General features: G+C 47.2%; 6 protein-coding genes, 3 non-coding genes and 1 pseudogene across 9 annotated transcripts in view; 2 read left to right on the forward strand and 8 right to left on the reverse strand.

Annotated features, from left to right (window-relative positions):
* LOC149271701 (tRNA (guanine(26)-N(2))-dimethyltransferase-like) overlaps positions 1-3028 on the forward strand; it is a 17805-nt gene extending 14777 nt beyond the window's left edge. Inside the window, exons 13-16 of the mRNA XM_089507190.1 lie at positions 1653-1729; positions 2300-2419; positions 2631-2748; positions 2918-3028. Coding sequence (XP_089363316.1) covers positions 1653-1729; positions 2300-2419; positions 2631-2748; positions 2918-3028 — 426 coding nt within the window. The remainder of the gene's footprint in view (positions 1-1652; positions 1730-2299; positions 2420-2630; positions 2749-2917) is intronic.
* A 504-nt stretch (positions 3029-3532) lies between these two features.
* On the reverse strand, positions 3533-19141 carry LOC149271702 (lysosomal alpha-mannosidase-like; annotated as a pseudogene).
* Positions 19142-23640: 4499 nt separating this feature from the next.
* LOC149271703 (PAT complex subunit Asterix-like) lies at positions 23641-28930 on the reverse strand. The gene is made up of 4 exons (XM_089507196.1): positions 28881-28930; positions 26323-26428; positions 24327-24424; positions 23641-23754 (listed from the first exon to the last, which is right to left on the reverse strand). The coding sequence occupies exons 1-4, from the start codon at positions 28928-28930 to the stop codon at positions 23688-23690; spliced, it is 321 nt and encodes a 106-aa protein (XP_089363322.1). The 3' UTR covers positions 23641-23687.
* A 271-nt stretch (positions 28931-29201) lies between these two features.
* LOC149271704 (WD repeat domain-containing protein 83) lies at positions 29202-33607 on the forward strand. Its single transcript, XM_089507191.1, has 9 exons — positions 29202-29304; positions 29772-29892; positions 30272-30377; positions 30472-30520; positions 30653-30779; positions 30937-31004; positions 32448-32556; positions 32768-32882; positions 33452-33607. Exons 1-9 carry the CDS (start codon positions 29202-29204, stop codon positions 33605-33607), a joined length of 954 nt encoding a protein of 317 aa, XP_089363317.1.
* A 453-nt stretch (positions 33608-34060) lies between these two features.
* LOC149271705 (deoxyhypusine synthase-like) lies at positions 34061-41494 on the reverse strand. The gene is made up of 9 exons (XM_089507192.1): positions 41300-41494; positions 40903-41016; positions 36708-36829; positions 36401-36497; positions 36234-36320; positions 35492-35597; positions 35192-35295; positions 34973-35098; positions 34061-34168 (listed from the first exon to the last, which is right to left on the reverse strand). The coding sequence occupies exons 1-9, from the start codon at positions 41492-41494 to the stop codon at positions 34061-34063; spliced, it is 1059 nt and encodes a 352-aa protein (XP_089363318.1).
* A 9867-nt stretch (positions 41495-51361) lies between these two features.
* On the reverse strand, positions 51362-58611 carry LOC149271706 (F-box/WD repeat-containing protein 9-like). The gene is made up of 10 exons (XM_089507193.1): positions 58209-58611; positions 57300-57439; positions 56990-57118; positions 56022-56134; positions 55854-55945; positions 54420-54568; positions 53926-54039; positions 52248-52337; positions 51751-51816; positions 51362-51436 (listed from the first exon to the last, which is right to left on the reverse strand). The coding sequence occupies exons 1-10, from the start codon at positions 58609-58611 to the stop codon at positions 51362-51364; spliced, it is 1371 nt and encodes a 456-aa protein (XP_089363319.1).
* A 5095-nt stretch (positions 58612-63706) lies between these two features.
* Positions 63707-69409, reverse strand: LOC149271707 (transportin-2-like; the record flags this gene model as incomplete). The annotated part of the gene is given in 16 exon segments (XM_089507194.1): positions 63707-63814; positions 63983-64033; positions 64035-64058; positions 64323-64422; positions 64595-64670; positions 64773-64868; positions 64957-65055; positions 65577-65664; positions 65762-65920; positions 66046-66153; positions 66471-66557; positions 67114-67285; positions 67799-68024; positions 68460-68612; positions 68815-68983; positions 69349-69409. Coding segments are annotated over 16 exon segments (1777 nt in total), but the record flags the coding sequence as incomplete, so codon positions are not given.
* LOC149271708 (small nucleolar RNA SNORD41) lies at positions 66341-66412 on the reverse strand. Its single transcript, XR_016279699.1, has one exon. It is a non-coding gene; the product is annotated as a small nucleolar RNA SNORD41 (small nucleolar RNA).
* On the reverse strand, positions 66911-66978 carry LOC149271709 (small nucleolar RNA SNORD41). Its single transcript, XR_016279697.1, has one exon. It is a non-coding gene; the product is annotated as a small nucleolar RNA SNORD41 (small nucleolar RNA).
* On the reverse strand, positions 68699-68766 carry LOC149271710 (small nucleolar RNA SNORD41). Its single transcript, XR_016279698.1, has one exon. It is a non-coding gene; the product is annotated as a small nucleolar RNA SNORD41 (small nucleolar RNA).
* Positions 69410-69452: the final 43 nt, after the last annotated feature.

Consider the following 69452-nt stretch of genomic DNA (forward strand, 5'->3'; position numbering starts at 1 on the left):
TTTATTTTCGGGTATGGACCAAGTTCCTCCGATGGTGCACCGCTAGGCACCTTCCCATTTTTCCTCCTGCCATCAATTCCGTCATTTGTTTCTTACGGGAAGGTCTGACTTTGGGCCTTAAAGGGCAGATCTCGGCCCTTAGTCGTTTTTTTCTTTTAGATCTGGCCTCTCACGTACTTATTAGACGTTTTTTCAAGGCCGCTACTATTCGCCGTCCTCCTAGGAGGTCCTTGTTTCCATCATGGGATCTTGCCATTGTGCTTCGAGCCTTGTGTTCAGCTCCTTTTGAACCTCTGGAGGAGGTTTCCATGAAGTTTCCTCGGCTAGGAGAGTTGGGGAAATCCAGGCGCTGTCGTCCTCTCCGGCGTTCACGATTTTTCATGACGATAAAGTTGTTTTCCATGTTAAACCTTCTTTTCTCCCTAAGGTCATTTCCCGGTCCAGTCTTAGTCAGCCCTTGGTTCTTCCTACTTTTTTTCCGTGTCCTTCTTCTCCTGATGAATTGATTTGGCACACGTTAGGTGTCAAGAGGGCTTTGGAAATTTATATTGCTCGTACCTCCTCCATCCGTTCTTCAGACCAGCTCTTTATCAAATTTTTTGGGCGGTCGGCCGGGACGGGAGTTTCCAAAGCTTCCATTTCTCGTTGGCTGGTGGACGCCATCCGCATGGCTTACCACTCTAGTGGTCTCACTCTACAATGGCCCATCAGGGCACATTCCACTCGGGCTATGGCGGCCTCCTGGGCTGAAAAAGCTGCAGCTTCTCCTGAGGACATTTGTACGGCTGCTACCTGGTCCTCATTTTCCACTTTCGTGCACCATTATCGGCTAGACATCTTTTCCTCCTCTGCGGCGGATTTTGGGCGTAAGGTGCTCCAGGCGGTGGTCTCCTGATATGGCCCCCCCATTTCTGGGATCTTGCTACATCCCATCGTACTGCCACTGTATGTTGGGAAAAACGGAAATTTTTACTCACTGTAAATTCCTTTTTCCTTAATACAGTGGCAGTACTGGTTTCCCTCCCTTATGTAATAAATTATGTTTGGCAAGCTATTTGGTGTCTGTCTTGTTACTTACTGTCTACCTCCGGTTCGGCCCCGGTTTTTATGGGTAAGGAGGAGGGGTCCCGGGGCACTTAATTGTTTTATCTTTAGATGCATCTTGTCCCGAGAAAAGAACAGTACCCATCGTACTGCCACTGTATTAAGGAAAAAGGAATTTACGGTGAGTAAAAATTTCCGTTTTTCTGCTATAGTTGGTTATAAGAAGACAGTCCCATAATAGTCTCTCTTTAGAAAATAACATATATATATATATATATATATATATAAGAATAATTTATTCAGGCCTTTGCTAAATATATAATCATGGGGGACAAAGTAGCAATTTTCTTCCGTAATTGCTTTAATGAAAACATGGTAATATATTTTACTGTATTGTAATGTGTATGACATCATCAACTCAGGCCTGTTAAGGCTCTTGATTATGATGTAATGCACTGTACTTAAAAATAAACATTAATAGAGGGCGAGGCACAACAAAAAGTTCTGTTTTTTTGAAAGCTTAGTCAGTGCCACATGATTGCCCCTCCAATCAAAGATTATTTTGTATAAATTTGATTAAAATGCATATTCACTTTATAACCCTACAGGAAAAGCAGAACCCTGTGAAGAGGGAAAAACTATCAGCAACAAGTCCAGCTTTCCATATTCTAAGCAAAGAACCCAGGTCTGTAAATGCAAAGTGGCCCCTCTGTAATATGTGTATTTATACAGCTCCTTTCTGTTACATTATACACAGTGCGGCCCCTCTGGGGTGGATCCCAGTAATATCTGTATTTATACAGCGCCTTTCTGTTACATTATACACAGTGCGGGGCTCCTCTGGGGTGGATCCCAGTAATATCTGTATTTATACAGCTCCTTTCTGTTACATTATACACAGTGCGGGGCTCCTCTGGTGTGGCTCCCAGTAATATCTGTATTTATACAGCTCCTTTCTGTTACATTATACACAGTGTGGGGCCCCTCTGGGGTGGATCCCAGTAATATCTGTATTTATACAGCTCCCTGCTGTTACATTATACACAGTGCGGGGCTCCTCTGGGGTGGATCCCAGTAATATGTGTATTTATACAGCTCCTTTCTGTTACATTATACACAGTGCGGCCCCTCTGGGGTGGATCACAGTAATATCTGTATTTATACAGCTCCTTTCTGTTACATTATACACGGTGCGGGGCTCCTCTGGGGTGGATCCCAGTAATATGTGTATTTACACAGCTCCTTTCTGTTACAGCGTCCAGGCGTGTTTCGATGTGCGACATGACGCCAATCCAAAATCTCGAAAAATGGGTTTAAAGAGATTTCAGGAAAATCCAGAGGCTAACTGGGGCCCCAAAGCAAGAGCTAAAGCAGGGTAATTATTACATGGGCTACTCGCTCGTTCCGTTCTTAACATCATGTAACTGAGAATAACACTAAGGCGCTATATGTGTTACACTGGAGGACGCAATCAACCAATTTCAAGCCTTGATCTTTACGGTTTCATTAGTTTAGTTTTTTTTCTGTTCGTTGTACTGTGGGGGTTCTTATAGAGTGTTTTGGGGGTTTTCTTCTCTCGTGGGTAGGGGACATGTTTCTGCATCCTTGGAGGAAAGGCGAAAGCAGCACCAGAACAAGAGGAAGACGCCCGCGGGCTCTGATCACGGCCAGCTTAAAAACTTCCCCTGCAAGAAGTTCAGACAGGTGAGCCCGGGAGCGGCTGGGGTAATATTAGACCACCCCACGCACTCTGAATGTTAAACCCTCCTATTATTCCCTTAAACCCCCCCCCACCAACCCGAAGTCTATCGCAGATTGGTAAATATGGTGTTTTATTCTATTATATATATATTCTCTATTGTCCTCGTCTAAGGGTTCCTGCGACATGGGAGACGGCTGCAGATACTCTCACAGCGAGTGTGAGCAAAGGGTGGATGCCCAGGACGGCGGTCCTCCGGTACCGGATGAAGCAGCCGCCCAGTAGCGTCGCGGGGGGGTAGTCTGGCTGCATCTGTGCCGTTTTAAAGGGACAAGAAGCTCCGGAATAGTATAAATTCTCTATTCTAAGTATCAACGCGGCGTTTATTTTTTTTATTCAATGTATTTTTAAGTCGCCGCGGAATCCGTTTTCCCCACGAGGACCAGAAGCCGATCTCACGGAACGAACACCAAATCGATGTAGAGGGACTGTAACCCCAAATGAGGAACATAGGGGTGTTTATGGGATTTCAAGCCGAAGGGTGGGGAGGAGGTAGATATGCCCTGATTTACAAGGTACACGTGATAGCCACACGTGTTCAGATTTAACATGTACAGGCATGTGTAAGTGTGACGGTAACTGAACATGTATATTTAAAAAGGCACATAGGCCGCGTTATTTTTTTGTTATATCGTGCAGCGTGTACAGGTCAGCCCTCCAGCTGTAGCCTTTACCACTTAACTACCCCTATTAAGTTTGGAATTTTCAGGGGTCCGAGAGATTCTCGGGTTAATCGCTAAGCTTCACGCTGAGGCATATAAACCGTACACCCCAGAAGAACTCTTGCTGTCTGAAATGGGGGTCAAACCCTCAATTATCAGAGGATAACCTCCCTAAGGAGTAGGCTTTGGGGAATTTAATTTCTATTATCGTTTGTAGGGTATACCTCCTGATAAAGCCCCCAGTGGGGGTCATTATTTTTCTGAGCTTGGATTTTTATGTTGCCCTCGCATTATGAAATAAAATTCTATTATTTGGTCTTAAGATAACTTTTGTTTTTAATGCAAATCATTGGGTAAAGCATTCAACGGCACCGCTGGCAGGACGGATGGTCCGAGGAGGGGGGGACAGCTTGGGGTCCCCCCCCAAAGATTATTTGTTACCGAGCGTCCCACGCGGGCTGTTTGCTATGCTTGATGGTGGCCAAGAAGGTGCGGATCTCCATGGGGTTCAGGGTAACGTCGGAAGGATCCAGGGGAGGAGCAGAAGCGTCCGAGGTCACGGGGGTACCTGCGCAACAATAAATGCTGTTAATGTTACAAGCCCACCGCTGCGTGCAACCAACTCCATGCAGAGGGGTTATTTAAGAGCCAAACTGTTTTTCTTACCCTGAAAAACATCTGTATTTATTGGCGAGGGTCTCAGCAGGTCATTTAATAATAAAAGCGAAACTTCTTTATATTGCCTTCTCTCTCTCTTACCGTCTCTGATCTATACCTATTGAGATCCTACCGATCTGAGGCTGATTAAACCGCGTTAATCCAGTAGTCCTGCGATTATAGAATAATCTTTTTTTTTTATTGCACTAACAAACATTCTATTTTAAGGACGAGCTTTTGAGAGGCTCTACCTCCCTTTCACGAGTTAAAAGCGATACAAACCGCAAAAACATCTGAGCCGTGGACGGTGGTGCAGGGGTTAAGGAGTATGATGGCGTCAGATTAAGGGGGTAGTGAAGGGTAATAAAATATGAAAATGCTGATTTCCGATAAACGTGTCGGAGCGCTTCCTTACTTGTCTCTGATCTCCAGCGCAGACGCGTCAGTTTGCTTTTCTCCAGGTTAGCGGCCAGCGTCGTCTCCTCAAAGTCCGACAAAGACAGGGAGGAAAATAGCGTCTAAAATCGAGAACGGACAGCGTTACGGGGAGAAATAACGGCAAACCCTGGGGTAAGAACGGCGGAGCTCGGGGGAAGGCCTCACCTTCAGGTTAACGGAGATGGGCTGAGAATAATTGCCGCTCTCGCGTCCCTGGAACGGATGTTCTAGGCGCAGGAGGGCTTTTGTGGGCTCATGCAGAGCGAGGGTCAGGAGGTGAGCGTTCAGGGGCAGTTCCTTCCGCAGAGCTGAAAACTGGGGAGGAAAAAATAAAAATAAAAACAGTAACGACCACTTTGATACGCGGTACAGGTCGTGTATCCCTTATCTAAAATCCCCCCCCCTGGGTTCCTTATCAGAAATGTTTTTCGGTTAGGGTGTACCCCGTCTGTACTATAACACAATGTACCTGCATGCTGTATTTAGGTGATCGTGACCTGCTGCAGTGTCACATAGGATCTAACACCACCGTGTTCTCATGCATTAATGGGCAGACGCCATCGGCAGCCAGCACAGTGATCACGGCAGCCACGCTCACCTGCGTCTGGGGGTCTCCGCCGTGACTGTAGGGGGCGCTGTCACCGGCGGAGAGGATAATCTGGGGCGACAGGTATTCCTGCATCGCCAGCGGTCTGTGCTGTTCTGCTGCGTCGCCAGGAGAGTCTAGCAACAGCAGATGTCTTCCTCGTACAACAATCCCGTCTCCGTACTCCCCGGGCTCGAAGAGCGGCTCTCCCACACCCCTGGCATCGTCCTGCAGAAGGCGCCTGTGAACCTGATCATAAAAAACCCCGGGAATAATCCTTTTTAATGCCGATAGCTTCTTCCAACAGTATTAAATCACTGTATTGACATCTGCTGGGAGGCTGTTCCACTTATCTACCACCCTCTCAGTAAAGTAAAACTTCCTTACATTCCATCTAAGCCTCCAACGTCTAGATTTAGAACGTGACCTCCCGTACTTTTTGTTTCCGATGGTCTGGATTGGTCCACTTAGGGTCCAACTCTGCCCCCTGTCCATTGAAAGGTAAGGTCTCCTTGGAGTTAAACTATAGCAGGACGAGCCGAAGCTCTAGCTCGGCCCCACTCTCTGTAAGCTCACCATCAGCTCCACAGATCCGTCCCCGATACTGGATCCTCCCTGGGATCGATCGGTTAAAACCGTCAACTGAGCTTTTTCATCCTGGAGAAAGAGACTGAAAATCGATTAACCCTTTCTTGACCAACTGCCCTCCACCCACTCTTACAAAGGCTGCCTGAGCCAATCAAGAGCAATCAGTAAGATAACAATGGGGAGAAATAATCACGCAGATGCAGTTGCAATGTCTGTTTTCATAATGTTCATGTAAAATGAGCTTCTAAAACCTATGGAATGCTGTTAAAAAAAATAAATAAGTAATATAGGTGGGATATACCTGGCAGTACTTTACAGAAGTCCCTACTTTTTTTCATGACTTCGCTTTTTGTTCTTATAATAAAAGAGAAAATGCCACCTTTCAGACGCTTGAGAAATTCAGTTTGCAATTTCTGGGCATATAAAAAGTATTATTTCTGTATACGTTATGTAATTGGTCTCTCACCTGGATATAAATCCGGCTATTTACCGGATAATAGTTTCCAGCCACAGGTTCCGTCTGCTGAAATTTCCACGTCTCCCGGCTGTCTCTCCTACGAGAAAAATAACAAACAAACAAGAATTTGTTTTAAGAATATTGAAGTTATGATATTATAGATAACATTCTATTATTTTAAGGATTTACATTTTATTCATGATATAAGTGACTGTTTTTGACACGGAGTCTGTCCCTCCCACCGCTGGGCGACACAGACAGGAGGGGCTATGGAGCACGGAGTCTGCCCCTCCCACCGCTGGGCGACACAGACAGGAGGGGCTATGGAGCACGGAGTCTGCCCCTCCCACCGCGGGGCGGCACAGACAGGAGGGGGCTATGGGGCACGGAGTCTGTCCCTCCCACCGCGGGGCGGCACAGACAGGAGGGGGCTATGGGGCACGGAGTCTGTCCCTCCCACCGCGGGGCGGCACAGACAGGAGGGGGCTATGGAGCACGGAGTCTGTCCCTCCCCCCGCAGGGTGACAGACAGGAGGGGGCTATAGGGCACGGAGTCTGCCCCTCCCCCCGCAGGGTGACACAGACAGGAGGGGGCTATGGAGCACGGAGTCTGTCCCTCCCCCCGCAGGGTGACACAGACAGGAGGGGGCTATGGGGCACGGAGTCTGTCCCTCCCACCGCGGGGCAACAGACAGGAGGGGCTATGGGGCACGGAGTCTGCCCCTCCCCCCGCAGGGTGACACAGACAGGAGGGGGCTATGGGGCACGGAGTCTGTCCCTCCCACCGCGGGGCAACAGACAGGAGGGGCTATGGGGCACGGAGTCTGTCCCTCCCACCGCAGGGCGACACAGACAGGAATGCACTTACGTCCTCTTCATGATCTGTCTCCCGTTGGCGTCGGTATAAAACACTCCTTCAGTCTTCAGCTGGGAGTCGAAGCGACCGATCACCTCCTTACCCCAGCGATCCCTGGAAGGACAGTAATAAGTAACAGCCATGGAGAGACGCAGACATCGCCCCGCACGGAGAACAGCTCACCCCATGGGTATCGGTCCAACAGTCCATTCCAGCTCCACGAAGCGCTGGCCTTTGTATAATCGGACCACTTGGGAGCACCAAGAAGAGAAGTTTTGATAGACTTCTTCCACCAGAGAGTTCTGCCGGCAGAGGAAACAAACGCTGACTATCAGTCTGTAAACAGCTGGGGTTCTATGGAGTTTAGAGGTCATGGTTATAGATGACCTAACAGGCTCTAAAGATTGTTCTGATGAACATTAGCACTGGTTCTGGCCTTTAGTTTGGATACAGACAGATTTTCTGGTGTGGAGAGTGATAGATAAGTGGAACAGCCTCCCAGCAGAGTCTCTGCATAAGACTAGACGGCCAAAGGAGTCTTATGTGTTGTCAAGTTCTACATTTCTACAAGTCTATTTTTGTTGCTATTAGGGCTGCAACTAACGATTATTTTAATAATCGATTAGTTGGCCGATTATTTTTTCGATTAATCGATTAATCGGATAAAAAAATGCAATTTTTTTAAATTTAAAATAATGTAATAAAAAACGTACAATTTACACTTTCATCTCTTTATTGCAATGGCCTCTCTCTATTCACCTTCTTATTTTACTGACATAATAATAAAAGCTACAAGAACCCAAACACAGTGTTTCTCAAACTAGGTTTTAATACAAAGTTATTAGTAAATATTAATTCATATGTTAACTATTTTTCATATTTAATAAAAACTATGAGAAAAAAGCCTTGTTTAAATTTTCTTTTATTTACCAAACTGCCCCCAGTTATGCACATCTGACCCCCAGCTTGCCACTCTGCCCCCATATATGCCTTATACCTCTTATATGCCAGATTCCACTGTGCCCCTGATATGCGTTATACTCTGTATATGCCAGTGATATGCAACTGAGCCCCCTGATATACCTTTTACCCCCAGATATGTTTTATGCCCCCCGATATGCCTAATATCGATATGCCTTATACCCCCTATATGCCCTGAAATTCATAATACCCCCCCCATACACCACTATAACTCACCCATACACCACTCTGGCTCCTCCCCCTCCCATACACCACTCTGGCTCCTCCCCTCTCCCATACTCCACTCTGCCTCCTCCCCCCTCCCATACTCCACTCTGCCTCCTCCCCCCTCCCATACTCCACTCTGCCTCCTCCCCCCTCCCATACTCCACTCTGCCTCCTCCCCCTCCCATACTCCACTCTGCCTCCTCCCCCTCCCATACATCACTTTGCCTCCTCCCCCCTCCCATATACCACTTTGCCTCCTCCCCCCTCCCATATACCACTTTGCCTCCTCCCCCCTCCCATACTCCACTCTGCCTCCTCCCTCCTCCCATACTCCATTCTGCCTCCTCCCCCCTCCCATACTCCACTCTGCCTCCTTCCCCCTCCCATACTCCACTCTGCCTCCTTCCCCCTCCCATACTCCACTCTACCTCCTCCCCCCTCAGCGTAAGTAAAGGGCAGTAACGGAGTCTGTCTGTGCGACGCAGACCCCCACCGGCTGACAGAGAGGATGATTCTCTGTCAGCCGGTGGGGGTCTGCATCGCACAGACAGCCTCCGTTACTGCCCTTCACTTACGCTGAGGCTTCTATGAAGCTGCAGTGAAAGTGCCTGTCAGTAACGGAGGTTCACAAAGCACCAGGGAGTCGGGAGAGAGGCAGAGCAGTGTATGGGAGGGGGGAGGAGTCAGAGGGGTGTATGGGAGGGGGGAGGAGTCAGAGGGGTGTATGGGGGGGGGGGAAGAGAGACGGAAGTAAGAGACCGTTGCGGGGGATCTGGATTCTGGTGTTATAATCCGATCTCTGTTTGAGGTCGGATTATACAAGGAGAGGAGTTTTTCAGAGCATTTGCTCTGAAAAAAACCTCTTTTTATAATCGATAAAAATCGATTAGATTAATCGATAATGAAAATCGTTGACAACGATTTTCATTATCGATTATTATCGATTTTATCGATTAGTTGTTTCAGCCCTAGTTGCTATAAATGACTTCACATGTTAATTATAAATTTTCTGTTTTAGTGCAGTTCAGGGAAAATCCTTGCGATGGAACACATTAAGAGAAGATTGCTTTTTTAAATTCAGTTATAGGGGTAGGGGGCGTGTAATAGAGCAGTGATTGGTACGGGGCAGTTATAAGGGTAGGGGGCATGTAATAAAGCAGTGATTGGTACGGGGCAGTTATAGGGGTAGGGGGCATGTAATAAAGCAGTGATTGGTACGGGGCAGTTATAAGGGTAGGGGGCATGTAATAGAGCTGTTATTGGTACGGGGCAGTTATAGGGGTAGGGGGGTGTAATAGAGCAGTGATGGGTACGGGGCAGTTATAGGGGTAGGGGGCGTGTAATAGAGCAGTGATGGGTACGGGGCAGTTATAGGGGTAGGGGGCGTGTAATAGAGCAGTGATTGGAACGGGGCAGTTATAAGGGTAGGGGGCGTGTAATAGAGCAGTGATTGGTACGGGGCAGTTATAGGGGTGGGGGGCGTGTAATAGAGCAGTGATTAGTACGGGGCAGTTATAGGGGTAGGGGGCGTGTAATAGAGCAGTGATTGGTACGGGGCAGTTATAGGGGTAGTGGGCGTGTAATAGAGCAGTGATTGGTACGGGGCAGTTATAGGGGTAGGGGGCGTGTAATAGAGCATTGATTGGTACGGGGCAAGTATAAGGGTAGGGGGCGTGTAATAGAGCAGTGATTGGTACGGGGCAGTTATAGGGGTAGGGGGCGTGTAATAGAGCAGTGATTGGTACGGGGCAGTTATAAGGGTATTTGGGATGTTGGTAAATCCCTTACTCACCTTAACAGCATAAGTGTGGACCTTCGTTGTTAAAGGCAGAGCCTCTGAGAGATTTGGTCTGAAGATATACGCTCCAGACACCTGTCCGCTGTCATCATTACCTATGCTTGCATTATACCTGCAGGACAGAGAGGACACAGTCACCGATCCTACGCGGGGTTAAACTATTTCACATGAAGGAGTCCAAAAGTATTGGGACACCCAACCATTACACCAACAGGCACTTTGATGACATCACATTACAAAACCAGGGAGCGTTCGTGAGGTCAGCCGCTGAACGAGACGACCGGCTCGCAATCTCCGTTCCGGTTCATCTCAAAGGTTTCGGATGAGGTTAAGGTCAGGGGTCTGTGCGGCCGGTCAAGTTCTTTCTCCTCAACCTCATCCAACCGTGTCTTATATACTAACTGTATTATTACATTATTTTCACAATGTATGACAATATTAACCTTATAACTGCCACAAAACTATAATATTTACATAATTATATTACTCAAACTTAAATTAATGTATTTTGGCCAATTTAGTGACAATTGTCATAGCAAAATCATACAAAAATGTGTTTGTTTTTCCAGTTTTTGATATTATTTATATTAAATGTTGGACTATACATCTAAAAGTGGTATCAACAGAAAGCCCTATAAGGTGCATCATAGCTATAAAAAAGTACAAAGTACCCTCAGTTAAGAAGGGGTTAAAAGAAGCCCCTTACCCAGCAGTATTTATCTGAGAAGGAAAATAATGTCAAGTCTAATCTGAACAGATCCCAAACCCGCAGCATCCTTACCAGTAAAAACTGTGCTTTAATGGCAACGACATTTTTTTTTCCAGATTGTGAATCCCAGTAATTAGACCGGTTTCAGGACTGAAATCCACTCTGTAATACTGGATGGAGAGAGAAAATATTGATCAGGGGTAATTAGGCACTCAGGGGCCGGGTTACTGTAATAAGATGTTACAGGGGTAATAAGGCACTCAGGGGCCGGGCTACTGTAATAAGGTGTGACAGGGGTAATAAGGCACTCAGGGGCCGGGCTACTGTAATAAGGTGTGACAGGGGTAATAAGGCACTCAGGATCCGGGTTACTGTAATAAGATGTTACAGGGGTAATAAGGCACTCAGGGGCCGGGTTACTGTAATAAGATGTTACAGGGGTAATAAGGCACTCAGGGGCAGGGTTACTGTAATAAGATGTTACAGGGGTAATAAGGCACTCAGGGGCCGGGTTACTGTAATAAGATGTTATAGGGGTAATAAGGCACTCAGGGGCCGGGTTACTGTAATAAGGTGTGACGGGGTAGCAGGGTAAAGTAAAGTGATATCATGTATGTGTCACCTCGTTCTGGATACTGGTGGGCCGTGGCTCGCGTTTCTTCTCCTTAAAGAACAGCCCCTGCGTAGATAGCTTTTTTACAACAAACTTGCTGAACCCCACAGGGGGTATCTGCGTCTGGAAGATGAGTTCTTGCGCGGCTCGCCCCTTCTCCCGGCGCACATCCTTTGTGAATTTAGACACAGGCACCACCTAGAAGATAAAGTTGGTAGAGTTCTAGCTAACGGGGTGATAATCCGGGGGCCATTCTGTTATAGAACCTTCCTGCCTTTAGGGATTCCTCTTTAGTAAAAACCCCATTAAATCCGTACTTTTTCCCCAATTTTAAAGTTCTTTACCCCAAAATAATCCATTGATAATAGTATTTATCTAATAAAACCAACCATACGTGCATTCCTTGGGGAGAGCTATAGGGCACTGTAAGGAAAAAGTAACATTTAATAAAGCAAAGAAATGCTTAAAACAGAGGATGAAAGTAACAGGGAGACGGATAATTCCCTCTCCAGAATTCGACATTAGATAAAACCATTGGGCCGTTGGTCTTGTCTTAGATTCAGGAGCCACAGAGCTATTGCGCGCCTGTTTAAATTCCCTCGCTGTATTTACTGCTACCACTTCTGCTTGGAGACAGTTCCCGTTATCGACTACCCTCTCAGTAAAGTAAAACTTGATTTTTACTAAAGTGTTTGAAGGTGTATGAACTCGAATCAAATCTTCCAATATGGCTGGAATGCGCATCGTTCATTGCTTTCATCCATTTAAACGAAATAGAAAGAAGCAGCTGCCCTGCTGCTCACCTCATTCGGCAGGGGCTTCCCGGATGGGCCAAGGACCGAGTACTTGAGACCGCTGACAGGCAGCCGGACAGTCCACGCGACGCCGCGTCCCAGAGGGTTGTACACGTAGACTGAAAACTGAAGACAAGGATACAATGTTACATTAACAGGCGAGAAGAACCGATGCGAGAGACCCCGTGTGTGATAGAGAGGGGGGGGCGCACAACAATGGGGTCTCGTATACGGAGCATCGTCTGACCCCCTAACACCGGCACAAGTGACACTTGGTAGCTCTTGCGCATGGCCACTTGCGCGATAGGCGTGGGGTGAAGCATTGCGGGTACGAACGGCGGCGCAGGTCGGTCTTCTACTCACAGTTTTCGAGGTCTCGGAGAGCTGACACACACTGATATTCAGTAAGTTGCAGAAGACAAAGTTCTCCTTGGACCCCGTCAGACTGGAGAGAGCATTACTGATAACAACCTGCAGAACAAGCGGATAAAAAGAACACAGACATTAATAATTCCCGGAGAATAGACTAGTTTTAAATAGCCTGCTATCTCTGGGCATCGATGAACAACTCCTATGATCCCAAGGCAGACATAGACTAGCAACACGGTGCCTCCTTCCTATATGTAAGTTTTGGTATAAAGGGACCGGTACCTGGCAGGCGTCCCACCCCTGAGACAGACGCCGGGCGTAATCATCGCTCACATGTTGTTTTGCCGTCCCAGTAACAGCATCATGATGTTGAGCAACTCCCATAGCACGTCCTGCGAAGAAATGGGACGGAAACCTCACAGTTACTGGGGTTACGGGGTAATAAGGCACTCAGGGGCCGGGTTACTGTAATAAGATGTTACAGGGGTAATAAGGCACTCAGGGGCCGGGTTACTGTAATAAGATGTTACAGGGGTAATAAGGCACTCAGGGGCCGGGTTACTGTAATAAGATGTTACAGGGGTAATAAGGCACTCAGGGGCCGGGTTACTGTAATAAGGTGTTACAGGGGTAATAAGGCACTCAGGGGCCGGGTTCCTGTAATAAGATGTTACTGGGGTAATAAGGCCCTTAGGGGCCGCGTTACTGTAATAAGATGTTACAGAGTAATAAGGCACTCACTCAGTACAGAGCTGTTGCTAGAACCATAGGGCCCAAACCGAGCTGCCATTCCTGTTAAAGCCTCCAGCTGGTTACAGACCTGAGATATGAAAATATAGTAGAATTAGTACAGAAGAATAATGTTTGCGCCCAAACGATGGATTCCGAGGTCAGACGGTACGATAGGCGGTTGTGATTCTGGTGAAACGCTGCTTGGCCTCTCACCTGCAGGAAGTTGTTGCTTAACCTCTCGTAGCGTTTGAAAGTCGGTCGGCTGGTGAAGTAGCCGGTCCAGAACATGTGGGGTCCGTCGGCATACGGGAAAAAGTCGTCCATCTTCACGGGCCTGAGAGGGAGACGATCCGGGGAGTAATTTATACAAAGTGACAGAGAAGAACAGCACTACAGTATTAATAGACGGATAAGACGAGAGACGGTGTACGCTCACCCAGCAAATATTCTACTGTATGCTATAAATGCATATAGAAATTATAACGTATACATGTTCCATATATTAATATACGTCTGCTCCGAGATCAACATTAAAAGAGGAAAATACAGACAGCCGCACCCACATAAAGAGATATAAACCCGGACAGTCAGAGAGAGTCAGGTTCAGACCCCTCGACAGGCAGCCAGAGACACCGTCGGGCTCAGACCCCTCGACAGGCAGCCAGAGACACCGTCGGGCTCAGACCCCTCGACAGGCAGCCAGAGACACCGTCGGGCTCAGACCCCTCGACAGGCAGCCAGAGACACCGTCGGGCTCAGACCCCTCGACAGGCAGCCAGAGACACCGTCGGGCTCAGACCCCTCGACAGGCAGCCAGAGACACCGTCGGGCTCAGACCCCTCGACAGGCAGCCAGAGACACCGTCGGGCTCAGACCCCTCGACAGGCAGCCAGAGACACCGTCGGGCTCAGACCCCTCGACAGGCAGCCAGAGACACCGTCGGGCTCAGACCCCTCGACAGGCAGCCAGAGACACCGTTGGGCTGGGACACATGCGGCCGGGTTTGGACACACGCCAGCATGCACCCCTGGGCTCAGACGGCAGAGACACCGGTCTGCTCTCCTATCCATCCGCGCGTCCCCCGTCTCACCAGGTCAGATTGGCTCGGTGCAGGGCGTTCAGGTAACAGCTTGGAGTGGAATAAATGACATTCACTTTGCTGCCGTTTGTTTGCTGGAAACACAGAGAGGGAATTCTAGGTTACCGACCCTTTAAGTGACATCATGTGACATCATGTGACATCATGTGACAGTATATCACAAACGCTACATTTTACAATAACTGTGAAACGCGTTGGCGTCAGGCAAGGAGTAACTCCCAGGAGCCTTCGGTGCACTCACTGGTTGGGGCCGCTGTGATCCGTCAAAACTCTGCTATTCTCAGATTTACTAAAATACGGGTTATTTTTCTACTGACTGCGATGGCTTCCCCCACTTACCAGAGACTGGTATTCAGGATAAAATACTATAAGAAGCTGCAGCGCTGCAGCTTTCTCACCTGGGCATTGACCAACGCGATCAGTTTATCCATGTTTTTGTACCATAGGTTGGCGTTCTCATAGTGAAAATCAGACCCCATGGTCATGATGAGATGGTTGGAGCGATAATGTTGGGCCTGAAAGGGTTAAGAGAAGGCTGTGGGGCTGTCAAAAACAGGTTACGCACATGCGCACACATACACAGAGCACACGGACAGAGCACACGGACAGAGCACACGGACAGCGCCGGCACTCACGGGAAGTACATACGGTCTCTCCGGACTTCACTCACCTGATCACCCACAGCGTTCAGGAAGTTTTTCAGGACGGAGTCCGCGTTGTAGTCCTCCAGCCGCGGATCGTCCATAACCGGGGAGTCGGAACAAAGCAGATCCCAGCAAAATCCTTGCGGTGGGTTATAACCATTAGGGAGAGCGCCTGGGATAGAGAGAAAGAGAGCGTCCGACCTGCCCCTTCTTCTACCTTAATCAGTCGTTGGTCTCGTCTTAGATTCAGGAGCCATGTGCCTATCCCATGCATGTTTAAATCCCCCTCACTGTATTACCCTCAACCACTTCTGCTGGGAGGCTGTTCCACTTATCTACAATAATATAAGAGGGGCAAAGTACGTAAATACTAAAAATCTATCCATTACTAGGTAGCGGCGAGAAGGACCCATGACGAGATATCGTGGTGTATAATGATACAGAGTATCTATATACCGACCCGTGAACAGATCTGCCATCGGTGGGCTCAGGTCATCGCTTCCCCGCCAGATCATTTCCATCCGTTTGGTTTTCTCCCTGTTTTCTTTATCCTGGTAATCCAGTCGGCCAAAAAAAAAGCCATCGTACCCCATCTGAGGGAGAAGAGCTGACAATCTAACACCCAAGACATAAACCCCAGCACCCAGCGGTATTACAAGGAAATGTATGTATCCGTTAGAGTGTAAGCCCTGCAGGCTCCCAATGGTCCGCCCTCTCTACGCATTACCTTTCTTACTGTATGTTTCATGTAAAGAGGAGGAGCCAATGAAGTAGAGAAAAAAAATCCTGTTCTGCAGAGCTTACGCTCTAAAAACACAGACAGACGCTCACCTGTGCAAACAAGGAGGCCTGCTCCCGCGAGTGCCCGAAGGGATCGATGTGCCAGGCGACGCGCGGCCTCCCGCATTCCCCGAACCTCAACCGAAGAAACTGCAGCCCCAGCGTCATCTGGTCGATGGCGGAGCTATAGTGCGCGGCGGCCTCGTCGTTCATAGACCAGCCGCCGTTTATAAACTCCAGACGACCTGAAAAGCCAACAGAGCGAACATCTAGAAGCAGGAGGGAGGACACGGGACCGGCGAAACGGTCAGACTCACCGGGGCGCAAACACACGTTAAAGGAGAAGTCCCACTGACCGGCCCTTAGAGCCCTAACAGCATGTCTCCCAATAAAGGCCGTTACATGTTTAATGGGCTCAACGTATAGAAAGCGTTTAATGTTCTTTACCTTCCTGTACAAGGTCGGTGACGTCCCTTCGCAACGTCTCCGTCTGTTGCTCCCACCAACGCCAGAAAAAAGCCGATTCCACGTAAATAAAGCGTTTCCCGCTTATCGGAGAGGAGCTGAGGGATGACGGAGTCTAGAATATACTGGACCCCAGCGTGCTGGATATCATTCCGGGCTAAAAGACAGAATTATATACACATTTCCTATATGTAATATATTAAAATATATTATATATGCAATAGAATGATATATTACATGCAATATATAAAAGTTTAGAACTTTCAAAGCCGTTGTTTGACGGACAGGTGGTCCACCTGGCAAGACAATGGTCCTCAAAAATACAGAACCATAGAATCTGCCGGCACATCGGCCCCATTCGGCCCCCGTCTACTGGGAGATATGGCCGCGGATACACCTCTCACCTCCGTAATAATATTGGTCCACCGTTTTCAAGCCAGCCCACGTCGTTGTGAGTGTGTGGAACGAGATGTACATTCAGGAAGCCATCGGGGGCCGGAGGGCAAGTCTAGAGAGTGAAAGAAAATACGACCAACGTCCTGTTTTTGGAATTCTACAGTTAATGAAACTTCCCATGATTGTCTCTGTATGTCTGCCCACCCCTGGCTTTTACATAGACTGTAAGCTCTTCGGTTCAGGGGCCCCTTTTCTAGTGTATTAACACTGATTGTATGGTGGTCCTTTAAGTTTCCCCTATATCTATTTGCCCCTTTCCACACCGCAGGCTACTAACCAGGCAGGGGATGTCGTGGGCATAGAAAGAACCATCAGCGATTTCAATGGAAAAGCTTTCCTGACGCTGGTAAACTAAGAGGTAACAGGCCAGTCACTGTACCTCTCTCCCCTCTCCAGTCACTGTACCTCTCTCCCCTCCAGTCACTGTACCTCTCTCCCCTCCAGTCACTGTACCCCTCTCCCCTCCAGTCACTGTACCTCTCTCCCCTCCAGTCACTGTACCTCTCTCCCCTCCAGTCACTGTACCTCTCTCCCCTCCATTCACTGTACCTCTCTCCCCTCCAGTCACTGTACCTCTCTCCCCTCCAGTCACTGTACCTCTCTCCCCTCCAGTCACTGTACCTCTCTCCCCTCCAGTCACTGTACCTCTCTCCCCCTCCAGTCACTGTACCCCCTCTCCCCCTCCAGTCACTGTACCCCTCTCCCCTCCAGTCACTGTACCCCTCTCCCCTCCAGTCACTGTACCCCTCTCCCCTCCAGTCACTGTACCTCTCTCCCCTCCAGTCACTGTACCCCTCTCCCCTCCAGTCACTGTACCCCTCTCCCCTCCAGTCACTGTACCCCTCTCCCCTCCAGTCACTGTACCCCTCTCCCCTCCAGTCACTGTACCCCCTCTCCCCTCCTGTCACTGTACCCCTCTCCCCTCCAGTCACTGTACCTCTCTCCCCTCTCCAGTCACTGTACCCCTCTCCCCTCCAGTCACTGTACCCCTCTCCCCTCCAGTCACTGTACCCCTCTCCCCTCCAGTCACTGTACCCCTCTCCCCTCCAGTCACTGTACCTCTCTCCCCTCTCCAGTCACTGTACCCCTCTCCCCTCCAGTCACTGTACCTCTCTCCCCCTCTCCAGTCACTGTACCCCTCTCCCCTCTCCAGTCACTGTACCCCTCTCCCCTCTCCAGTCACTGTACCCCTCTCCCCTCTCCAGTCACTGTACCCCTATCCCCTCTCCAGTCACTGTACCCCTATCCCCTCTCCAGTCGCTGTACCCCCTCTCCAGTCACTGTACCCCTCTCCCCTCTCCAGTCACTGTACCCCTCTCCCCTCCTCCCTCTCCAGTCACTGTACCTCTCTCCCCTCCTCCCCTCTCCAGTCACTGTACCTCTCTCCCCTCCAGTCACTGTACCCCCTCTCCCCTCCAGTCACTGTACCCCTCTCCCCTCCAGTCACTGTACCTCTCTCCCCTCCAGTCACTGTACCTCTCTCCCCTCTCCAGTCACTGTACCCCTCTCCCCTCTCCAGTCACTGTACCCCTCTCCAGTCACTGTACCTCTCTCCCCCTCTCCAGTCACTGTACCTCTCTCCCCTCCAGTCACTGTACCCCTCTCCCCTCCTGTCACTGTACCCCTCTCCCCCTCCTGTCACTGTACCCCTCTACCCTATCCAGTCACTGTACCCCTCTCCCCTCCAGTCACTGTACCCCTCTCCCCTCCAGTCACTTTACCTCTCTCCCCTCCTGTCACTTTACTTCTCTCCCCTCCTGTCACTGTACCTCTCTCCCCTCTCCAGTCACTGTACCTCTCTCCCCTCTCCAGTCACTGTACCTCTCTCCCCTCTCCAGTCACTGTACCTCTCTCCCCTCTCCAGTCACTGTACCTCTCTCCCCTCTCCAGTCACTGTACCCCTCTCCCCTCCTGTCACTTTACTTCTCTCCCCTCCTGTCACTTTACCTCTCTCCCCTCTCCAGTTACTGTCCCTTTCTCTCCCCTCACCAGTCACTTTCACTCTCTCCCCTCCAGTCACTTGACTTCTCTCTTCTCCACTCACTTTCCCTCCATCTCCTCTCCAGTCACTGTACTTCTCTCCCCTCTCCATTCACTGTACCTCTCTCTCCTCCAGCCACTTTACTTCTCTCCTCTCCAGTCACTGTACCCCTCCCCTCTCCAGTCACTTTAACCCTCTCCAGTCACTTTGCCTCCCTCCCCTCTCCAGTCACTATACCTCTCCCCTCTCCTGTCACTTTACCCCTCTCCAGTCACTTTACCGCTCTTTCCCCTCCTGTCACTGCACCTCTCTCCCCTCTTATCCCTAGTTTTCTCCCCTCCAGTCACTGCCGTTCTCCCGGGTGCTGCCTCACCTCCTCCCCGCAGGCCTGTGCCCGGTGCATGATGCCGGCTGCCCCCAGGAGCAGTAATTGTAGCAGCCGAAGCCCCAGCACCCGGCTCTTCATGCTGCCGATAGCGATATGAACCAGCGGATGAGTTGCAATCCGAGATACAGGAGTCACATGACCCACCACAACACGCCCACTTGGGCATTCTCTCAAATCAGAAGAGAGGGAAGAACCACGTGACAGTAAATGTAATAAAGGAAGTGAATAGTGAACGTCAGGTAAACAAATGACTGGAGATCCCCAACTAACCCTTCTATACAGACCATGGTCAGGGGCCCCTCTATGCCTACCTTCTATACAGACCATGTATAGGGGCCCCCCTATGACTACCTTCTATACAGCCCATGTATAGGGGCCCCTCTCTCCCTACCTGCTATACAGACCATGTATCGGGGCCCCTCGCTTCTGCTCACTTGCTATAAAGACCATCTATAGGGACCCCTCCTTGCCACACTCCTGGCATAGGCTGTGCATAAAAATCTGTCCCTGGAAGTCTCTTGGTACTCAATCTATGTAAATGTTGGTACATTATATGTATGTATAGGGCATATATAGGGATATTGCACATGCATTTAGTTTATAAGCCATATATAGGGATGGGAATTTGCAAGGTCATGGGAAATCCAGTCCTCTGTCACTACGGGTCATATAACATCCAAACCATATCCGAAATGGTGACGACGTGCCAAGGGTGAAACAGAGCCGATTTAAGGCCCCGGCGCACCACCAGAACCCCAGTCTTCATCTTGTGGGGCCACACTCTCCGAAAGGCGTTGCGCGACTCCTTCCTTTCCTCCTCTCCAAAAAGCCCAGGAGGGAAACATTTTCTAGGTCCCCCTAAAGGCACCCATCTCCTCCATCAAAGATCCGAGACTAGGACAGAAGAAGCCTTTGGAAATCATATTTTATAAGATTTAATATTAATTTCTGGATATAAGAAGAATATTTAAAATTCAGTTGTATTTGGGACATTTGAATCTGCACATAAGAAATCACTGTGTATGATGTCGGGCTAAACCTGCATTGTGATGTCATATGCACCCTGTTACTGTATAACAAGAAGGAAACTATAACCAAAATTAGGGGGGAGAGGTTTTGATTTTATTTTTTACTCTCACAAATGTGGAAAGTCTTGACAATCGCTCTGACAAAATCTTCAATACATCCAGTCTGGAGTCACAAAAGAGAAGCCGAACAGGCTCTGGTCACTCGATGAAGAGGACGCGCCGGCCGGGCTCTGATCACTAAATAAAGAGGAGGTGTCAGACTGGCTCTGGTTACTGGATGGAGAGGCAATGTCCTCTGTGATCTCCAAAACTGGTGGTATGGGTTGGATGTTCTTGAAGCGGCGATTGGGTCTTTCAGCCTTCTGGTATGGTGGCGGCATTCTCCGGCTCTCTATGTCTTCCCAATTGATGCTGTCAAAGAACGGATGCTCCCTGATGTATTCAGTCATCCAGAGGCGAAGCTCAGGATCTTTCTTTAACAGACAAGTCAGGATATCCACAGCTTCTTGGCTTAATGCCTTGGTGTATTTGGGCCTGCCATTGATAATAGAATGGACAGTTGCCTTCTTGCAGTAGCCAGTGAAGAAGGGAAAAGTTCCATTAAGCATGCGGAAGAGAATCACCCCGAAGGACCACCAGTCGACAGCAACACCGTATTGTTCCTTTAGATATATCTCTGGGGCCATGTAGAGACGTGTTCCACAATGTCCTCTCACTGTGCTTCCAAAAACACCTTCTACAGCAAGACCAAAATCACTGATCTTGGCATGGCCCTCGCGGTCAAGTAGGACGTTCTGCGGCTTCAGGTCTCTATGAACGATGCCCTGGGAATGGAGGAATTGGATGCCACAGACCAGCTCTGCAGAGTAGAATGCGGCTGTGTTCTGTGTCATGTAGCCAACGCTGTCCATATACGACTCCAAGGTTCCTCCAGCCATAAACTCCATGGCGAGGAACACACAGGTCTCTGTCTGGAAAGCTGCATACCCGTGGCATAGAAACGGGCTGTTCCTGGCTACCTCCAGAATCCTCCTCTCTCTCATGATGTGCAGAGACTTCATAGATCTCTTGCGTATCATTTTTACCGCTATTAGAGAATCCTTGGAAGGAACGGAGGCCAACATGACCTTTCCAAAGCTCCCTTGTCCCAGTTGAAAATGAAACCTTAAGCTGGACACCGACATGGGGAGAAGGTTCCTGAATCGTTTTGCGGCCAGGCTGCAGTCCTCCTCACTTCTGCGCCTTTTCCTGGGAACCTTCATCCTCCTGCTCCTGTACTCCTCCAGGTGCGCATCTGCTTTTGGTTTCACCTGCTGCCCCAAACCATGACTCTCGTCATTTCTACGCCTCTTCCGCTCATATTCACAGCTGCCTGTGCTGGTTCTTCTGCGCTTTGTCATCTCCTTTTTCCTGATATACAGGCGGTTCTCCTCTCCCTGGTTAGCAGTACATCTCCTCCTTTTCCTCTGTCTCATTCTGTTTTCTGTACTGCTACCTTCGTTCTCTCTCTTCAGCACAGAGGTTCTGCTTGGTAAGAGCTCGATGTTTTCATCTCCTGTGCTGTGGGTTGGAACGATATTGGAAGCCTTTTTGAGTCTTTTGAAAAAGTTGCGTAGTTTTCTGGGGCAGCACTTCTTTAAAATCCACCTTAACCCCGAGAAGAGACAACACTCTGCCATAATGCTCGGTGAGTTTTTCTTCTCTGGTGACCGTTGACGTAGTTGGTAACCACACTTCAAGAAATAGCACCTTGAACGTGTCGAGCGCCCAACTGCACTGAAGATAGAATGCTGTGCCGGCTGCTGTATGGGCAGGATGATGTCATAACTCACTATGAGATCACAATCACAGTGCTTGCTGATGGTTTCCCAGATTCCGAGCATGGATAGCGTTTTCTTCCTGATTGTTTGCTTTCATTTCAAAAAGGCGGTTTAATTTATTTCATACATACCACACCACATACATGACACAGTGGGTCACACACAGAAGATATTAGTGTTGGGGGGGGGGTCCAGATCTCTTGCTCTTGCTTTATACAAATAAATATTTGTATACGTTATGTATTTTTGCCTCCGTTTTATCTGCGTTACTTTCAAGAAATGCAGAACTTAATAAATATGATAAACACTTTTGGACCCTCTGGGTTACCGTATTCAGGACATATCTCTGTGGGCAAAACGCAGTGAGAGGGTCCTTTCATGTTTCAGTAATGACCGTTCCAGCAGCGGAGGCGACTATATCACATGTAAGGACATACGTGTACGGGTGAGGAAAGGGGGGGGGGGGCAAATGTATATGGTGGGGGGTTTCTGCAGAATCCATTTACATTTAAAGGGACCCTGCAGCTATCATATGCATTAAAGTCATTCATTTTTACATTTTTTTTTAGGAAATAGCGGTCATGTAAAACAAAAAGGGGGCTGATAAAAAAAAAATTAAAACATTAAAAACCCATAAAAAACTATAAAACGCGTTTTTTATGCGATTGAACCTCCAGATAATGCAATGCAGTAAGAGATACAGCGATGTTTATTAGCGTAACGTACTAGAAGTAGTGGACACGTTGACAGTAACGATACTTTCTCTTTGTTCCATTTATGAACGCAGGAAACGCGGTCGGTTTCGTTACTTTATCAGAAAGAGAGAATCTTTTCACTAGAAATCCGAGCTGTGCCTTAAAAAAAAAAAAAATACTTTTTTTTTTTTTATTAATCAGCAAGACGTAAGCAGCCAGTGCGTTGGGCTAGCGATAACAGAAACGCGCTTAATATACTTTATTTGTTTCTTTTTCCGTAACTATAGCGGTTAATAGACAAGAAACACAAAGGGATCTCAATGTGTCCGGCTCGGAGGAGAGAAGGGGGGGGGGGTGGAAACATTTAAATACTTAAAGGGGTTTAGTGCAGGAGGGACGTTAATTTCAAAAGGAAGAGAAATGTTACAAGAGGCCGTAATCTAGAAATAGAGCGTCAGAGGCTTAGATGGAATGGAAGTTTTACGGAGAGGGTGGTAGATAAGTGGAACAGCCTCCCAGGAAAAGTGGTAGAGGGTAATGCAGTGAGGGAATCTAAAGGGTAACTTATGGTTTGCACAGGTCTGAGACTACAATAGATAATACTCCCCAAAAAAGAATTTGGATACTATTTAAAAGTATGTAGTAGGGTGACCACGTCACTTATTTTAGTATGTGGGGTGATCTCCTTCTGAGTCCCTGTTCAGGAACATGTTAACTGCATGCATGTCCAACGTGGTCACCCTGGCGTACGGTAAAGCGGTCCCCGAGTAACACACGCAGACACAGGTAGGGGCCAATGGAGATGTTTATTCACAGACCTCGTTATAAATGAGCCAAACATTCCGTATCACCGACTGGGCGCCCGGGGCTTGCCAATAACCACTCTTCAATCTTCTTGTAGAGGCGGAGAGCTTCCTCCCAGAGGTAGTGTGCACCGGTTTACCCTCCGCACCGAGGCAGAGGGAGAAAAGAACACTCGCTTTACTTTACATACACAAACGGTCTCGCAGTCTCTTTGTCCTAATTGCGGGCAGAGAGTGGCAATCCACGATCGCTCCCCTTATCCGTCTCCGAAGGCTCGCTACCAGGGGGGAGACATGGGCTGTGGGTTCTGGAGATAGGACATGACCACGGCGGAAATGGACAACCTGCACAGAAACGCATACAAGTTACACGACTTACGGCTCCCCGTAGCGTTCGCGTCCATCTGTCATCTTTGTCCCAAGACCTAAATTCTTAACCTAAAAGCCAGGTTCCAAAATATTAAACCAGTATACTAACAAACTTCCGTTTTATTCTTTCCCCAGAGGGCTTACTCACATATAAAAGGAGACACTGTCAGGAAGCTTCTGCTATGGAAACTACCTATCACTGTCTGATTTTGTGTCACATGACAATTATTTCCATAGCAGTTTTAGGAATTATGTTTCTAAAGTGTTACATTCAGCAGAGTTTTAGTTTTAAGTGAATACGACCCCCCCCCAAACCAATTTGTATTGTAATCTCTTCTGTCTCTTTAAACAAGTCACTATTATAGTTTTACCCCCATAGTAAAGCGCTGCTGCGGCGTAAGGCGGTGCTATAAAAAGGCGACAGCGATAACATCGGCCGCCTATCGGCCCAAGTGCTTTGGTTTCTTCATTTAAGACCTGCTGATTTATGAAGGTAATTAGCGGAAGCGAGGATGCGGGAAGCCCCCCCCCCGTCTCGTTATACTCACATGAAGCTGCTCATCATCTGTTTAGTGTCTTCGGAGCTGCGTGAATTCGCGAAGCTGATGAATGAGCAGTAGACGGCGATCCAGGCGCACCACTTCAGCTGCGAGAGAGGAGCAAATATCACGCCGGCGTTAAAAGCACCCAAAATACCCCCCCCCCCATCGTATTAATACCGAGAACAAGTCCAGAACGTTTTATTTGATTTATCCGACTGCCGCCCGTGGAAAAGAATGGGTTAAAAGACGAATACCGATAATCTTTTAAAAAGAGGAAACTACTGGGCAAAGTTCTAAATGGGAAATAACGGAGCAGGAACATTCCTTGGTTTCCATGGTGAATGCTCCAGAATGAACATTCCATTGAAATTAATAGATAACCCCGCGTGTTTAAATATTATGTATCCTCCCCAGTCGGCCACCACTTCAACCCAGAAGGGCCACTCCATTGAGGATCACTCCACATGTCAGGGTTGCCTTCGGTATCGGCATGTCTAATGCGTGTTCATGTTATTGTATAAAGCACTGCAGAATTTGCTGGTGTAAAATGTAATATACCGTATAATATATACGCGTAATAATATGACATTATATAGTATTGAGGAAAGGTATCTTAACTTTGTTTTCATTCGATCTACACGTTTATTCCTCCCCAGTAAATTATCTCCGCTGTATTGTTAACGTGTTGATTTGTTCGGGCAGTCTTTCTGAGGGGCGGGTGAGTAGACGTTAGGGAGTTTTGGGACAGGATATTAGATAACGCCGGCCTCGCCGTCCTGAGATACAGATCTCTGGGCCAATTACACAGATTGGCAAACAGAAAGCACACGCCGCAGATTCAATTAACGGAGTTCTCCTAAAATAGCAAGTTTTTCTTGGAAGGGAAACTCCCACTCAGACAGCTTCATATTTGTATGAGTTCTCCCTCTGTTATCCGAGTCCGATGTAACTAGACAAACACCCCGACTCCTTATAACATGCCCTGTTAGAAGCAATAGAATTGCCCAGTCTTAATCACCCACCCGGACACTCTGACTAATGAAAGTCTATGGAGGAACCGACTTTAAGCGGATTCTTTACGGCAGTGATAATAGCGCGGTGTTGGAGCAGGGAAAGTCACCCAAAATATCACATGACTGATAACAATGGCGGCATCCAGAAGGGAGTTTATCGGAGCAAAATGAGAAAACCGGGTTTCTTTCAATGCCGATACACCTTAAGGTGTGCACCACCTGGGGGTTGTTACTGTGTACAGCGCCAGGGGGAGGTCATTAATGCGTACAGCGCCCGGGCTATGCTCAAGAAGATTATTTTCCACTTTTATAGTATTTAGTTATTGTTGCACATCAGGTGTTGGAACTCCATATCTTTATTCTATTAATTGATATTATTATTGTGTATAACCCCCTCCGCTTGCTGAATTATTAGTATCCGCGGGTCGTAGGCACCAATTTACCCCACACCGAGGCACGTGGCTTGCTTATGTTACACGTACGCACCCGGGAAGATACGATAACAAGAATCAGATGATTGCTTGGACTGGGAAATATGTTCCATGTAATAAGCGTTACGCAACTCATCTGTGTAACGCTTCATACAGACTTCTCGAGAAATGGATGAAAACAGCAGATAAAACGCACACACACAAAATGTGAAGCGGAATTATTTCTGGGTGGGCTGTGGGGGGGGTTTGGCGGCCATATAAACATTGTTTCTAATAATAATAATAAATTAAATAATATTCAGTACACATTTTTTGTACACAATACAAACAACGGGTCACATTCTAACTGCTTTATGAATAAATGCGAATTGAAATTGGATCATTTTGCTTGGATCAGCTGTCACAGATATTTATTAGATGGGGAGGGGGCTAATTAATAAGAAAACAACGATTACAGACCCAGCGTGAGATAATCTGAGAGCAGACAAGCTGAACGAAACGCTACGCTAGCCAAACGGCCAACAAATAGATACACAATACATGCTTCCGGATTCTCACCTTAAGCATCAGGCCGCACATGCTGAAAATCATACCCAGCAGGTTCATGTAATCCGGCGTGGGATCGTCCAGAGTCGGGGAGTTCTCCGTCGTGGGAGGTTTGTACCTGGCGATACATAGATTTTGTGTTTAGTTTTTTTTTTTTTACCATGATTTTTATACAAATATCGGTTGCTGGAATAGCTGCCGGAAACCGGCAAGGACGGCAAATTTTACCCAAATGTAAAATTTTAAGGCTTTATAAACTAATCCAGATAATTGAAACATTTTCATAACGTATATTATAAATATCATAATATGTGATGGTGTCCGGCAGCTTGAATACCCACCACAACTCAAACAAAACACACATACACACATATATATATATACACACACACACACACACATATATATATATAATGTAAAAGGGTGAAGCCGTATTAGACCAGTAGACACGATGTCAAAAAATAGAGTATTGCAGAGTATGCGGTGATACCTTTTTATTGGACTATCACCGCATACTCTGCAATACTCCTATTTTTTACATCATATATATATATATATATATATATATATATTTGCTACTTAAGTGAAGAAAAACCAAATTATTTTAAATATATGCGTTATATATCGTTTTATATAGCACCATCGTGTGCTGCAGCGCTGTACAATGGGTAAACAGTACACAACAAGCAGTAAATAACTAAAGATAACTTAGAGATACGAGGTAAGGGAGGGCCCGGCTCTCGGGCGCACTCACACTCGTATAACTAAGTATTGCGAAACCCGCCTTTAAGACGAGGAGCATTACTTTGCTTTAATCCCAACCAGAAGCGCACCCTCGTGGAACTCAAGGAGTTAATCGGCCTTCTACCCTTTACAAATCCCAGGTTTAAGTCAAGGAGCCTGAAGATTGGAAAACAGGTGGCAGCGGCCATGGGAGTTAATCTCATCCATTCTGTGTCAGAGGAAGCCAGCTGCCATTTGCTAATTAACCCCTTCTGTACAAAGGGTTCTTAGTACCCCCCAAAAAAAACATTTTGCCATTTTTACCATACGTGGGTTTAATAAAGATCCCCCTATTCCATGTTCGATGTACTTTTCTATACTCTCTTCGTTCCGCTCTCCCCTGGACTGATCACACTGATCAGCAAGCAAGGCTCCATAGACTGCAATGCGTGCGAACGGCCAGCAGGGGGAGAAATCAGAGATGCCAGCAGGGAGATGCAGCAGCATGAACGTCAGTATCGGTACGTCCTAATGGTCTTTTAAGCACAGCATTTTAGGATGTACTGGTGGATCCATATGGGTGTGAAGGGGCTAAAGATTCTGTTCCACTTAGACAAGATCATTTATTGCACTGTATATTATGCAAGGAAAACAAGTTTAATCACATAAAAACAACATAGAAACTTAAGAAGCATTTTCGGTTTCTGTGGCAACAGCCTATGAGTGCTTGCTTTTGTGTCACATGACAATTAAGCATTCCTCGCAAAAAAAAATTGTAGAGGATTAAATATTTGTTTCTAGGGATTCAGCGGTAAGAGGACTGATGTCTCATGCGGCTTTTAGTAACAGACGTACAGCAGAGTAAGTGGAACTGCCCCGTCAATACCCCAAGGTGCCGGGGCAGTTTCTGTGAACTGCACTGCAGCTTAACGGAAGGAATGACCGTAGCAAGCGATAAAATAACGTCAGCGAGCGGCCGCTCCTAGACCATGAAACCGATCCCTGATGATGCAGGAAAGGCATCCTTTGGGTTTGTTTCCTTTCCATTACGAGATTAGAACTTGGCCTCCAAAGCCACGTGAGGTTTTCCTGGCCCCCCCCCCGGATATTTCTCATCCTCAGCGACAGGCAGAAAAGGACGAGTTTCAGGGAACCTGCGCCGGTGTGAGCTACCGAACACAGCATGATGTATATCCAAAATCAGTCCTCCCGACTTTCTAACTCGTTTTGCGGCCTTAACCCTGTCGCCTTTCCTCGCTCCACGGCCTTAGTCTTCTCGCCTTTTCTCCCTTCGCTCACTCCGCGGCCTTAGTCCTCTCGCCTTTTCTCCCTTTGCTCGCTCCGCGGCCTTAGTCCTCTTGCCTTTTCCACCTTTGCTCGCTCCGCTTCCTTAGTCCTCTCGCCTTTTCTCCCTTTGCTAGCTCCGCTTCCTTAGTCCTCTTGCCTTTTCTCCCTTTGCTCGCTCCGCTTCCTTAGTCCTCTTGCCTTTTCCACCTTTGCTCACTCCGCTTCCTTAGTCCTCTTGCCTTTTCTCCCTTTGCTCGCTCCGCTTCCTTAGTCCTCTTGCCTTTTCCACCTTTGCTCGCTCCGCTTCCTTAGTCCTCTCACCTTTTCTCCCTTTGCTCGCTCTGTGGCCTTAGTCCTCTCACCTTTTCCACCTTTCCTCGCTCTGTGGTTCAGTCCTCTTGTCTCTGTCCTGTTGCTCATTCATTGCCCTTGTTTGCCTCTCATTTCTCTCCCCTCCCCCGTTACTTTCTTTCCCTCCTATGACGCTCCCTACTCCTGGCTCTTCAGGTTGGCATCACGTGTAATAAGCCCCCAATCACAGACACAGCCCCCGTCCTCACCTCTGCACTTTCCCCGGCCTCCTCGGGTCGCTTCCACCGTTCCCAGTCATCTTTCCTCGACCGCTCTCCGCCTCCGTGTACTCTAAGCCAGCTGCTTACTTGCCAGATCTACTTCCGCCACAGGAACAGCACGTGATCCACCCGGAACCGGAAGCACTCGCTCCAGCCCACATGGGTCTTGTTTACACTGTAAAGAGGGCACCGGCTCAGCTGCTTCGGCCCTGGCGGTTGTGTGTGTGGGGCTGCAGGCGGTAATATCACAGGGGCATGTACTGACCGGTATCACCCACTGGGAGGATAACTTCCCCCGCTGCTACTGACATGTCTTACCCGGCCCCCAAATCCAAACCCCCCGAACTGCCCCGGGTGCTACAGCGCAGATTGGACTGTAACCAGGGGGCGGTGCGAGCCGTGAGATTCAATGGTGAGTGTCCAAGAGCTTGCAATCTATTGCAGACTGCGCTTGTAGGGGGAGACAGATAATACTTTTGTATGTGATTGTATAGACTACAATTCCCATCATGCAATGGGGGGCAATGATGTCAGGACCACAGTGTGGGTGTAAAACCTGCAGCCATGTTTAAGATTGCTGTGTATGTACACAACTCTCTCCCTAATGATGTTTTGCTTCATTTATATTTCTTGCCATGAACACTTATTTGTCATGTGACACAAAAGCAGACACTGATAGGTAGCTGCCTTTTTAAGAAACTTAAAAAGAATCTGGGGAGCAGTGAATGACAGATCTGCTGGGGCTTATTTGCTTAATGGAGGGTTGAGTTCATGTTTTGCCTCCCAAGTGGACCATCTGCTTTAACCCCTCTCCCCCTCGGTTTAGCAACCGTCCGTGTGGATTCTATACATTTACACCCCTCCCCCTCTGTCCTCCAGTTGACGGTAATTACTGTATGACGTGCGGCAGCGATAAGTCCCTGAAGCTGTGGAATCCGCACAAGGGAACCATGCTGAAGACGTACAGCGGGCACGGCTACGAGGTGCTGGATGCAGCAGGGTGAGTACCAGCCAATAACGTCCCATCTCGCCATGCCCTGCGGCTGATGGACTACAGGTCCCATGATCCTCATGTGGTCACGCTGAGCATGTTGGGAAATGTAGTTTAGCTTAGGCAGAGTCTTATGTTCTGTTGTGTAACTGCTATTACTTTAAAGGGACACTCTAGCCATGCAAATGCTTTGGGGGGGGGGATTCTGCAGCATCCCCCCCCCCTTCTCCCCCAATCAGATGCAGCGCTGGCCCGGTGAACTTTACGGGGGTAATAAACTCTTTCCTGACACTGATTGGCTGCTTCTGAGTAAAGTTACAAATCCAATCACCCGCTGCCATCTTTTAACTTGCGAGTAGTACAGACGTGGCACCTTTTCCCCGCACAGGTCGTGTGATAACAGCCAGCTGTGCTCCTGCAGCTCGGACAAGACGGTCATTCTGTGGGATGTCGCGCAGGGTCAGGTGATCAGGAAGTTTCGAGGACATGCCGGGGTGAGCGGCTCTCTACCCACCCTGTATGTATTCCCACTGGTGTCACCCATCACACGCTAACTACATGTCTCCTCCCCCCCCCCCCCCCCCGCAGAAGGTGAACTGTGTGCAGTTTAACGAGGAGTCCACGGTCATCATGTCAGGTACTGATCGCACTGCGCCACTTCCATACTAGATCTGTGAAACCAGCCATTGGGAGCACCGGCCGCTTGTAACCTCAGTCACAGGTCACATGGTGTCTCTTCTCTTCCTGATCATCACTGTTTTCATTCCAGGCTCCATTGACTCTTCTATAAGGTGCTGGGATTGCCGCTCCCGTAGGCCGGAGGCTATTCAAATCATGGATGAAGCCAAAGATGGAGTCTCCAGCATCAAAGTATCAGACCATGAGATCCTGGCTGGGTGCGTGTCTGTTCACCCGCGCCATCGCTCCCTCCCGTCCATCACCCTGCTCCCTCCTGTCTGTTTCACCCTGCGGTGGGAGGGGCACCCATTGGTGAGATGTTCTTGGCCCTGAAGGGGTGAGTCACTGTGGTTCTTCCTTCTCTCCCTCATCTAGGTCAGTAGATGGGAACGTGCGCCGCTACGACCTCCGGAAAGGGGAAATGTGTGCAGATTATCTTGGCAGTAAGTCCTGTTACAGCGGGGTAATTATACCGTCTGCCTGGGGCAATCTGATGGCTTCACATCAGGGCTGTGTGTTTGTTTATCCAACTGCAAAGCGGCTTCCTAACGAGCTCATTAATATTCACACTAACGAAGCGTATTAGGAGAAAGAAAACAAATTCCTGTATACATGCGATATATCAAGATACTCGGTATTATTATACAGCGCGGGGGGTTCAGTATCGGTGTATAGATGCTCAGTATTATTATACAGCGCGGGGGGGTTTATTATCGGTATATAGATACTCGGTATTATTATACAGCACGGGGGTCATTATCGGTGTATAGATACTCGGTATTATTATACAGCGCGGGGCGTTTATTATCGGTGTATAGATACTCGGTATTATTATACAGCGCGGGGGCGTTCATTATCAGTGTATAGATACTCGGTATTATTATACAGCGCGGGGGGATCATTATCAGTGTATAGATACTCGGTATTATTATACAGCGCGGGGTTCATTATCAGTGTATAGATACTCGGTATTATTATACAGCGCGGGGGCGTTCATTATCAGTGTATAGATACTCGGTATTATTATACAGCGCGGGGTTCATTATCAGTGTATAGATACTCGGTATTATTATACAGCGCGGGGGGGTCATTATCAGTGTATAGATACTCGGTATTATTATACAGCGCAGGGTTCATTATCGGTGTATAGATACTCGGTATTATTATACAGCGCGGGGCGTTCATTATCAGTGTATAGATACTCGGTATTATTATACAGCGCGGGGGGGTCATTATCAGTGTCTAGATACTCGGTATTATTATACAGCGCGGGGGTTCATTATCAGTGTATAGATACTCGGTATTATTATACAGCGCGGGGCGTTCATTATCGGTGTATAGATACTCGGTATTATTATACAGCGCGGGGGTTCATTATCAGTGTATAGATACTCGGTATTATTATACAGCGCGGGGCGTTCATTATCAGTGTATAGATACTCGGTATTATTATACAGCGCGGGGCGCTCATTATCGGTGTATAGATACTCGGTATTATTATACAGCGCGGGGGGGTTTATTATCAGTGTATAGATACTCGGTATTATTATACAGCGCGGGGGGGTTTATTATCAGTGTATAGATACTCGGTATTATTATACAGCGCGGGGCGTTCATTATCGGTGTATAGATACTCGGTATTATTATACAGCGCGGGGGGGTTTATTATCAGTGTATAGATACTCGGTATTATATGGGGGGTTTATTGTCGGTGTATAGATAATCGGTATTATTATATGGGGGGGTTTATTGTCGGTGTATAGATACTCGGTATTATTATATGGGGGGGTTATTGTCGGTGTATAGATACTCGGTATTATTATATGGGGGGGTTTATTGTCGGTGTATAGATACTCGGTATCGCTCACCGTTGTTTTGTGCCGCAGACCCCATCACCTGTGTGAGTTTCAGTCGGGACGCGCAGTGTGTTCTGGTCTCCTCTCTGGACTCGATGCTGCGTCTCCTGGATAAAGGCAGCGGGGAGCTGTTGGGCGAGTAAGTGCCGTGCGGGAGACAGGGCCCTAAGTGATGTGTATGGGGGGGGGGGCAGGTAAGTGGTAGCAGCCGTCTTGCACCAACACAATAACTCCCGCCTGTCCTGTTTATTTATGTCCAGGCTCTCAATTATCCGACTGTCCCTGCTGTACTTTGTTAAATCCCGGCTGTGGGTTGTAGGGGTTTCTTGCTGACACGCTCTGTTCCGCAGATACACGGGACATCAGAACCAGAGCTATAAGCTGGACAGCTGCCTCAGCGAGAAGGACACCCACGTTGTGAGCTGCTCTGAGGACGGGACGGTCTGCTTTTGGGACTTGGTGGAGGTGAGGACAGAAGCAGTTAGCGGTGGTAGTGAAGGTCCAGAGTCAGACAAGGGCCCCTGGCCCTCAACTCCACAAAGTATGTGCACACATCACTGACTTCACCTATTTTATTTGCTTAGTTTAGTTAATTAACCCCTTTGTGACGCAGGACGTAGTGCTACATTCCAGAATTCCAGCACTTGAGACCTGAGGACGTAATAACATGTCCTGTTACTTAAATCATCAAGCGGACTAAATCCCGGCCTGTGAAAGGGAGATTAGGCCGTCAACTGCCCTATTCATTTAATATTTACCCTATAACTGCCCAAACGAATGAAAAGCTTAGGTTAATGAGGCGTGTCGCAGTGCATGATAGGTATACCCCCCCCCAACATAAATGATCCTAAATGATGGATTATATAGATTAATATGGTTTGTGGGGGTACATTAAATGAGGGTGGGGGGAATAACATCTCACAAGTGTGGCAAAATAGTTTTCTTATTGATTGATATGGCGCCAGCATATTCCACAGCACTGTACAATGAGCCGGATCCTTGCCTATCCCTGTTCCCTCTGTCTCTTCCCGCAGGGTTCTCTAGCACTAAAGCTGCGTGTTTGTAAAGGAGTTGTCCAATCGCTGTCGTTCCACCCCAGCGAGCCCTACCTGCTGACAGCGAGCGAGGGGGGTGTCCAGGTCTGGACGGGAGAATCGCCCGAAGGGGAAAGCGCCGCCACAGAGGGTTAAAGCCCTGATTTCGTAAATTTTTTTTGTTTTTTACCACCCTAAAAAAAAAAAGTCAGTAAACTGTAGCTTTTGTGTCTTTGGAGATCACCGCTTTTATTTTTTCACGCGCTTTTCTTCTTTTCCACACGCAAGTCCCATAAGCTTTCTCGGCATCTCCACACGGAAACATACAACTTAAATAACAGGAGAAAAATCATAAAATAAAGTAAAAGCGCAGGCTTGGTTATCAGCAGAGCCGTATTTACATATCTTTATCCCAGAGACGCTGCCATATCTATTCTTCTACGCGTCCCGGGGTCCCCGCGCCGTCCGTGCGGGTTGGTGGGGTTCTGTGAATGGCCGTAGTTGCCCCGGTCCTGGCCCATCCTCACAGGTGGACATTCTGAGTTGGAATGTTAGGGGGTGTTGGGTTCCAGGATCTGCCCCTCCCCCACTTCCACCGACACAATCTTCTCAATCCTGCTCCACCTTCTTCACCGCCTGACCGGTCAACTCCGTGTGCTTCTTGGCGAAGGTTTGCGCCACCAAGAGGGGGAAGACCAGGGTGGCATCCGCATAGACCTGCGACAAGACAAGAGGGGCCGTGAGCGTCACCAGCGACTGTGGATCGGTGAAGGTTCTAAAGCCGCCATCAGTGTTTGCTGTCCTAACGTTATCTCCCGTCTGTTCACTCCTTATAGAGGTGGAATCGGCCAATCAGCAACTTAACAGAGAGAACAATGGCGTAACAGAGCGGGAAGTTAACTTATCGTCATCGGTCAAAACGTACTCTAGTGTATAAAACTATGAAACGTAGGATTTGGTAAAGTAACAAAGTAGCGGCGCTCACGCATGTTTGGTCAGGTGATAGGAGGATTGATGACGTCAGGTGATGTCATTTTTCTGTACGAGTAAAAGGATGGACAGCCAATCATCTTGCAGATGATGTTGAATGGGCTGGTGTTAGTATAATGGGTACGCAGTATGCATTTACCCTGAGGGGTCCTTCCTTTAAGACCATTATAGATGGCGGAACTGGCTCTTACAGAGAACCCCCGTAACAACATGGGGGGGCTATTTCAATGGTAGGGAATATGGGGCAGTACCAAGAAAACTTATCAATGAGTAAAAAAAAAATTGTATCTCGACACCAAGTATACAATGATGTCATGAGTAACCTTTTTAAATACAGCTCTGCCCATCCCTTGTTTTATATTTTTGTTGTGAGGTCTTCTAAATGCCTTTATTATTACGCCGTGATATAAGAGAGAGAGGATAAGACCTGTGGGAGGGAATGGGAGCGAAGCGATGCTTGGCTGGGCAGTGGTTTCTTGCATGTGGATGTACGGGGCGACCCCCAAAACGGAGCTCATATAATAAACGGACCTTTACGGGATGGGCGTCCATGCGGATCTTCCCCCAGGACACAGCCTCGTCCGGCCTCGCTCCGGCGTCCGAGCCATCGAACTCTTGGGCCGTGTTCACATAAACCGCATACTCAGCACCGTTCCTCTAGGGGGGAGGAAAAAAGGGGTTTGACAATCAAGGACAGGCATAGGCGGGGATGCTGGGCTGTACCGGATAACTCGGCCGCCTCTAACTCACCATCAGGTTGGCGTTGGCAATGTGGTGCTTGATGAGTCCTCCACCCAAGATAATCATCCCCGTCTTCTTTGCAAAAATCACACGCGAGTTCAGACTGCGTATGTCTTGGGGGAGAAAATATAGAGATCAGGCCAGTGTAAATACCCAAAGTCTATCCCGTCATCCCCCCTCTGAAATCGTTCCGCACGGAACGCCGCTGAACTACAAACCACGGATGTTATTGGTCTTCGGAACATGAAGGGTTAAACCCTACGACCGAACGCACTAAGGTCAGGTACACGGCGGGCGGCAGGGACTCACCTTCCACGATGTCCAGCCTCAGCCCAGGTTTCTTGTAGGAGTGGAAATACATCATATCCCCGAGGGAGCCGTCGGTGAGAGCCGGGCTAAACACCGGGATGCCGTTCTTATCGCCCGGGAGAGAAAGGAAGGAAAATGGTCACAAACACATCGAGCGAGGAGAACGTCCCTCTTTTAGGCTCTGCTTCTTCTCTTGCCTCTTCTTGTTTTTCTGCCTTCTTTCCTCTGCTTCTCTCTGGTATCAGCTCCGTTATCTAGGTAATTCCGCAAATGGGCGCCCTCCCCAGAATGGCAGAACGGGGTAGAGGCTCTCCCAGTGGTGAGTGCTGTGGCTCCGCCCTTTCGCAGTAATGCTCTGCAAGTCCGTCAGCAATCTTCTGGCTTCTTGGGGTGCAAATGGGCGGAGCCACGGCAGGCACTACGGGGACAGTCTCTCCCTCAATCCTCCAATCGGGGAATGGCGCGTGCCCATAGACTCCGCCCCTTTCGCGGTAGTACCTGGATGATGGAGCTGATATCGGGGAAGAAGTTGACAGAAAAAAGAGCAAGAGGCGGCAAGAAAAAAAAAGCGGAGCTGCGGAAAAGGAGACAGTGAAACGGCGAGGAAAGTAGGGAGACATTGAGAGAGAGCGTGAGAGAGTGAATGAGAGTGTAAGAGCGTGAATGACAATCCCCTAGACTAAGTTGGCTATGAAAAAGCTGCTTTTATAATAGAGGAAATACGGTAATGTCGATTATGTACCTTTTGAGCCCAGTAGTACACAGAATCTGGGTGATTAATCTCTTTGCCCAGGCGGGCGATCATCTTGGACGGGGTCCACTTTGTGCCCTGTTGGAGAGGAGACGGGATGAGTAAACCTCGTTGGGAAACCGTATCGCTGAAATGATTTATCCCGGGGGCCGCCTCACCTCCGTGTCCTGCTCCAGCACCATCTGGTCCAGAATCGGTGTGACCCAATCTTCAAACATGCAGTAATTATTGTTAGGAACCAGGAGATTTCCAATCCTACGAGAAAAATAATAGGGTTTACTGATAATCCCCCCAACAACATTTGTGGGTCAGCAATTTCAAGAGTTTAGAGATAACTTAATGGGGAGGAATAATAATGCTGATGCTGGGAACAGGAAGGTAAGAGGGCTGCTCCAATGGTATACGCATCAGGTGGGTTTCTCATACATTCTGAAGAAGCGTCTCTTCGGACGCCATGATTCTTACCTGTTAATACCCCGCGGCCTCAGGTCTGCCCCTCTCAAGCTAAAATCACCCAAGTAGGTGGGAGCCAAACATTTAATGAAATCCTCTTCGATGCCTCCTGCTGTGGTGACGACGACATCGACCTGGGGGGCACGAGACAGAGGTTACAGGGGGAGTCCGTGGGGAAACATAGCCTGGAGCATAACCCCCAGCGCTGTATACAGTAATATAACCCCACCCCCAGCGCTGTATACAGTAATATAACCCCACCCCCAGTGCTGTATACAGTAATATAACCCCCCAGCACTGTATACAGTAATATAACCCCCAGCGCTGTATACAGTAATAGAACCCCCCAGCGCTGTATACAGTAATAGAACCCCCAGCGCTGTATACAGTAATAGAACCCCCCAGCGCTGTATACAGTAATATAACCCCCCCAGCGCTGTATACAGTAATATAACCCCCCCAGCGCTGTATACAGTAATATAACCCCCAGCGCTGTATACAGTAATATAACCCCCAGCGCTGTATACAGTAATATAACCCCCCAGCGCTGTATACAGTAATATAACCCCCCCAGCGCTGTATACAGTAATATAACCCCCCAGCGCTGTATACAGTAATATAACCCCCCCCAGCGCTGTATACAGTAATATAACCCCCCAGCGCTGTATACAGTAATAGAACCCCCCAGCGCTGTATACAGTAATAGAACCCCCCAGCGCTGTATACAGTAATATAACCCCCCCAGCGCTGTATACAGTAATAGAACCCCCAGCGCTGTATACAGTAATAGAACCCCCCAGCGCTGTATACAGTAATAGAACCCCCCAGCGCTGTATACAGTAATATAACCCCCCCAGCGCTGTATACAGTAATATAACCCCCCCAGCGCTGTATACAGTAATATAACCCCCAGTGCTGTATACAGTAATATAACCCCCAGTGCTGTATACAGTAATATAACCCCCAGCGCTGTATACAGTAATATAACCCCCAGCGCTGTATACAGTAATATAACCCCCAGCGCTGTATACAGTAATATAGCCCCCAGCGCTGTATACAGTAATATAACCCCCCAGCGCTGTATACAGTAATATAACCCCCCCAGCGCTGTATACAGTAATATAACCCCCCAGCGCTGTATACAGTAATATAACCCCCCCCAGCGCTGTATACAGTAATAGAACCCCCCAGCGCTGTATACAGTAATAGAACCCCCCAGCGCTGTATACAGTAATATAACCCCCCCAGCGCTGTATACAGTAATATAACCCCCCCAGCGCTGTATACAGTAATATAACCCCCCCAGCGCTGTATACAGTAATATAACCCCCAGCGCTGTATACAGTAATATAACCCCCAGCGCTGTATACAGTAATATAACCCCCAGCGCTGTATACAGTAATATAACCCCCCCAGCGCTGTATACAGTAATTTTTTTCCCATGCTCTCTAATGGCCGTCTCTGGAATGTTAATGTGAATCACACAGAGTCATGCGGGGAGAGAACACTCTATGCATCGGGGATTAGATTATCCATAAGTAGGGTAACGAGGCGGTGACGGCACAGCCCACCGCCCCCCACCAAAAGCCAAGTCTTTGGGGGCCAAATGCAAAAAAAAACAAAAACGAAATACGATTCCTAATTCTTAGGCATATATCTGTGTATATATCCCGTATTTGCTCGATTATAAGACGACCCCCCAAATTTTGAATATTAATTTAGAAGAAAAAGCCTGAATATAAGATGACCCTATAAGAAAAAAGTTTTACTACTAAATATTAATTCTCATGTAAACTATTTTTTCACATTTAATAAAAACTATGATTGAGAAAAATGCATTTTTTGTTTTTATTTCCTTTTATTTGCCAACCTGCCCCCAGTTATGTATTTCTGGCCCCCAAAAATACCTTATACCCTCCTATATGCCACTCTGTGTCCCTGCTATTCTTTTTAACCCACTATATGCCACTCTGCCTCCAGTTAAACCCTTCTACCCCCCATATGCCACTCTTACCCTCCCCCAACTTACCAGTGCTTCTCCCCATGTTGCAGACTCCTTGGTGTGTAGTGGTGGCAGACTGTGAAGTTCTGCGCGATGCGCACAGACAATCCCCACTGCTGCCAGCACTTCCGCCGGGGCTTCTATGAATGAGCACCAGAAGTTGTCTAGGTGCATCGCACAGACCTCCACCGGCTGCCGGAGAGGAGGATCCGGGTCCCTGCAGCGCTGCGGGGGATCTGGATCTTAGTCTTGTAGTCAGACATCTATTTGACGTCTGATTATAAGACGACCTCGAATATAAGACGAGGGGTATTTTTCAGAGCATTTGCAGTACAGTATATCTCATCTCTTATGTCTGCTCTGAGGGATCATGGGAAATTAAAAGATTTGCACGAAATACCCTACGATTGGCTGAAGCAGCTGTGATGTCACGGCTGGAAAGTACCGTATTTGCTCGATTATAAGACGAGGTTTTTTTCAGAGCAAATGCTCTGAAAAATACCCCTCGTCTTCTAATCGGGGTCGTCTTCTAATCAGACCTCAAATAGAGTCTGATTAGGAGACTAAGATCCAGATCCCCCGCACCGCTGCAGGGGACCTGGATCCTCCTGTCTCACCCCCCCCCCCATCATACACACACTTACCGGTGCTTCCTGCTGTATTGCCGGGGCAGCGGGTTGACGTCTACGCGATCCGCGTAGACAACGTCCGCTGCAGCCGGAAGGAGGTGTGGCTAGCAGCGGGGGTTGTCTGCGTCCGTCGCGGATACCTTCCCCGACTGTCAGAAATCAGAGTTCCCCGCACAGGTGCCGGAACTCTGATCTCTGACAGCCGGGAAAGGTATCCGCGACGGACGCAGACAACCCCCCGCTGCCAACTCCACCTCCTTCCGGCTGCAGCGGAAGGAGACGTCAACCCGCTGCCCCGGCTGGAAGCACCGGTAAGAGAGGGCTGAGAGGGGAGGGGAGGGGAGAGTGTGTGTGTGTGTGTGTGTGTGTTAGTTAAATGGGGGTATAGGGTGTGTGTGTGTGTGTGTGTGTGTGTGTGTGTGTGTGTTAAATGGGGGCATAGGGCATTTCTGGAGTGGCGTTAAGGGGGCATTTAATAGAGCACTCTGCCTCCTGAAATGCCTTATACACCTATATGCCACTCTGCCCCATAATATGCATTTTAACCCCCTAAATGCCAGAGTGGCATATAGGGGTATAAGGCATTTCTGGAGGCAGAGTGCTCTATACAATGCCTTTTAACTCCCTTAATGCCACTCTGCCTCCTGAAATGCCTTATACCTCCCTATATGCCACTCTGCCCCATAATATGCATTTTAACCCCCTAAATGCCAGAATGGGATATAGGGGTATAAGGCATTTCTGGAGGCAGAGTGGCATATAGGGGTATAAGGCATTTCTGGAGGCAGAGTGGCACATAGGGGGTCAAAAGGCATACCATGGGCCACAGTGGCATATAGAGGGTTAAAAGGCATATCATGGGCCACAGTGCCATATTGGAGTGGCAAGCCTGGGGGCAGATGTGCGTAACTGGGGGACAGGTTGGAAAATACAAGAAATAAAAACAAAAAAAATATTTTTCTCAATCATAGCTTTTATTAAAAAAAATAGTTTACATGAATTAACATTTACTGGTAAAACTTTTTTCCTTTAGGGTCGTCTTATATTCAGGCTTTTTCTTTTTTCCTAAGTTAATATTCAGATTTTGGGGGGTCGTCTTATAATCAGGGTCGTCTTATAATCGAGCAAATACGGTAATTGAAGCGAGGGGAGGTCTCCGGCGTTGGGCTCCGGGACGGGTCTGTCTCGGACGCTCCCCGCTGTCACTCGCCTCATAAAGGCCGCTTTGTTCTGGGAACTAATGTGTTCTCCAAAGCGGACGCTGTAAACAAGCAAGCTGTCTGGAAGCCAAACCCCCCCAAAATGAACTGCCCTCCCGGACCGCCGGCAGCCCCCGGGGCAGTTATCTGCCGGTTTGCTTCGAACAACCTGAAGGCCAGAAGCTGCAACCCCTATTGTCCTCAGCCAATATTTGGCTGCTGCTGGCTGCTCGGGACGCGCCGGGTCTCTTTATACATCACTCTCTATTAATGCAGATGCCAAACTCCTCATTAGACCATTACTCCCATCACTACGAGCCATTAAACTCATGGCACACGCAGATCTCATACCCCCGGACCCTCGAGTGTGCACTCACCATCTTGTGCTGCACCAGATACCGGATGGTCTCGCGCACTCCAGAGCTGATCAGGTTCGACGTGTATCCCAGGAAGATGACACAACCGTCAGGGGAGGCGAGCCTGCTGTCTATCTGCAGAGGGGGAGACGCACGTCACAGGAGTACACGGCCCCCGCTTACTACATATATCTGAAGACCACCTAATGTCCCAAACACCCCCTGCTAGATTCACTGTATCAACCTCTACCAATTCTGTTGGGAGATAGTTCTACTTATCTACTACTCTCTCAGCAAAGCACCTTTTCATTCATTCATTAATTCATTATAATGCAATGCCAACACACACACGCACACATACATACACACGCACATACACACACGTGCTCTCCTTCTCCCGGCCACGCTCCCTCCTCACCATGTTGTTGATCTCGGCCACCGCTTGCCCGAAGTGCGTGGCCTGGAAGCCCGTGGTGAGGAAGCTCTGCAGCAGCTTCTCGTAGTCGATGCCGCCGTTGAAGTCGTAGCCTCTGACCTGCGGCGTGCCCTCGGGTACCGAGTCACTGGGCATCAGCACCGCGCCCTTGGCGTCGTTGGGCTGCCCCTCGGCCATCGGACTTTCCAGGGCCTGACAAGAAACAAGCAATCATTATTCTCTGTATACACCGTATACATTTCACCTACACATACTATACGTATCCGACACGCACGGAACTTAAAGCAAACACTAAAAGGGATGGCTCAGCCGTGACATGTTAAATGCTTAATCATTGTATTTTATTTTACAAAGCTGGTAATGGGGAAGATAAGTGGAACAGCCTCCCAGCAGAAGTGGTAGAGGGTAATACAGTGAGGGCGTTTAAACATGAATGCGATAGACATACTGCTCCTGAATCTAAGACGAGACCAACGACTGAATAACGTCTTTACAGCAGGAGAAAGAAACAGATTAGACGGGGGCCGAATGGGGCCGATTCTGCGTTTCTATGGTAATTATGTATATTTATTAAGCATATTTATGGTACCCCCCCCTTACTGAATATACCCCTGCAGGTATGGGCCGTGAGGAAGGGTCATCTTTATTTATTAATTGGGCCCTCATCACAGTTCCATTAGTGATATAGGTCTTTATATCGCTAGTATATCGTGAGTATACGGGAAGCCGGCTCAGCATGATGAGCCTTATAGTCACTCACTGAAGTTACCCCATAAAGTGGGGTAAAAAGATTACCCCTGGGGCAGGCGGCACGGGGCACGGGGCACGGGGCACTCAGCCCACAGAATACAAACACCGCGTACGTACTTTCAAGATCCCGGCCCACATGCCGCATTCGTCTTCTTCTACGGAAGCCGGTACTGGCCGCAAACGTGGAGCTGAGGCGGGGCTATGAAGCCACACGCCTCCACCCAATCAGCGCGGGACAATTTGATTAAGTCACACCCCTGGGCGGAGTCACCGGGTAAACAGGTTTATGTACGGGAGCCCGCACATACCACATTACAGGAGCTCAGCTGGGTGATCGCCTTTGTGGGAGCGCTGCGCCGAGTATACTTCCGTGGTGTTTACAAGACAGTCCCTCTATCCTCCTACTCTGATGGGGAGGACTAAGTCACAATGTGTAAAGAAAACAGAACATGTAATTGTGTAAATAGAATACAAAGTTTTAGTATACTGAGTTTGGGCTGAAGGCGCTTGCTGGAATCAGTACTTTGGAAAAAGACACCCAATTCAAACACGTTTTTTGCCGGCCTGTCTCCAGCGTGACCGGCGGCGGTGACCTCATCAACCATACATAGCCATACGTAATCGTACAGAAAATGGCTAAAATTAATAAAACATCAAATAACACGTTATTCAAGATAAAATATTAACCATCGCATACTGGGAGTCATATACGGCCACAGGAGGCAGCTCCGCACCGTGTGACCCGGAGAATCTGCCCCTCACCTTGAGGTTGGGGCAAAAACCCTGAGAGATCCCGCATACGTTTTATTGGCCTCCTCCTGGATCCGACAGGGTGGTGGAGGCCAAAGGCCGTCACCCCACCAGATAAGTCTTTATTGTTAGGCTTGCGCCCCGCTGTGACGTACAAAACTGGAAATAATAATAAATACCTCCAGCCCTTGGACTAGAATTATAAAAAGTCTTCCCTCAACCAGCCAGAAGGTGTTAGATAAGTGGAACAGCCTCCCAGCAGAAGCGGTAGATGTTAATACAGAGGGGATCTAAACATGCATGGGACGGGCATACGGCTCCTGAATCTAAGACCCAAGGTTTGAGAACATTCTATGCAAGTCAAGGGTGCACGGTCTGCGCGACCCACCCATGGGTGAAGGCAAGGCTGGGAGAGGGCAGCATGTCATCCTTGAGTCCAGGGGATTAAGCCCCCCCCAATGCTGATTCCAGCCAAAAGCCCCCGGCAGGTGGGGTAATACCGGCATCAAGCACCCCCTGCGAGCCTGTTCTACGAACACATTCACAAACCTCGTCCGGATGCGGCTCCTTACCTTTGCAGACATCGGTGCCGGCAGCTCTAGTGTGCGTCGGTCATTCAGCTCTCGGAATTAATAACTCGCTCTCCCCCCTCCCCGCCGCCCTCTCCCCATTCAGATTCTCCCACATTTACCAACCTCTCCCCTCGGGCAGTCAGAATACTTCCAAAAAAAAAAAAAGAGTTTGAATTTGTGTTTCTGCAGATGGCGCCAAAGGGGAGGCTGTGCAGAGCGTCTCACCGCAGAACAGGGCAGCGGGTCCCACTACTCCCATCACACTCAGCTAAACGTTAGTACTGAAGTTCATCAAGAAGTAGAGGGCTGTTGGTTCTGTAAGTCCTCCCAAACATTTTAAAAGTGCCCCATGGGGCAGAGGGCAGCACCGTTCACGTATCTCCCCCGTCCAGCCACCTTCCCACGTTCTGAAGCAGATGGTGGGTTTTTGCGACGTTCTGTTTTTAAATATCGCGGGGTGGGCACACGGACCCTGATCGATTTGACGTCTCGGCGAGATAATAACTGGGGATCTCCCTAACTGGCACACGAGTTCCGTAAAACTCATGATTATTCCATCCAAAACAGGATACTTTTATGTGAATCAACGCAATCTAGTTGAGTCACCTAGTAATACGAGTGTGTGTTAGTGTATGGCGTTAGTATGTGTGTGCGCTTGTTACTGTATAGTGTTAGCGTGAGTGTGTGCTAGTGTATGGTGTTAGTATGTGTGTGCGCTTGTTACTGTATGGTGTTAGTGTGAGTGTGTGTCAGTGTATGGCGTTAGTATGTGTGTGCGCTTGTTACTGTATAGTGTTAGGGTGAGTGTGTTAGTGTATGGCGTTAGTATGTGTGTGCGCTTGTTACTGTATAGTGTTAGCGTGAGTGTGTTAGTGTATGGTGTTAGTATGTGTGTGCGCTTGTTACTGTATGGTGTTAGCGTGAGTGTGTGTTAGTGTATGGTGTTAGTATGTGTGTGCGCTTGTTACTGTATGGTGTTAGCGTGAGTGTGTGTTAGTTTATGGTGTTAGTATGTGTGTGCGCTTGTTACCGTATGGTGTTTGCTTCAGTGTATGGGGTTTGAGTGCGAGTTACTGTATAGTGTTAGTCAGTGTATGTTACTGTATGGGGTTTGAGTGCAAGTTACTGTATAGTGTTAGCGTGAGTGTGTGTCAGTGTATGGCGTTAGTATGTGTGTGCGCTTGTTACTGTATGGTGTTAGCGTGAGTGTGTGTCAGTGTATGGCGTTAGTATGTGTGTGCGCTTGTTACTGTATAGTGTTAGCGTGAGCGTGTGTCAGTGTATGGCGTTAGTATGTGTGTGCGCTTGTTACTGTATGGTGTTAGCGTGAGCGTGTGTCAGTGTATGGCGTTAGTATGTGTGTGTGCTTGTTACTGTATGGTGTTAGCGTGAGTGTGTGTTAGTGTATGGCGTTAGTATGTGTGTGCGCTTGTTACTGTATGGTGTTAGCGTGAGTGTGTGTCAGTGTATGGCGTTAGTATGTGTGTGCGCTTGTTACTGTATGGTGTTAGCGTGAGTGTGTGTTAGTGTATGGCGTTAGTATGTGTGTGCGCTTGTTACTGTATGGTGTTAGCGTGAGTGTGTGTTAGTGTATGGCGTTAGTATGTGTGTGCGCTTGTTACTGTATGGTGTTAGCGTGAGTGTGTGTTAGTGTATGGCGTTAGTATGTGTGTGCGCTTGTTACTGTATGGTGTTAGCGTGAGTGTGTGTTAGTGTATGGCGTTAGTATGTGTGTGCGCTTGTTACTGTATAGTGTTAGCGTGAGTGTGTGCTAGTGTATGGTGTTAGTATGTGTGTGCGCTTGTTACTGTATGGTGTTAGTGTGAGTGTGTGTCAGTGTATGGCGTTAGTATGTGTGTGCGCTTGTTACTGTATAGTGTTAGGGTGAGTGTGTTAGTGTATGGCGTTAGTATGTGTGTGCGCTTGTTACTGTATAGTGTTAGCGTGAGTGTGTTAGTGTATGGTGTTAGTATGTGTGTGCGCTTGTTACTGTATGGTGTTAGCGTGAGTGTGTGTTAGTGTATGGTGTTAGTATGTGTGTGCGCTTGTTACTGTATGGTGTTAGCGTGAGTGTGTGTTAGTTTATGGTGTTAGTATGTGTGTGCGCTTGTTACCGTATGGTGTTTGCTTCAGTGTATGGGGTTTGAGTGCGAGTTACTGTATAGTGTTAGTCAGTGTATGTTACTGTATGGGGTTTGAGTGCAAGTTACTGTATAGTGTTAGCGTGAGTGTGTGTCAGTGTATGGCGTTAGTATGTGTGTGCGCTTGTTACTGTATGGTGTTAGCGTGAGTGTGTGTCAGTGTATGGCGTTAGTATGTGTGTGCGCTTGTTACTGTATAGTGTTAGCGTGAGCGTGTGTCAGTGTATGGCGTTAGTATGTGTGTGCGCTTGTTACTGTATGGTGTTAGCGTGAGCGTGTGTCAGTGTATGGCGTTAGTATGTGTGTGTGCTTGTTACTGTATGGTGTTAGCGTGAGTGTGTGTTAGTGTATGGCGTTAGTATGTGTGTGCGCTTGTTACTGTATGGTGTTAGCGTGAGTGTGTGTCAGTGTATGGCGTTAGTATGTGTGTGCGCTTGTTACTGTATGGTGTTAGCGTGAGTGTGTGTTAGTGTATGGCGTTAGTATGTGTGTGCGCTTGTTACTGTATGGTGTTAGCGTGAGTGTGTGTTAGTGTATGGCGTTAGTATGTGTGTGTGCTTGTTACTGTATGGTGTTAGCGTGAGTGTGTGTTAGTGTATGGCGTTAGTATGTGTGTGCGCTTGTTACTGTATGGTGTTAGCGTGAGCGTTTGTCAGTGTATGGCGTTAGTATGTGTGTGCGCTTGTTACTGTATGGTGTTAGCGTGAGTGTGTGTTAGTGTATGGCGTTAGTATGTGTGTGCGCTTGTTACTGTATGGTGTTAGCGTGAGTGTGTGTCAGTGTATGGCGTTAGTATGTGTGTGCGCTTGTTACTGTATGGTGTTAGCGTGAGTGTGTGTTAGTGTATGGCGTTAGTATGTGTGTGCGCTTGTTACTGTATGGTGTTAGCGTGAGTGTGTGTTAGTGTATGGCGTTAGTATGTATGTGCGCTTGTTACTGTATGGTGTTAGCGTGAGTGTGCGAGGGTTAGTGGTGCAGGGTAGAGGAGGGGGGCAGTGTCTAAGTATATGGTGTTAGAGTTTTTTGTGTTAAAGTGTGTTTTAGTTACAAAGGGAGGTGGGGGGGGAATATTACACCCAGGCGCCACTAACCCCAGGCTCGCCACCTATGTTTGTAACAATCTAGTTGAAGTACAGCAAGAAATGGCTAATTAAGGAAGGTTGAATGACAATCTGGGTTAACCCCTTCAAGTTGTTGTAGCGGATGCCGCAGCACACCCTCCGGGGTTTAGTGCATTCTCCGACGCGTCAGGGCTGTTTGGGCAGCAAAAGGGGGACCTACACAATATCACGTCATAACGTTACGGCTGATCGGTGTATATGTACATCTCCTTAGATGACTAGAGGTCGCGCATGGGTCCTTTCAGACCCCCAGGATCTCTTTTGAAATAGGGAAATCCTTGTGATGACATCTCTAGAGAGAGGTTTGTGCCAAAGCGTAACGTTAGAGCGCTGCGGGCGTAGCGGTGTGTGTCGACCCCCCCCTCTCTGAGCAGATTTGCTCTCCGGGTCACAATAACGAGTGTGATGAGCAGCGGTAAAACCTGCTAGGAGACCTGATTGGGGATAAAAACCGCATTCTTTGGTATTTATTATAATGACTACATACCCCAGGCCAAGTCGAAATAGGATAGCTACACGTCATGCCGCGATAATAAAGAAGAGCCACCTTCCCACGTTTATCATAGACTTCCTATAGATAACAGGTGCTTATTCTTACATTTTTGGGGGTATTTATTTAGAGCGGGAATACATTTAAACTCCGTTCCTGCAGCAGAAGCTCACTGAGATCGGCCCTTCATAATGCATAGAACAGTCTGGGAACGTGACTTTCCTACAAGCTCTTCCTTTAGAACGTTCACCCCTGTTATTGAGAGAGGATCGTATCGATCGGATTGCCGCGTATCGTAATAGCTGCTCACAGGCTGGGGTCTGGAGGAAGGATCCCTCCTCTCAGGAGACGGCTTCTTGGTAAGCTAGGTTAACAGCTGACCTTCTAGAACAGGCTTGGCCGGTTAGTTGGTTGGATGGACTTTCTAACCAGAAATACGGACTCCAAAACAGGTAGGTGAGGTAGATTAGTGAGTCATTTAGAGACGGGGTGCGTCGTGCCATCGGACCAGAAGAACCAGACCGACAGCATCCCGTTCTGAACCACCCAACTCCATCATTCAATCATTAGAACCGGGTGTTCGGCTGCGATTTCATCGGAATCCATTACATTATTACCGTATACATCAAAGACTCGGCTTGGTCAGATGAATTGAAGATTGTTTTAGTTTGTTAGGGGGGGGGGGTGTCGCTCCGATGTAGACTTTAATCCAGGAGGACAGAGCAGTGAAGTATGAGTTTGGTTTGGGGTGGATGGATATGGTAGACCAGGCAGGGACAGACCTATAGGTGTTGGGCTACGGAACCTTTAGATTTATTCCCTCGCTGGATACAGCGGATTGATAAAAGTTACGTTTTATGCAAATTTCTGTAATTTGTTACTCCCTAATCTAACGCGGTCGGGACAGGGAGGCTCGCACTCGTAGTACTCGGTTTGTTGACTCTCGAGGGATACATTTGTTTAAAAAGCCTAAGCTTGAGCTCCGGTCTTCTCAAGATCAATATTTTGAAGTCTACATTAATTTCTGTTATTTGGACCGTTAACTCGGGACGAGGGCTAGAATTATTCTGCCTTTCACTGTCATTAAGTAAAGAGGGAAGACAAGAGTCCTTTCTCTCTCCCTCTCATAGATGCCTTATGGGTAACTCCAGAGATGTATCAGGGAGAGCGTTCAGGGTATCTCAGTGGCCAAATCCCTTTACCCCCAAAGGGCTAAAGCCTCTCACAGATAGAACGCCGGTCGCACGGACCGACCATACTATCGACCCAATCGTACGTTCCAAGGCTGACTCTCCCTAATTCTATCAGGGAGAAAACGGTCTGTTCCCCGATGTGATTTACCCGGGGCCGAGTTTTTACCCAAAGTAGGTTTCTCGGGCCATGATGATATGGGTTTTTGCTCCTTTGGCTTCATCCGGTAGGGGTCACGGTGTGTTGGGCGAGCTCAGACCATTATCATTAAGGGAGATTATTTGTTAGGGGCATTGCTTTGTACTACAACAATCTTTGTCCTGTCCCCCTGCGCCCCGGGGAACGGTCCCTCCACCTTCAACCGAGGTCGCACTCCTACCTCCCGCTCTTGTATGTAGATAAATAAGATAAAATACCTCGGGTACAACCGCACAATGCGAGACCCAGAATATAAACCAAAATACAAGCTTCCTAATCACAGGCCCCTAATTAAATGGGGTCAAAAGGAATCGGGGATGGGGGTGGGGAAGCTTGCAACCGCTTAGAGTGAAACGCCGCACAGAGATCTTCCTAGAGGCAATTAAAAACTCTGGGAACAGTCCAAGCTCCCAACAATCACAGTCTTATGAGGCTGCCTCGGAGGTGAGCCAGGATCTATGTCGAAGTCCCACGATCATAGCGCCATCAGGCACATACACGCGTCCCTTAAGTCACACGCTAGGCTCGCAAAGTCGTCCGGCAGCAGCATCGCGGGTACGAGACGGCAGGTGTTAATATCCCGAGATGAGAAGGAAATTCCAAAAAAACATTAAAAATAAAAGCCAAACGGAGCGATTCCTAATCTCGTCAAAATGCCCCCGAGATGCCCCTCACGTGAACATTGCTTGGGGTGGAGAAACTCTAGGTCCCACTGTGACAAATTCTTCCATTTATTCCCCATTTCATCCGTTCGCTGTCCCAAAGCTTGGGTAAGAGCTTAGAGATAATCGCGCGCTGAATATCTTTATTTTAATATCTGCCGACAAAGTCAGCTGCGTCTCTGAGTCCGGAGACTGCCCCACGCGTTAAATCTACATCGCTCTCCGTTGCGCCTTTTAACGGCACCGGTGCTATTATTTTTCTGTCCGGTCGACATTTGGGTTGTAAAATCAGTTTTTAGCTATTCGGCATATTTTCTGTACCTTGAACCTCACTATTCCCCCCCTTCAGCTTCTCCAGACTACTTACAGCCCGTAACCTTAACATTTCCACGCCAGCAGCCAGACCTTCCTCCCGTATGAAATCTTAGCAGGCGGTCTGTCCCAGAAAACAAATTTCATTCTACAGCTCAATAACTTGCTGAGGAATCCTCTGGAGCCGACCCCCCTATAATTTGGGGGCATTTGCCCCCCTGCCCCCAGCTACGTTCCCGCGTGATGCATTTGCCACCAGTCAGCTCCAGCAAAGGCTCGGCAGACGCCGCGCTCCGTTTGGGACACTGAGTTCTCTCGCTGACCGATTTTATTACAGCCCATCGGTGGCTTCGAAACAGCGAGACATTAAGTGGGCAGGAAGATGCTGCGCTGCAGCTTCTCCCTAAGGTAAGTACTGGCAAAGTCCTTTCATAGGCATTGCTTGTCTAGGAGGACACCGAGCTGTCTGTTTCACGAGAGCTACAACTAGAAATCTTTTTTGAGATTTTAAGGATAAATTTTTGGCATTCTATAGGCAACACTTGACAGCGTACCTGTCGGCGCCACGTGAATAAACATACACAACCGTCTATACACTCTCATGCTTCTGCTGATATCACATGCTCGGCCGGGTGTTTGCTCGATGTCTTATCAGCAAACAGGATTCTAGAAGTTAGAAGAGCAGGGAGCGGGCAAACAAATAAGAGCGGGCAAACATACGAACTTAGAAGAGCGGGCAAACAATAAATAATGCAATAAACAGCTATACGAGGACAATAATTTATTATTGGTAACCCACGGAAATAATAAAAACCTGAATGCTTTTTTATTTAATTTATTATATATTAATATAATTACCGGGTCAGCTTGTGATGCGGATACTATGGTAAAACCGTATAAAAATCAAACCAAAAGAAAAGAGCAGCAAAGCATACTTTACTGAAAAGTATGTGCTAGATTAAGGAAGGTGGTGGACGCATGGAATGACCTCTCGGGGGAGAGACGGCAAACGCTGTTAAGGTACAGCAGTTAAAGTGACAGTGACGCTACAAATGAAGTTCAGCTCGCGGTTACCGACGTTCAAACGCACATGTAATGGCAAGGGGCTTGTGTTATCAGACGGGGGGGGGGGGGGTGTCATCTCAGTTCATTCTCATCCCTTTATGACCTTTGTCTCTGTTCGGTAGGTTCAGAGATGGATGAGACATCCATTGCGGGGCACACAAGTGAAGACGGTGCCGAGGCGGACCCCCGAGCTCCGCTTATGCCACCAGACTCTTTTTGTATGTACAGAACAATACTAGAATGGAGGGGGGAGGGGGGGGACTTATGAGTATCTTTTATCAGACTTGTGCTCCTCCTAATGTCATGGGTTAGGAGCCCACGCCAGCTCATCAAGCTCCAAGCAGCCTATGGAAATAACCGGCTGCAATAAAGAACATGAGCCAACGCAGGACGATGTCACGAAAGAGAAGCCAGTACATTCAAATCTACGTTTATATATATATATATATATATATATTTTATATATAATATATTATATATATTAGCTTGCAGTTCTAGGGGGAAGTTACAGGTCACTTCGGTCTGTATTCACGTTGTGATACACTTTTTAGGTGACAAAGCTCCTTTACATGCTGTCTGGGAAAAAAAGAAAATCCAAGGAGATGCTGAAATTAAAATAAGATCAAACATAAATAAAAAAAAAAAAGGAACAGATTGACTTAATGTGAGTCTCTCGACCAAAGACCTGTAATTCCTTCCAAGCCTTCGCCCCTCTCTTTCACGAGACGCCTCTCTCTCTCTCTCTCTTCACCGATGGTAGGAGATTTTGCTGCTATTGTTTTTTTGTCCCGTCTATTCGGGAAATCTCCATATCTCCACAGTCTGCGCCCCAGAAGCTGCCGCGACGGTTCGTCCGGCCACGCTGACCTGCAAGACATTAGCGGGAGGCGTATGAGGAAGGCTGTAACAATAGAGAAAGGGGAGATGGCGTGAAAGCAAGGTGGGGAGAGAGAAAAAAGGAGAGGTGGGGGAGGGCAGAGAAAAAGAGACATGGGGGCAAGAGAGTTTGACCAAATTTGCACGATCTTTTAACTTGACAACGCTCACCCATCTGACGCTGCTTTTGTACATCTCCCAGCGAGTTCAGGCCCCCTCGGGATAAATGCTGATCAGCTCTATCTACCCTCTTCTGGTTATGGGACCCTGTTACCCCCCCACCTTGGTAAGTTACAGACACTTACCCCATTGACGACACTGCTGTGCGGCTCTGTGTGGAGGGTCCGAGGCGGGTCTGTAGGAATGTGAACCTAGACATAGAAGACGCCGTTAGCTGATAAGTCAGGGCGACCTAATGACAGCGGCTTTTTAAAGGGATAGTAAACAAAGGACCGCCACGGCAGGAAAAACGGGCAGAATTGAGGGGTGGGACGGTTCATATCCGCTCAGATTCCATGTTTCTATGATGGCGGCACTTGGGTTGGACACACAGATACGAGCTAGAAACAGCAGATGTCTGACAGAAATGGAAGTGGGGTAAAACAAATGTGAGGGGAGTGTTAGCGTGTGCGTGGTGTGCAATGATAGAGCGAGTTTGAAACAAAATACGAACTGGGCCGGTGATGGTGACGGTATTAGCTGTATGAAGCACCGGGGGTTATTACTGTATACAGCGCCGGGGTTTATGCTCAAGGAGAGCTTTAAGATACTTGTAGTAAGAGATTTCCAGCGGCTCGGTCACCTTCATCGTCTTGTCTGTGGAGGTTGTATAAAGCGCGCCTGCCGAATGCCAGATACCGGTGACCTGGGACATGTGGCCGACATCAAAGCTCTGAAATCACAACAACATGAAGATACCCGTTACTATCAGTCGCAAATATTATTATTTATTGTTTTATATAGCGCCATCAAATTCCGTAGCGCTGTACAATGGGGACTAAATGTTTGTCTATGGAATTCCATGAAGTTAAAGGGACACTCCAGCCACAATATGTACTTTAATGCATATGATAGCGGCGTGCGCCTTTTATTGTCCCTTTAAGGTTAGAGAATTTTAAATACTGGATAGGCTTTTTTTGACTTAATTTAACAGAACCCCCACCGTGTCTTCTCTGATCTCTGTTCCTCTAACATCTGAGCAGAGTTTGCCCCTGAAACTCTGCTTATGGACGCTTTCGTGGTAACCCTTTAGATGCCGGTGACCGGAAAGAGGAGGGGCTTAGACACAAAGGATAGGGTTTGTCAAAGGGACACCGGGCGTAGAGGGGCTTATCGGCTTGTATTCCAAATAAAAAGTCTAAATAAATAATAGTGTAAATTCTGGTTTCTTTACAGAAATCTTGTGGTGTCCTCAAGCAAATAAACATTTCTCAAACATTTTAGCATCTCTGAGCTAAAAAAAAAAAAAGCCAGAAGGAGGTACACCGTGGCCCCGTCACAGATGTTATACTATATACAGAGTGTGGTCGGCGTGTATAGCTGCGTTATTTACTGAGATCAGAACTACGTGAGCCCCGGGTGCATAATTATACTATGACCCGGCCGTCCTTGTTACAGGTAACAGGGACTTAAATCATCTGTTTCCCAAAGAAAAGCTCCAGTCCATCCTTTAATGTCACTGGACCCCATGGACCATGGCGTTTCCCTTTCTGGCAATAATAATAATTAATAAATAATAATAATAATACAGCACACGCTAAATAACCTATATTCTCAAAAATCCCTTAGGATCTAGTCTGTAAAAGTGAGTAGGTAAATGTACACAGCGGATTATTATAATTTTTTGTTTAATATAGCGCCATCAAATTCCGTAGCGCTGTACAAAGAGCAATTCTTGTGCTTAAAGGCAATTGTCGCAATTCAAAACTTTTACTATAACTAAGTTGATTTACCAAAACTACTTCTAGGTTGTGCTTTTTGTTTTAGAGGGATTTGGTTTAAATGTTCATCTGTGGCAGGGCACGCGATACACAATCACTCGTCTCTCTTCTCCCACCACCCACCATTACAATGGCTGCCTGAATCAATCAACATCGGCAACTTAGCTATAGGGGAGACGTAACTTAATCACTCAAGAGTCTGAGAACAGGAAGCTACGATGGCCGCTCCTATAAAATACAAAAAATACTAATATCTAATACATGCAATAACAATAACAACAGCAGCAGATCGGCTTTAAAAGGAGAAATCTGCGGGAATGCTCCGTTGGTTGACATGGCAATTGGCCCACAAATAACGGTTTTCACCACAAAACGGGCCTCTTGAGCATTCCAAGGGAGGGTATGCATTGTGAGATGTGTGTTTTCAATCTACCTGATATAATGTATAGGATATAGCCTGTTTTTACAGTATACAGACATTGGACGTTGGTGTACTTGAATATTCCTACATGTTTATAGAATGTGTAAATTCCGGCTCACCCGCAGACTCTGGAATGTCCCTCCATGGCTCCCGTACACATGGATCATGCCTTGGTTATCCCCTGCCCATAGCTGCGGGGCTTCATAGGACATACAAAACAGGTAATTATCCAGCTGTAAGGGAGAGCAAGAAAATGTTGGCAGTGAGGAAGCGGGGAGGGCTTACTAAAAATGCCTTGGTCTTCTGGAGGCGAGGAAACGGGGCATGGGAGATGAGAAAAGGAAGAAAGAAAGCGGTACTGCAAGAGTAAGAGGAAAGAAATGGAAACGATACAGAAAATGGTGCGGACAGAAGTGAGAAAGGCATGGAGATGGGCAGAAAAGGACAGATCTTAGAGAGAAAGAAAGAAAAGTCCCATAACAAACGGGAAAGACCTGGGGAACGTCAGACATGGACAGAGGAATAGAAACAATATATGGATGTATCGAGGGAGGGTTATTAAAGGAATGTTTAGGGTAATAGGGTAACATGGGTAACAGAGTGTCTTCCTTACGGGCATCCTCTGCAACACCGCATTGGCTCGACGGTCAAACACCACCAAGGTTCGGTCTTCGCTGCCGGATACAATGTGTCGGTCATCAGCCACCAGGCACAGCACGGGACTCGAGTGGATCTTACGCGTCTTAATCAAAGGATTCGCGGCTGTAAGTAAAGTTCTCAGGTGTGAAAAATCCCCAGGTGAGCAGAACGCCCGCCCCCGACACAGCTTCTGTCTGATTTTTCAGTACTGAAGAATATTTCGAAACTACGTTTATAAAAAAAAAAATTCAATAATAATAAAGTCATTACAGGACCTGACTTTTGTGATGATAACGATCAGGGAGCGGAGAGGCAACGGATTACAATATAATAAATCTGTCGCTTGGCCTCTAATACATGGTGTGTGGCGCCACCGATACTCCATGCGCATGAAGGTCAGGTAGAAAGGTCAGAGAAAGATATTGATGTCTTTCAAGCAACTGTGTTTATTCATAATTATTATTTATTCGTTTTTATAAACGCTACTTTCCACTTTATGCTTTGTCAGATATTTTATGATGGAAAACAGGTATTCCATATATGTGTATTTTATATGAGCACAAAATGGAGTCAGAACCATTTTGTTTTCCTTAATCACATAATTTTTTTTGTCCTTGTTCTCTCTATAATTGAGAACAAAGAAGCGTTTATGAATATAGCTGCTTCAGCAAATATTACCTAATTAGTCTTTATTATTATTATTATTATCCTTTATTTATATAGCGCCAACAGTTTACGCAGCGCTTAATACAATACATAAATTCAAGGGATATGACAAGACAAGAATTGACAGACTAAGACAAACCGATACATTTGGTGGAGAGAGCCCTGCTCGCAAGCTTACAATCTAGAGGAGAAAGGAGTAGAAGCTGCATATCTCTGGGCATGTAAATGGTAACAGGGGGATACATTGTAAGACCCCCCAAAACTGATTTACTACCTAGGAGATATGGGTGACTAGAACTCTGATCTCTGACAGTCGGAGGGTGTATGCGCGATGGACGCAGACAACCCCCGCTGCTAAGCGCACCTCCTTCCGGCTGCAGCGGAAGTTGCCTACGCGAATCGTTCAGACGTCTACACGCTGCCCCGGTTACACACCGGGGACTCAGAAGCACCGGTAAGTGGGGGGCATAAGACAGGAGGATCCAGGTCCCCTGCAGCGCTGCGGGGGATCTGGATCTTAGTCTCATAGTCAGACCTATTTAAGCATTTGCTCTGGAAAAAAACTCGTCTTATAATACGGTATATGTGAAAAAGGCGTATCTGGGGTCTTTAAAGCTGTTTAACTCTACAGCTGGGTATATACATATTCTTAACACTGATTTACATTATATATGTTTGCAGAGCTTAAGAATAATAGGAATATATGTAACATTAATATATACTCCTATCAGGAAACGCTCACCTCTGGGGTCGTATACACTCACTCTCTTGTCATATGATCCAGCAACCAAAATATCCGGTTGGAAGGCAAGACACAAAATTGCAGCGCGTCCCCTAAACAAAAAGGTATGACCATCAGAACTCGAGTCACAGAGGCCAGGGAATTCGTTTATGGTAAGTGGCATCATACTTAATGTCGCCAACTTGCTGTCCCTCTGCCCCCATGTCCCAGATCTTCACAGTGCTATCCCAGGAGCCTGAGGCCAACAGATTCCCACAGGACGCCAGAGACCATGCCCAACCCTGTAGAAAGAAGAACAAAGTTACATTTCCCTTTAGTGGCAGCCTCATCAAGGGTTAACTTAACCCTAAATATAAATGGCACTGCGCTTAACTCCTAACATCCACCCCCAGGAGAATCACTCACGAGTACTCCCAAGAACAAAATAGTGTTCAAAATTATTGATAGACAATATGCGGCTGCCGCAAAACAGTTGAAAACCAGGAATATCTTGTATTACCGTGATGTAACACCAAGACTTAAATGTCATGGGTGGCAGATAAGTGGAACAGCCTGCCAGCAGAAGTAGTAGAGACTAATACAGTTAGGGAATTTAAACATGCATTGGATGGGCATAAGGTTCCTGAATGTAAGACAAGGCCAAGGACCGATTATGCTTTAAGTCTTCACAGCAGGGAAAAAGAGCCGCATGGTTCCAATCTGCCATCAGATTCTATGTACGGCTGGGGGTACTGGGAATACTTCCCGTGTACAACCAAGAAACCTTACGAAGCCTCCTTAATTAAAAGGATCTATTTGATAAGAGAACGAGAAAAATCCTCTTGGAAGTCAACATCATCTGAACGTCCCACCCAGTTTACGTATAATAATAATAACACTAATATAACGGACACATACAATGCTCTGTACTTATACACCATGGAAGTTCACAAGCATGGCTGCGTCCTGTGAAGACAGGAAGAAACGTAGCGCACAGAGTAGGGCTCCATCCATTGAAAGCTACCAGTAAGTGAAAGAACTTCAGTCTAGAAAACTCGGGATTTAACCCTTGGTGAAGCCTCAACATTGGTCAACGCAAAGTGTGCACCGCAACATGCAGGGAGTATGCGTGCCAGCGGCAAACATGATGCTGTTACCTTGTGAGTTCCCGTTTTCTCTGTTCCCAAAACCTTTACGTTTACTTTGCCTTGGCCTTTTCCCAGCTCTCTCAGGTCCCAGAGGCTGACATTTCTATCTCGTGATCCGGACACGCAAAGAGAGCCCCCCTGAGAGGACAAAAGCCAAAGGAAGGAGAGTTATTCTCACCTAAAGCAGCTGTACAAGGCACCGATACATTAATAGCAGCCATATATCTGTGAGTAAGACTTATATTTCATACGATAATTACGATTCTGTGTACATTATCACTTTAACTCAAGCCTCAACAGATAGAAACACGGGACTAACCTCAAGAAGCAGCACAGCGTCCACGGAAGCAAAGTGACCATCGTTTAATGAGAAATGTTCTGCCTTCTTCCCGTTGTCTGGCCAATGAGAAAGCTGCTCTTCAAGTTCAATGCAGGCGGCTGGCCAATCAAAATTCTCCTCTGCAACAGACAAATGGTTTTTTTTAGGACTGTCAGATATTTTGGGCTGGAAAACATGTCGATTTTACTCACACAAGCACAAAAATTTGAATCATACAAAAAAATATTAAAAACAAAGGAGCTCTGATGAAAATAATACTCTAGGTGAGGTCTGACCAGAGATCTGTAAAGGGCCAGAACCTCCTCCCTCTTTTGGTGTGATTTGAAGGAATTTAGGGTCAGAGGTAAAAAATATAGGGTACGTCTTTATATTAGTATGGAATCCTACGATAATTAATGGCATCAGAATGTTGTATATTTGATAGATATCTGTTGGCGCCTAAGGAATCACGTGGCCATTTATCGCAGGACACTTGTAAGGATCACGCAGTGCCAATAACGAAAACATGAATTCGATTTCCAGCAGAAGTGGTAGAAGTATAGCAGTACGAATATAAAAGACGCGATTGATATAAGACAAGGCCAAAGACCAAGTAAGGTTTTGGGTCTTATGGGAGGGAGAAATATGTGCAAAATGCCTCTAGAATGAGATGTGTGCATATCCTGATCTGTGTTCCTCTGAATAGTATATCCTGCTGACATTAAGTCAACAGAATTCAGGATACATAAGCCACCGGTGCGTAACAAAAAGCTTTTGGCATAACAGAAATCCTTTATTCAAACTGCCTACAGCTTGTGTTTCTATTTCTGAGTTTGTGTCGTCGTGTCAAGGTATTTGGTTCATGTTACGTGGCTAAACGTGGTTCACCCGATGCCCCGATAAACGTACGTTCCACCACCGGAAAATTAGCGCTGACCCTTTTCTGGACACGTATTTTCCACGTCACTTCCTCTGTCACAATGTGGTGAAGGGTTTGGCACACTTGCGGCAGTACAGTGAGGATAAAGCGAGGATCCAAATGAGAGAGGATCTGAAGAATCAGTTCTAGAGGGAGTAAGAGAAAGGAAGAGTCTTCGTCGTCATCCCCCGCTACCGGCGACTTCTTCAAATCCAAGTTTCTTTGGTGAGACTCGTCTTGGGACCCCAGGGGCAGAGGAAGGTTATGAAGTCTGTCTTTCAGGGTCTGGGTTGTCAACACCCTGGATACGTAATCCAGCGCCTGCTTATCCGGGTCCTCCGAGGTTTCCACGTCAGAGTCGTTATCTGATTCCGCCAGCAGATTACTTGCCATGACGGTACGAGGACAAAGCGCATGCCTTCACCATCCGACTACCTGAAACATAAAAACGGAGGCACTCGATGAACTGAAAAAGCCCCGACGCGGGGATAACACTAAAGCGACTCTGTCATGTAATAAAAAAATAATAGACTATGTCCAATTGAGTTAATCTATCAGTGAGGAGGTTAGACATGGCAACAACATACAAATAAACGTAACATGTGTGTGTGTGTATATATATATATATATATATATATATATATATATACACACACACATCTATATATATATGTGTATATATAAAATGTATGTATATTTCGGGTTTTATATTTTAAATTAGATTATAATGCACCGGACAAGCTGTTATAAAATTATGAGGTAAATATCACGCTAAACCAATATATGTCCACATCTGACACAGTGAAATAATTGTATTCTATAGCAGAGCTCCGTATTCTACCATTATACACACCTGTCTCCTAGGACACCTCCCATCCTTCCGGCTCATACCTCTGACGTCACTAAATGAGAGCATTCATTCGCTCGGCTGTGCGTCCATGGAAACCGCGTAGGGGAAAAACTGAGGGGAATGGCGGCTTTACGCGCCATGTTTGTTGAGGGCAGGATGAAAGTCTATTGTGGAGCGTTAATTGTGGGTGTCCGGGAAAGTCGCAAATATCCGCCCTACTGTCCATGTACCCGGAGCATCAGCTTAGTTTGAGTTTGCTAGCAGTTGAAGGGCTTGGTTCAGAGGAGTAGTACTAAAACGTACAGGTGGGTTTCCGGGCTGCTGTGGAACTACGACCCCCAGCTCATCAGAGTCGGCCCCTTCGGAGTGGTATCAGGGCGCTGAATTGTTTTAAGGCTCGTTTACTCTTCCTCTTATTAAATGCAATTAAATCAAATGCCTTTCACTCACTGAAAAGCTTCATCCGTAAAAATCTTTCATAAGATCTAAAACATATAAAAATAAATCGCACGCACGGCGCAGAACAATCGCCCCCGGGCCGAACATTCGCTCTGTAAAATAAATACGCAGGCGTAAAGAATAAGAAAAATAGCCCCGGGGTGTTTAAAATGTGCAGATTTATTTTTTTATAACAAAATTTGAGCCCGGGGGGGGGGGGGGAATTTTTCTACCTTTGGCTTGTTCTGCACCGTGTGTTTTATATAAATTAGAACATATAAAAGGATCTGCATCGGTAGAAAGGCTTTCCGCGTCACTTTGGTTGTTTGCAGGTTCATAGACAGCAGCTTGGGGTTTGTGGGGTTCATTCATTTCACTATGATGATGTTTTGATTTCTATTTCGTTGGGGGGGGGGGGGGGCAATTGTTGGGTAAAGTAGCGATTCCAGCACTAAAAACCATCACTGGAGGTGACCTTAACCCCTTCAATCCCAGGGGTTTTTCGTACCTCAAAGCCCAGAGCAATTTTGCCATTCTTGGGGTATGTCGGTTTAGCGAGGATTCTCCTTTCCTGTGAATAGTGCACCCATGTAAACTATATATTGTTTTTTCAAGGAGAGATAGAGCTTTCGTTTGATACCATAGTTGGATGATTAGCTGAAAATTTAGAATGAGAAATTTAGTAAAAACTAGCGAAGATTAGAAAAATAAACTAATTTTTTTTTTACATTTTCCCTCTGAATCCTCACAAAATTAGGTAAAGTGATGGAAAATCCCCTCCAAGTTTATAAATTCAGGTGTCCTGATTTCAGAAATACCCAATTTATATAGATTTTCCAGACTTTCCCAGCACCAGGGAGCATACTATAAGGTGTACAATTTTGTATAATTTTTATGCCTATGGCTTAATGGGTTTGGGGGTTGTGAATGGGGGCAGGAGGGTTATACTGGCTAGATGTTATGCTACGGCAATGGGAAGTAAGGTTTTTTAATTATTTTTTTATTTTAATTTTTTTACATTTTTTATATATTATTTTTACACAGAAATGGTTAGAGGTCCTCCTAGGGACCTCCTGAATATGCCAGTGATGTCACAGTGACATCACAGCTCACAATTTTTTTTGGTATTATTTATATTTTAATGATTTATTTAATATTATTTTTTAAACGAATTAACTTTTTTTTTTTCCAGCTTTTCCATTTCAGGACTGGAGGGGGAGTGAGAGAGATGGTTTCTCACTCCCCTCCCCGCGACCCCCCCTGCACCGATCACGATCGCAGCGTCTCTGTGCCTCATTGGAGGGCAGGATATCCCCGCAGGGGATATCCTGTCCTCCGATGACCTTCCGGGTTACGTCAGCAGTGACGCAACCCGGAAGGGAATGCCCAATCGCGCGTTTGCAACTGCGCAATCGGGCACTTTCAACTGTAACAGCTTACCGGCTTTCATGCCGGAAGCTGTTACAGGAGATCGGACAGCAGAAAGCCGGCGATGCCGGCCTTCTGCTGCCAGGGGGGAGTCCAGGGTGTTTGACAGCCTGGTCTCCCATGCAGCGGCAGGGATGTGTCCCTGACGCTGCACGAAGGGTTGGACGTACCGGGACGTGCATAGGGGTTTCTTTGTGTGCGTTTTTTTGGACGTCCCGGTACGTCCATAGGGGAATGAAGGGGTTAATGTTGCTTCCAATGTGATTATTATTATCACATTCATTGTTTGTTTTGGGGGGGATGGGTATAAAAGTTCTATATTGCATGTTTTAGACGTTATCACGTTATTTCCTGTGATACCTCACTGAAGATCGGATTGGTCAATGAGTCAGGCCAAGCAGGAAGTTGCATAATACTTCCTGTCCATTGAGGAGTTACAGGGAAATGCACACACAGAACACGCCCCCGCAGAGCGACTCGGCTTCACGGCGGGGTACGTTGGTTCGCTTTTGTGTTTTCTCTGCCCCCCCCCCCCCCCTTGCAGACTTCTCTTGGTCCTCCAAATTGGGGGAACAACTGGACGGGAAACTCTGACCTTTCTTCTATGAAGGGGTTAAAAGCACGACCCGTCAGGCTTCTTCGCTATAAAGCTACATCCCCCTCGCAGCAGCAAGACGGCAGCCCCCCACGTACAGCACAGCGGAAAATACCAAGGAGTTAAGAAACCGGACCGGGACGCTGTACAGACATAAGAGCCGTCATCTTGCAGGGGACGGATTCCCTTTAATTAGAATTTTTTTTTTTTTTTTTTTAATGGTCATTTCTAAAAGTTTCTCACGTAAAGGAAAAGCTATAAAAAAAAAACAAACACAATACAAGGATTTTTTTTTTTTTTGAGAGTCACAAAAAAAAAACCAACTGCATTTTAGTAAATAAAACAAAAAAAAAAAAATATACATATAATGAGAATATAATTCTCATCTGAGCAAAGGTGCAAGCAGACGGCTTCACACTAAATACACTGCAGTTTTACCATAGGAAACATTACATCACAAATACCAATATACAAACCCAGAATACAACTGGAGCCTAGTGGTGTGCCCTACTGTACAAAGACGGGAGGGAGGACGGGGGCGACGAGCTTTCCCCCCCCCCCCCTCCGGATTCCGGGGTACGCGGCGGATTTCCTCCCCCCGTTCCTCTCGGACGACATTACCTTCTTGCACAGATTCACACGTGCTTGACACAAGCCAATGTCCGGGATAACGATAACACCCCCCCCCCCCCCCCCCACCGCATCCACCATGCCCGTTCTACAGGAACACGACTAAACTCATGTTATCTCTTCCCCCTCCCCCATTTACGTCCCCAATCCCTAAATGATAGAGGTCCCAGTCTAGGAATTAAACGTCTGCCCCGATTCGCATCGTCTTAGAATACCTAAGATCCACTAAAAACCCACGTATTTCATTGCCGAGCGTGAACCGAAACCCTGGAATGTATGGAAGAGAAGAAAAAAAAAAATGGCTCCCTTAAGAAACGTGTGTTTTTTGCCCGTTTTGGGTTAAGCAAGAAGGGAAAAAAAAGCTTTCTGACAGACGTCAAAACTCTTTCACAGCATCACCGAAACCATTTAACGGAGTAAACACTTACGCCTCGTAGGGTGGGGGGAAACATAAAATACCTAATTACTTAATTAAAACTTCTGTCCCTTTTGATCGCTTGTTTTCTGACACTGCTTGAAAATAATTTAAAAAAAATAAACTAAAATAACAAAAATAAATAAAATAAAAAAAAGAGTCAATGGGTCCATCGCGGGGCTGGGTAACATTCCAATAAAAACAGTCGGGCAGAAAGCACAGGAAATAAATGGGGGGGGGGGGTGGCATCGTTAAATAATTTTGGTAAAAAAAATTCCCCGTGTCCTCCCAGCCGCTGCGCAGCCCGTTACCGAAAATGTCCGTATTCCTCGAAAAGCACACGACAGGGTTCTGAAGGAATGGGGCGCCGATGGTTAGTTAGGGAAATAGATTCACTGCACAGGTGGTGGTGGTATTTGACAAAAAAAAAAAAAAAAAAAAAAAATTCACAACCCGCCTTGATGCAGACACCACAACTTCCTGCACTACGCAGAGCAGGGGCAGCCGCTACGAGAAATTATTGATTATTCTATTAGCTCCCAATTATACGCCGCCGCCCCCCCCCCCGACATTCCCCCTCCCACAGTGACCCTGCCAATGATAACGGCCGATCTATTCTGTTGCGATACGAGACGGACTCCCGAAGCCAAAAGTCGTGTCCTCTATGGGTTCCTAGCTTCCCACCCACAGTTTTCTAATCCTCCCAACCCGCCAACATCCCCGTTACGTAGGGTTCCAGTCCCTTGCTGAATGAGGTGAACAACCTGATCCTACCACCCCTTCATGCGACATTTAAAAAAAAAAACAGTTACTAAAAAGATCTCCGGATAGAAGGGTTGTAGTGTTTTTGTCTCTCAACTGAGGTTTCTGGAAATTTGGGTGGAAAAGACTGGTGGGGGGGGGGGTCCTGGCAGCTCCCTGAAACCCCTCTAAAGACTGAATGAGTGGGGCGTACGACACCATTCTTCCCAATGACCTCATGGACCAAACGGGAACCTAGAAAATAAAAGAAAGGGGGTTAAAAGTAGGTAGGCACATACTTGGCATGTTCCTCGACTTCATTACATCAGTCCCTCCACCGATAGACCCGTCTCACCTCCCATGCTGGGTATGTGTATATTTTCTCTCTTTTTTACACCCCGTAGAATGCAGACAGACGTTCCTTCAGCAGCGGTGGGAACTGCTCAGAGAACTGGTTCCAGTTCTCTTCTCCAACCTGCTCTTTAAAACCGTGCAAAATCTGAGAGAACGAAAGAGAGCACCAATCAGGCGTCAGAACACACATAAAATGTATGTCAATTTAAAAAAATATTAAATATTACGCTTTTGTGGAAAAAAGTTCCAATAATCAACAAGTCATCTAGCCGTCTGCATTCTTTTGAGCAGATAAGTTGGGTGGACGCCGTACCTTGTAGAACATGTCTCGGAGATCATCTTTCGGACTCACCCACGATGCCACCCGCGTCGCAGAAAAATATAAAGTCCTATAAACAAGAATATTAAGAGGTCGTGGTTACCAAGATATAGTCCTGTTAGGAGAAGTTCCGGGCAAGAAAAAAAAAATAAAAAAATAAGGTTAGCGTAACGTGGTCCCACGGCACCCGCCTCGGCGCCCTGCCTGGATACGGATATATATCTATTAAACACGTCACGGGAATTAAACTGCAGAAGTTTGGATTAAGCAGCCAGCAGACTGATGAGGGAAAGGCCTCGGTGAACGAAAAAAAAAAAAAAAATATATAATTTACCTGGAGAACCCCCCCTGGATTCGCCCCGATCATAATACAGATCCCCCTGAACGCGGAGTCCTTTTCCTCGTTGTCACGGATATTCCGTAACGACGTGCACCTGGGGACGGGACGTCAAAGAGAGGGATGGATTAGGGCAGACAGAAAGGAGAAGTAACTGCAAACAGAACAGCAGGATGGAGAGAGATTTAACGCGACTTAATGGAGCCAACCCCCCCCCCCCCCCCCAAAAATTAAAATGGAATTCTGATTCATAAACCCCGCTAACATACCAGGGTCTGATGAACTGCTGCAGCATGGGCGCCACTTCATGGGGGCACACGCAGCCGAGGCGTCCGATGGTTATGGCTAGAAATTGGAGGAGAAAACTTGAAATAACCCAATGTAACGGAATTTAGGAAAGCGCTTGTCTACGCAGGCAGTAAAAGAAAAAAAAAAAACTAAACAAACCTGTGTTTTCCAGAAGTGTTTTGGGAGTATTTGGCCGATTAATAATTTCTACCAGATTGTTTAAGACCATAGATACGTACGGCTGCATTTCCGCCCCTGCGGAGAAGAAATGAATATCTTCTGAGTAATCCTATTTTATACTTTGCTCGTTACATGGAATTTCAGGGCGGTCGCAGGCACTCACCCATCTGCATGCAGATCTCTCCGATGGCCCACGTCGCATTATTACAGACGGAAATGAACTCTGGATTCAGATTTGTGCCGAGAATGGGCATAAATTCAGCTGCAGAGAAGATTATTGTATTAAAATTCTAACTGTATAAGTACAGATATTACTGGGATCCACTCCAGAGGAGCCCTGCACTGTGTATAATGTAACAGAAAGGAGCTGTATAAATACAGATATTACTGTGATCCACCCCAGAGGGGCCACACTGTGTATAATGTAACAGAAAGGGGCTGTATAAATACAGATGATATTACTGGGATCCACCCCAGAGGAGCCCCACACTGTGTATAATGTAACAGAAAGGAGCTGTATAAATACAGATATTACTGGGATCCACCCCAGAGGAGCCCCGCACTGTGTATAATGTAACAGAAAGGAGCTGTATAAATACAGATATTACTGTGATCCACCCCAGAGGGGCCACACTGTGTATAATGTAACAGAAAGGAGCTGTATAAATACAGATATTACTGGGATCCACCCCAGAGGGGCCGCACTGTGTATAATGTAACAGAAAGGAGCTGTGTAAATACAGATATTACTGGGATCGCGTGATTTTCTTGTGATACACTTACAGATACATGGTTTCACATGTAGAAAGCAAGCCTTTGTCAGATCACCAAGGAGAGCAAATGAACTTTGTCGCACCTCTGGCATAATGTCCTAAAAAGAGAACGGAATATAGCGGATAACTCGTATGCGTATAACTGGAAGGGAGGATCATGCTGACGGTATTGGAAGGTAGAAAGATTTTTCTTACCTGCATGCACTGGAAGAGAAGGGTCATGATGTTGCTTCTAGCTACCAGCTGCTCTACGTGGCCACCGAGCCCCTCAGCCAGACCACTCAGCAGGTCCAGGGCAACAATCATAAAATCCTTATCGGGAGCTTCATACTGATCTGGATGTTGACTGTACATCTGCCAGGACCCCAAGAAACACACACATATAAATGATAAATAGCGCAAGATGGGTCTTGTAAAAGATGGATTATATCCTGGGACCAACACAACCTTACCCCCAGTGCCTTCTGGACTTTACTCACCATGGCCTGAGCAAGGGTCTTCTGCACCAACGTGACACAACGCTGATACACCGGCTCGCAGTATGGGAGGAACCCGCTTTGCAAGGCGGTGGCGATGGACGACAGACACTGGGAAGAAGCAGCCGTTGGTTAGTGGACGCATTTACCAAGTCTAACATATCATACAGCAGAAGATGCAGTGAAGTTAATTTTAACATCGGGCATAGAGCTCTGTCAACAAGACCTTCTCAAACGAGCAAGGTCTACGTGCGAAGCTCACCAAGCGGCAGCGTGACGAGTACAGGGGCCACCAGGTCGGGGTCAGACAGTATGAATACGATAACCTTCATTTTGAAAAATCATATTTCTGGTTCTGCATCATGCCCCAAATATGCATGCATTGAAGCTGAAGGCAAAAAGTACTGGGTCCTGTGACAAATACTCACCTCCAGGAGCGGAAAGAGGTCCTTATCTTCATCCTTCAGTTCGTTCCATTTTTGAATAAGGGGAGGCATCAGTTTTTGGATGTACTCCTAAAATACAAACAGTGAGAGTCTGTTACAGGATATGTTACGGATATGTCAGCGGAGCGATATATTCCCGTTTTCTACCTAATCTAAGCCTGCACTCTGTAACATACAGGGAAGGGGGGGCCGGGTATACCATGGATGAAAGGTGGGCTTCTTTGGAACCGGAACTCAATCCTCAGCTAGCCTCTATTGTGGGTAATAAGTGAAATCCATGAGTATTGTTGACTAAGTTTTAGCCTCAGAGGAAAATTTGACGTTCTGCTTAACGTTTTAGACAGTCCCTACTTTTTTTACTCCAAAAAGTCTGTAGACTGAACTGTATGTTGGGCATTTTCAATGATGGCAGCCACAGGACTCTGGATCAGACAGTATGAATACGAAGGATATCATTAGGATTCAGTCAGTACATCTGCATCACCTCCAGAGCTCCATCAACCTCCACTGCCAACAGGGGTGACCCTGGAGCCGAGCGGGGAACGCTCCTACATTCACAACAGTAAAAGCTGCTTTGGGGAGGGTTCAGTAGACTAGTCTGACCCGGGCATCGGAAGGTACTCACCGGCTGGTTCAGATGGTGTCCCACAGAATCCGCCAGCGTCCCGATGGCATCATACAGAATCAGAAGGTTCTTGTGCTGGTATTTCCCAAAAGCGAAGACCAGAGTATCCAATATGAAACTCAGGTACGGCACCAGTTCAGTGCAAGCCTCTTCTTCCAAGGTAGCGAAGGCACTATATGCAAGTCAAACACAGATCGCAGTTAGTATCCCATGAATTATTAAGAAGCATGGACTCTGCAGGTGCCTGCGCCAACGGCTTCGACCTCTATGGGAGTCCGCACCACTCTGTGTACCCCGTAACAGGGGGCCATTTCTGGCAACGCAACTGGCAGAAGTAAAAAGCAAGCGCCATAAATTAAATAAAAATTTACACCAAGCAAACCAGAGACTGCATCAGTAGGTTGTGGTTCGCTTTTCTCAGAAATCCAATTTAGAATGCTAGAAAGCACCGTGGCTGAATTATTCAGCTGCATCAAGATTTCATTAAAGTAAACAAAAACATTGCATACAATATTTGTTAAGCGACGCCATGTTAAAGGCTTTCAGTGATATAATCAAAGAAGAGTCCGTGAATTCATACAGATCCCTAATCTTAGGAGTTTCAATGCGTTATGAAGACAAGCGAACGTGTAACATTCTATAGAACACGAACCACACCGATCAGATGATCCATTCTGAATCGTACCTGCAGGCCGCCTCTTGCACCCTCTTATTACTGTCCAAGATACGTTTGAGAAGTTCGGTCATCAATGGCTTCAGGTAGAGGTCGGGAGGCTGGCTAACCACCCAGTGGGCATAACGGCTCAGGGTCCAGCAGGCAATGGAGCGGACTAATGCCTTCTTATCAGACAGGCACTGGATCAGATGGGGGATAAGTTCTGGGAGGTATGGAACCATGCCCTGCATACAACCTGGACACAAAGGGAGAACGTGTTAAGCCCACAAAATATATTGTATCAGGACCCCCATACACAGAGAGGAGTCTTCGACATCAGTCATCAAAAAACAAAAAAAAAACCTGAGTACACAAAGTAAATGTAATTATTCTTTGTGAATAAGCCATTTTATTTTGCTGTGCAATGGAGCAGAAAACAGGAGGGGGGCCCAAGAGACATAAATAAGGTTTAGTCCTCACAAGAACAAAAATGTTTAAAAGCCGATTATTCCCGACAATGTGGGACTTGGCAAATTTTTCACTATTAACTAGAAAAAGAAATTTTGTGCCGATCTGGTGAAAGAATGGTCTGTGCGCTAGACATTCTTCTCATACAAGAGACGCAGTATGCCTACTGTTAGCCGTTGGGTTCCCCTATATTATATACACACAGATATACAGATTGCATTACCTTCTGCAATTGCCCCAAGGACCAAGATTCCAGACTCTTTAATGACCCATTCAGGATGGAAGAGGAGCCCCTTCAGGAGCGGGAGAAGGTGAGGGAGAAGTTCCTCCCGAAATACATTGGCTAGGACATCGAGAGCAGCCGCAGAACATTTCCCTGCGAGATAGAAGAGCGTCGTATGGAGAATTATTTTCATTCGTATTCTGCGCACAATGAATATACCCCAACCCTGAAAGCTCCCTGCGGATCAGACAGTATGAATACAAGAACCCTCAGTTTTCATCAGGTGAAAGAGCTGCATCATTTCCCAGGGAAGCCGTGCGCCCGAGCCCACCGCACCCAGACCCCAAACACTCACTCAGATTCCAATCAGACAACGTGTCATCGTCGTCATCTTCATCATCGGCGTCGTCTTCTCCCTCCGTCCGCGCCTCCTCGTGCTGCAGCGTTACGGTGCGCGACTTGTGAAAGCGCGGCTTGATGTCCTGCTCGCTGTCTGGGACGGTCTCATCCTCCTCCACATCACCCTGACGGGAAACACAGAATTTGCCGAGATATTCAGCCGACAGACATGCGTAGCCAGAGGACGCCTTTCGAAGAACGTCTCTGAACGGCACTTTATGGAAGCCAATGGGGCGGATACTGCGCGAGACCTCAAGGACGTCTGGGGAACTTTAAATAAATTGGGGGTTTGTAGCACATGCAGATGTTTCTAACACCACGGTGCAAGAAGGGCTAAGCTGGCCCTGGACAATGCATAGTACAATCTGTTAGATGACAAAGCAATATCCTGACCCCTTTCCCCGCAAAGTGCGCAACAACCTTAACAAGCACAATAAAGGAAGGGTATTCTCCAGCGTGCGATCGGAGGAGTCAGCCGTGGACAACTCACCTTCAGCAGAATGATGTCAATTTCATTATATTTCATCCCATTCACCAGGATCGGTATCAATCTACAAAAACAGAGAAAGAAAAGGTTTTCACCAGGGGCCCCGT

Source organism: Sceloporus occidentalis, unplaced genomic scaffold (assembly GCF_023333645.1).
Source record: "Sceloporus occidentalis isolate IW3139 unplaced genomic scaffold, rSceOcc1.0.p SCAF_472, whole genome shotgun sequence".
Taxonomy (NCBI): domain Eukaryota; kingdom Metazoa; phylum Chordata; class Lepidosauria; order Squamata; family Phrynosomatidae; genus Sceloporus; species Sceloporus occidentalis.

Coding starts and splice junctions, on each gene's coding strand:
- LOC149271706 (XM_089507193.1), bottom strand. CDS start 58,611: ATGGCAAGTAATCTGCTGGCGGAATCAGATAACGACTCTGACGTGGAA. Junction 54,040..54,419: donor CGGTGTTGCAGAGGATGCCC/GTAAGGAAGACA, acceptor TCTCCCTTACAG/CTGGATAATTACCTGTTTTG. Junction 51,817..52,247: donor CCACAGACAAGACGATGAAG/GTGACCGAGCCG, acceptor TTCTATGTCTAG/GTTCACATTCCTACAGACCC.
- LOC149271703 (XM_089507196.1), bottom strand. CDS start 28,930: ATGACTGGGAACGGTGGAAGCGACCCGAGGAGGCCGGGGAAAGTGCAG. Junction 26,429..28,880: donor AGGCCGGGGAAAGTGCAGAG/GTGAGGACGGGG, acceptor ATGTATCGCCAG/GTACAAACCTCCCACGACGG. Junction 24,425..26,322: donor TGTGCGGCCTGATGCTTAAG/GTGAGAATCCGG, acceptor CCTCTCTCGCAG/CTGAAGTGGTGCGCCTGGAT.
- LOC149271705 (XM_089507192.1), bottom strand. CDS start 41,494: ATGGCCGAGGGGCAGCCCAACGACGCCAAGGGCGCGGTGCTGATGCCC. Junction 41,017..41,299: donor TGGCCGAGATCAACAACATG/GTGAGGAGGGAG, acceptor CCCCCTCTGCAG/ATAGACAGCAGGCTCGCCTC. Junction 36,498..36,707: donor AGGCCGCGGGGTATTAACAG/GTAAGAATCATG, acceptor TTTTTCTCGTAG/GATTGGAAATCTCCTGGTTC.
- LOC149271704 (XM_089507191.1), top strand. CDS start 29,202: ATGTCTTACCCGGCCCCCAAATCCAAACCCCCCGAACTGCCCCGGGTG. Junction 30,780..30,936: donor GACCATGAGATCCTGGCTGG/GTGCGTGTCTGT, acceptor TCCCTCATCTAG/GTCAGTAGATGGGAACGTGC. Junction 32,883..33,451: donor GCTTTTGGGACTTGGTGGAG/GTGAGGACAGAA, acceptor CTCTTCCCGCAG/GGTTCTCTAGCACTAAAGCT.